Here is a 72,089-nt window from a genome sequence, read left to right as displayed (position 1 = left end):
GAACATCAAATACTACCACTACAACAGTACAAATTTAGCCTAGGGTTCATATACATCATAATCCAGCCCCCAAAAGCATGTACTAAATCACTACCACCACAACTGTAAGCACGAGCAGTAGGAAGATTAGGAGTGCGGAAGCTTACTCTAAACAACGGTACCGCCGCCGTTCAGACGAGGGGAGCGGCGAGGGAAGCGTGGAGAACGGCGGGGAAGCGATGTCGCGACCACTGTCCTCCTCCTCTTGCACTTCGGAGTCATCTCCGACTCGGTTGGAGGCTCCAAATCTGCAACGGCACCTCGTGCATCGTGGGTTCCTGGTCCAGTGGATGCTCTACCCTGGATCTGAACGCCCACCACATGCGCCTGTCCCACGGGCTGGACGAATTGGCCTGCTCCATCGCCCACAGGAGGATCTCGATGTCGTGCCTCGGTTGTGCGGGCGGGGGGAAGCTTTTTCTTCTCCATGGATGTCATTTCCCTCGAAGTGGCCATTGCCGTCCAGTTCAACTGCCTTATGTTGTTAAACCAAGAACGGATCTCCATCAACCTGGCCATCTTTACCTGGTCGCCGCCGGCGATCTCCACGAAGTCGGTGTTCTCGCCGCCGGCGATCTGCTCCTCCATCGAGGTTCTTGCGTGGATGGAAGAAGGGGGTGGGATGTGGAAGAGGAGATGAGCAAAGTTGCGGCCGCGAGAAGGAGGAGAAGGAGAGGGAGGAGATGTCGCGGTTGTAATGGCGATGGGTGAGGGGAGGACGATGGCGATGGCGGTTCTGTATTGGATGAGAGGGGCGGCGCGTGATTGTTTTCTTCCTATGACTTTTTTTGAGACAATTTTTTCCTATAACTAAAATGCCAGAGATTAAAACGGTTCCAAAAAAGCCCAACCACTGTAAAACTTTGTATAATAAATATAGATAATTCGGGCCAACCAAAGCCCACAACATGAATTAATAGTACGCTTACAACTTAAATAACACCAAGACAAATATAGATAGATAGATTTTTTAGCTAAAAAAGAAAGATAGATAGATAGATGGATGCCGCTTCTCCACCAGGCTCCTCCTTGCTCCTCCTCCGGGCGCCCTTCACTGCTCCTCTGCGGTGTTGTTGATGGGGTACGGCAGAGTGTGCATGCGCTCGTCGGTAGGGAAGACGTTGTCGTAGTCCGTCAAGATGTTATGGGTGGTGAAAGCTATGAACTCGCAGCCACACCAGAACACGCGGCCGAGGAGGTAGAACGCGTCGAAGGGGTTGGTGAAGTGGGCAAGGATAGCAACCACAACCCCGTTGTGGATGACCTCCTTGACTCGGTACATCCTTGGAGATCCCCGAGGGAGGTGCCCATAGCCGGCCCCAAGGAAGAAGTCGGTGAACCCCCTTACGCCCCTCCACCTTGACATCGCCCCCACACGAAGGGTGCTCTCGACGTACACCCCGGCGGGGTAGAGCATCTCCGGCACGGTGGGGGGGAGCGGTAGGTTGGCCCGGTGTACTGCATGGCTGCGGCGGGCTGGTTCTTGGGGCTGTTTGTGGTGAAGAAGAAGAAGGGTAGGCGCAAAATGCAGGTGGGAGAGTATGGGAGATGGATGAAGGGTGTAAGAGGAAGAGGAACATGATAGGTGGCTTAAATAGCCACCGTGGCAGTAATGGGGTCAAATATGAACAAATTTTCCACCCACCGCGGCATCTGGAGTGTACACGCGTGGGAAACTGTAGTGTGAATCAAAATGTGAAGTTTAAGTGCTGCCCTATGTGCCGTTGGTCGGGTCAACCGGGGACGGCTCTGCGGTGCGTGCTCCTTCGTGTATGTGCACGCATGCAACGTAGGCTGAAGCGGACGCATGCATGTTAACGTAGGCTCGCTCGGGCGCATGCAACGGCGGCAGACATCGCTCGGTCCAACGGGTGGGCTTCTTTACACAGCCCAACGACACAATGCATGGCAGCCCACCCTCGAGCGCAGAAAAAAAACAGGCGCAGAAAAAAATGTAAGTATTATATGATTTATCGACGCGAAAGCCCTAGATAATCCTTACAACGTCAAAAAGCTACGAAACTTGGAAATGATGCTAGTCATGTTGGTACAAGGTTGTTGGTCCACTTCAAGGATGTCGACAAAAACATGCTTCGAGACGAACCCTTCCTGTCCCGAAAGGCCTCCCATGAAGCAGGTTCAGAATGACACTGAATTTTGCCAGGATGTAAGTCCAATGAGATCAACACTTGTTCATGTTGGCCAATGTGGGACTGACCGTCGAAGGAGATAAAGATTGATAATTGTTCATGTGGGCCCATTTTTTTTTTACATTTGGTGTCGATAGAACACAAAACACAAACATGACTATATGCTTTTAGGTCTTCACCCTCCCCAATTTGTTGGCCAACTCAGCAGGTTTTGCCTTAAGATGCCACCTCTTTCTGTAAGCTGCAATTGCTGTGGTTTTGGAATGCTGGTTCTCTTTCCTGCAGAATGGGCATTTATAGAGACCGTTACGCCAGTACACAATCTTTGCAGCCATGAGCCACTTGAAGATTTTCTTTCTGAAAGCTTCCCTCAGCTGTAGGTAGTTCTCCCATTCTTCCAAATCTGCAATCTGGTATTAGAAGAAAAAAATCTCATGCCGGCGAATTGCACATTATATCAAAGGCAGACATAAATGGATTGTTTTTTCTTTGTATTGGTTTCCTAAAACTTTGGTTATATGAAAGACAGACATAAAATGGAATACAAATGATCGATTCATCTAAATTTGCAAACCCTAGGACTGATAACCGTACGATTAATCAAAAAAAAGGCGAACAGTACGATTGTCTATACGAATAGCGAGGAATAACAAGAGAGCAATTTCTAGGGTTAACCTCGAGAAGGCAAATTCTAGGGTTAATATCTGCAGACACTAACCGATTCGTCGTCGTTGGTGCTGTGTTGGACCAGCTGCGGCTGCGAATCGGCGGCGACGACGTCCTTGTTGACCAGTTCCTTCATGGGGTCCACATCCGCCGCACGGAGCGCACCAGCCACGCACCCTCCCCCGGCAGGTAGGATCATCCTCGCCGGCAAGAATGTGGGCTTTTTGGCGGCGGCGAGTAGTGGGCGGCGACGAAGACGTGGGTGGACAGGCAGAGGCGATACGCTAGAGGTGGGAGCGAGATTTGGGGAGTGAAAATTCAATTTGTTTGGGAGAGAGAAGTCAAGGCCGCGCACAATTCGTCACTTTTGAAATTTAGGTAGAAACATGCACGTATACGGCATCATGCACACCCAGAAATTTGCCCGAACCAACCAATCAACCAACCAAGTAAAAGAAAAAGTGCACAATGTCGGTCCACAAACGTGGCAACATAAACCGAACACCAAAATAGTGTGTTAAAAAAACAGCAAAATAGGAGGGACGTTTTTTTTGTTTTGCGCAGTACTACTAAATACTAGAAGGGAGAACTACTGAAAAAAATACTAGAAGGGACAGTTGGCACATTTAATTTCACATGGCATCTACTAGCTTTTTTGTTCATCGCTAGCTATGTTGTACCGATTAGGTAAGATGAATGGATAATTATTAAACCCTAGCTATTGTCAAGGTTTATCGGTGTGTGTCTACGTGGCCAAGTGTGCTTGCACGGTGTGGGTCCAAGTGAGTGTGATGCACGGGACGGGCCTTTGTGGTTAGGGCCCACATGAAGCGGCACCGAATTTTGAGGAAAGTGAAGGAACGAGCCCCACACACCGTACGCATGCCGGACTTGTTCCCTCCCATTGGCTAGATCCAACATGCGATATGGCCTCGTTTAGACTTACCCCGCGTGAGGGTTTATGCATGCCCCTCTCGGTGTTTGACCATACCCTTCATGGGTCATATGATGAGACCACGCCAGGCCCCGTGATGCACCGCCTAGGCACAAACCGGGCGCGTTACCTCTCGATAGCTAGATCCAAACCATGCACCCCCGCTGGTTAGACCCAAGTGGAGTAGCACCTAGACACATGACCCGCGACACTTGTGCCAGCCCCCGAACCATGCATCCCCGCCGTGTAGACTCATATGTGGCCATGTGTGCATGCATGTTGTGGTTCCAGCTGAGTGCGATGCACGGGACGGTCCTTGGTTACTAGGTCTAACATCACGCGGCAACGAGATTTGAGGCAAATGAAGAAACGGGCCCCGCACTCCCTTCACAGGACGGACGCATTCCCACTCTGTGGCTTGATCCAGCATGGGATATGGCCCCAGTTGCCCACAGCCTATGTGAGGGCCTACGCATGCCGCCCCCGATGTTTTACCACACCCTCTAGGGTCGTATGATTACACTTGCGCTAGGTCCCGTGAATTTTCGGCCCCTAGATAATTCGTATGGATTATAACGGCAGCTGATGAGCATCCTAGCCTAGAGAACGACGTCGAGGCCACCCCTCCCTTTGGTAGCATATGGTTCATATATGGACCAAAGAGCTTAACATGGGGATTTCATCCCAATCCTTGCTATGATTTCATATGGCCGTCGTAGATCTTGAACTTTCGATGTTACAACCCTAGAAATGCGGTAAATGCCCCGAAGATGGGAGGGAGGGGGTTGAAAGGCCACGCAATAAATGATCCCCATAATTTTATGTTTGTTTTATCTGGCAAGACAAACAAGTTTTTTAAAATAAGGATTTTTAGCTTGTTTTAATAAGGATTTTATAATTTCACATTATAAGGTGCTTGTTTTTTCCTAAAACAAATGTGTTGTAAACGCACAAAGCTCCACATTGAGCCTCTCACCATCACGTTCACGTTGAACTCACCCTAAAATGAAGGAGAGGTAGATCGAATCTCCCCACGGGGGGCAACCTCCACCTAGTAGCTAAATATGGTTAGTTGAGAATTTCTCCCCAAGTCGTTTTTTGAGGCAAAATCACATTCTTTTTTTCCCTCCAATATTGTGGCGAAATACATGGAAGAAAAATCGTGGGAGGCACGGTGGAACGAGTGCACCTGTTTTTCCCCTCCAAAAGTGCACTAGTTGCCATATTGCATGTGAACGTGTCACCTGTACAAACAATTGAATTGTCGTTTTTATTTTGTTAACAATTCCTAAATATTGAATTTCAGCATGCACCTACCCCATGTCAGTTAGGTCAAATTTGTTTTATCCAAGCTCCGCCAGCGACCGTGCAGATTCTTGTACCATGCACGTGCTGCTCCGGGCCTCTCGCGTCCGGTACCGGACAGGGGAATCTAGATGTGATGCAATACAAATCATGTTGACCCATATCATGCACCCTTAGCCAACCAAGCCGACAAAATGCACCGCTAGCCACCTCGATCTAGACCATGCAGTAGTGTCCACGATGGGCAAAGATGCTCAGTTGGACATGTTTGCTGGCACTAGTGTATGATGCCCAATCTTGGTGTGCAAGACGGGTAGCCGTGTGTTGCTTTGACATGCTTGGCTTACGGAGGGAGGGACTGGTCAGAGAACTAATGAACCGAGGTGGGGTCAAGGGTGGATGGATGGTGTGGGTCAACTTGGGTAAAGGGGAATGGTTGGAGGCCATTTGAACAATGTATGCCATGGCTATAGTCATGAGCTACCTCACTTGCCTTACCACGAAATTTTTCATAAGGGGACAGTGTAAACCTAAAAAATTTGAGTTTTATTTTTGGATATCCTGTTTGTTACATTTATGGCATCGTGTACAACAAATTTGGGGTTATTTTGGAGATGGTCAAAAAATCACTTCATTACAGACGGACCGTTTGGTCTCACTTAAGCGAGTTTTTCTAACAAGGTGGTTTTTTCGACCACATCCAAATCACCTGAAATTTTGTACACATGATCTTTTCATAAACATAGACAGAATTTGAAAGTTTTCCAATTTTTTTAGAATTTTATATAGTTTATAGTGGCTCAGTAAAACTTAGGTACATACCTCTGACTTTACCCTAAGGGGACAGTGTAAACTTCATTATTGCCGAATTTTCTTTGATAATCATGTTTATTACATGGATGTGACTGTGTAAAAAAAATTGGGTGATTTGGAAAAGAAAAGGCCCACCAACTAACAGGAGATATCAAACCCCACGGCCTGCATACGACTAGAAACCCAACCATATTGGCCAGGATGCAGGCCCGTGGGATGTTGATTTCTCCTGCTAGTAGGCCCCACAGGGCATACACAGAAGTGGATAGGGAACGTGCTGTTTCAGTGAGAGAGGCTCATGCAGTTGGTCTCTCAGCCGCGTACATAAGTAGGTGCATGCGCGTCTCGCTTGGCGAGGTGGGACTAAACTCCCACCACCCGTCAGTTGCGCCCAGTGCGTCTCAGCGTTGGGCCAAATTTTGTTGGGCTATCCCCGGCGAACCTCGCCCGCGTGCTGGACCACGCATCCCTGTAGATGGTTGGGCTGGCCCATCATGTATGCATATTCTTTTTCTTTTTTGTTTTTCACATATTCTCTTTCATTTATTATTATACAGTTCTAAAACAAAGGTTGTTGTAAACGCACAAAATTCCTTCTTCAGCCTCTCACCATCACGTTCACGTTGAACTCACCCTAAAATCAAGGACAGGTAGATCAAATCTCCCCACGGGGGACAAGCTCCACGGAGTAGCTAAATATGGTTACTTCAGATTTTCTTCCCAAGTCGTTTTTCGAGGGGAAAATACATTTTTCTTTTTTCCTCCAATATTTGTGGCGAAATACATGGAACAAAAATTGTGGTAGGCACGGGGGCTACCTGTTTTTCCCCTCCAAAAGTGCACTTGTTGCCAAAATGCATGTGAACGTGTCATATTCCACATTTTCCTTAATACATGTTGTACACCTGCACAAACAATTGAATTGTCGTTTTCATTTTGTTATCAATTCCTAAATCTTGAATTTCAGCATGCACCTATCCCATGGCATCTCATCCAAGCTCCCACATCAACCACGCAGATTCTTCTACCATGCATGTGTGCTGCTCCGGCGTCCGGTACAAGATAGGGGAATCTTGATCCGATGTGATGTGATTCATGTCTACCCATAGCATGCACCACTAGGCAACCGGGCCGACAACATGCACTACTAGCCGCCTCGATCCAGATAATGGGCAAAGATGCTCAGCTGGACATGTTTGTTGGCACTAGTGCATGATGCGCCAATCTTGGTGTGCAAGACGTGTAGCCGTGTGTCGTTTTAACATGCTTGGCATACCGAGGGAAGGGACTCGTCGGAGATCCAACGAACCGAGGTGGGGTCAAGGGTGGATGGATGGTGTGGGTCAACTTGGCTAAAGGTTTATGGTGGGTGTCCACGTGGCCAAGTGTGCATGCATGGTGTGAATCCAGCTGTGTGTGATGCACTGGACGGGCCTTTTTGGATAGGGCCCACATGAAGCGGCAACGAATTTTGAGGAAAATGAAGGAACGGGCCCCGCACTCCGTCTGCATGCCGAACTCGTTCCCTCAATTGGCTAGATCCAGCATGCGATATGGCATGCCTTCCACATAGCCCGCGTTAGGGCTTATGTGTGCCGCTCTCGGTGTTTAACCACACCCTTCATGGGTCATACGACGAGATCACGCCAGGCCCCGTGAAGCACCGCCTAGACACAAACCGGACGCGTTACCTCTTGGTAGCTATATCCAAAGCACATGCAGACCCGCCATCTAGACCCACGTGTGGAGCATCATGTAGACGTTTAGACTCATACGTGGACATGCATCCTCTTGGTAGACGTTTAGACTCATGCGTTACCTCTTGGTCGCTAGATCCAAACTGGACTCACACCACTTACGCCAATCCCCGAACCATGCATCCCCGCCGTTTAGACTCATACGTGGACATGTGTGCATGCATGTTGTGGGTCCAGTTGAGTGCGATGCATGAGACATGCCTTGGTTACTAGGTATAACATCACATGGCATCGAGATTTGAGGCAAATGAAGGAACAGGCCCCGCACTCCTTTCACAGGCCGGACGCATTCTCTCTCGATGGCTTGATCCGACATGTGATATGGTCCCGTTTGCACACAGCCTATGTGAGGGCCAATGCATGCTGCTCTCGATGTTTTACCACACCCTCTAGGGGTTGTACGATGACACCACACCAGGTCCGGTGAATTTTTAGCCCCTCGCGAATTTGCATTGATTATAACGACAGCAGACGGGCATCATAGCCGTAGAGAATGGCTTCGAGGCCACGCCTCCCGTTGGTAGCATATGGCACATATATGGACCAAAGAGCTTCACATGGGGCACTCATCCCATTCCTTGCTATGATTTCATGGTGGCTGCATAAGATCTTGAACTTTCGAGGTTACAACCATAGAAATGCGGTAAATGGCCCGAATATGCGAGGGGGGCGAGAAAGGCGACACAATTACCTACCCCCATTATTGAAGTTTGTTTTTTCTGGAAAGAATTTTTTTTTATAAATAAGGAATTTTGAGCACTTATTAATAATGATTTTATAATTTCACATTGTAAGGTGCATTTTTTTTTCTCTCAAACAAAGGTGTTGTAAACGCACAAAACTCCTCCTTGAGCCTCTCACCATCACGTTCACGTTGAACTCACCCAAAAAGGATTTCCCTCTTTTTTACGATTTTCCTTTGTTTTTTGTTTTTTAGACAAAAGGATTTTGCTTTGTGTTTTTTATTAGTAACATAGGGTTTTACTTTGTGACTGGTAAGCGGCCTGTGGGCCTGTTTGGTTGTTTCTTTATGAACTGGACCCACGGGCCGTTATTTTCTGTGCTTGACACGGATAGGGTCCGTGTCATTACCCCCATCGCCCACACACCCCCGCCCCCCCTCACCCCCACCCTCCCCACAAACCACCCCGCCGCGACCCCACCGCCTACTCGCCTGGCCGCTCTCGACGGTTGGAGCAGAAGAGCGCGGAGTGAGATTGGGAGGCCGCCATCAAGCACCTAGCCACTACCGGCGACTAGGTGAAGTGAGAAACCCTAACTTGTAATCTTCGACTTCTTTGTTCCTTGTTGTGTTGCCGTTTCGGGAGTTGGATATGGTTTTCAAAGTCAGAGATTAGATAGTTAGGATTTTTAAATCGGAGGTTAGGTGGAAGGCGATGCAGAGATTGAAGGAAGTTTTCTACATCGATGGCTAGCTGGTTATTTTTTTTCTAGGGTTTCGGTATTCCAGGGTTTTCATAACAATGAACAAGTGCAGATGCGTAACACAATAGCAGCAAATTTCAGCAAACAGTCCTTTAAGAACTTTAAAAAATATTGGCCTTGTGCAGTGGCGAATCCAGGAAGAAACTAGAGGGTGGGCTCAAAACTTATAAGCTGGGCTAGTGGATTAAATTCCTTTTTAGGCCGAAATTAGGTTGGGTTTAGTCAGGCAGCCATTAACTTGTAGTCCTAGATTGCAAGTCAACTAAACATTTCTCAGAATAATATTTACTGCAGTGTTTTTTTTGCAGAATATGAAATTTTGATCCAAATATTTGTATCTTTGTAGGGAAATAACAATAAACTCTTAATTCTGTTGCCCAAATTAGTTCATATTTTAAAGATTATAAATGTGAGGGCTTACAATATATCAGAGTTTTTAGGAATTATTTTAGTCTTTATTTTGTGTGGTTATGTAGTACGAGGAAAAAGTGAAGTAAGTTCATTTTCTCAAACATGACAGACAAGTGGCTAATTGAGTTGGTTACCCTGACGATCCTTCGTCCGTCCAGAATAGATTTTCTTTTCTTTTTCAAGGAACATATTGTTGGATGCGGATGTATGTAGATGGGTTGTATGTTGAAGGTGTGCGTGTGTACATTCGGGTGGGCCGAGTAACAGCAGTAGTAGGATTTACGTTTTCATAGGACTTTTCTCAGAGATTACTGCTCGGTCTCAGACACTACCTCAGTTGTGCTGCAGAGGAGGAGGGGCCAATGCCGGGCGTTGACGCTCGGGGTGAGCCCATGCTGCCGGTCGAGGATGAAGAGAAGGACATGTCTGAACAAGTTGTGGTGCGGCGGGCACGCGCTGCGTTGCGGGGTTATGAGGAGTGGAGGGCGAGCCACCCGCTCAGTTCAAGTGTATAATTGTTGATTACGGATGCAGTACCTTCGTTGATTATACTGTATGATTGTTGCCTAGTGTGTTTACATGCATAAGCCCTTTTCTTAAAATTCTCATCCTTTGCTTTTCTTCATTTTATTTTGTTTACACAGGTGGTGTGCATAACCTGTCGACGGGACTGCAACAGTCCCAATGTTGATGAGTTGACATTTACCATCAGGCTAGATGGGGACACTTCAGCTTTGGTATAAATAATCATGTCAATTTTTACTTGTATTGTGTTTGTTCCCCTCTACTTTGAAGATTAACAATATGTAGGAAATAAATAGCAATTAAATTCTACATCTACAGATCGTGCCATGCTACGCAAGGCACCAGTTCAGCGCCATCCCAGATAGTTCATTGCTTTTTCAAGCGAGAGGGAGCCGCATGTATGATTTTGGCGTGTACAAAGGGAATTCAAGGGCGATCATCTGTGGTGAAAACTGGTGCAGGTTTGTTGAAGACTTCGACCTACGAGAAGGCGACCTTGTCTCCTTCGATTTGACTGAAGACATTCCTATGGTGTACTGCTGCAACCTGCCAAGGACATGCGATCAAAACTAAGAGCGTAAAGATCCTCTAGAATTAGCTGTCAAAACAAAGGGAATTAATCTTACGAAGCAAGAGGAGCGTAACCTACATGACCTTTTGGCGATGAAGAAAGGTTATATAGGTGCATTTTTTGTCCACCACTTCACCAAGTCGAACATAGCAGGAAAGACAATGGTATGTTTTTGGTGTACTAGTATTTTCTATTTTGTATGCAATTTTCTTTGTTTTTTCATGGAGAGAAAGTTTAATGATATGCTATTGTAGCTGAAACCAGTGAATACACTGATGTGTGTTTTTGCATATCCTTTTGTTTCCCATAACTGAAGATCCTTATGTAATATATGTAGATGTAGCTGAAGATCCTTTTGTTTACTGCTCCTTCACATATTTGATAATTTTTCTTCCTATGACGGTGCATACAGAGATTACCGGTGAAAGTTGTCGACGCCCTGAAGACCCCATGAGATGGGGAGATAACGGGAGATGGGCTTGCTGGCATTCGGCTGTGCAAGGACAGTTTCATGCCGGTCAAGTACCACAAGTGTGATGATGGCTGCATCATCTTCGGCAAGGGATGGAGTGATTTTGTTGACAGTGAAGAGCTTAAGGTTCATAAAGCCGTTCTTTTTGGTTTCAAGACCACCACCCGTGAAGATCTTCAGATCGAGGTGGTTATGAACATGCTGACCGAGGAGCCACAAATGTAGCACGACAATGCAAGAGTGTCCTTTACACTAGGTATAGTGCGAAAACTATTTTGATAGCAGTTATGCATCTATGGGGTTACGTCTTCATTATGTCTTGGGTGATGATGACTATGAGAGGAGGACATGTTGCAGTTAGAGTAAATGCTAGGATTCGGCCCTATTCAGGACTGAAAATAGGTCTTTCACGGGTGGTTGCTTTATTGGCTGCTGTTTCCCTGGCTATAATCATGAACGATGGTAATGCAAATGGAATCGTTAAGGGTGTTTTATTAATATTTTAAATCATGGAGTTAAGATGGTAGAACTACCTATGAGTGTTTGCGTAGGAGATGCGGGAAGGGCATCAGTTGTGTTCTTGACTCTTTGGCAATGCAGGAATAATGTGAGATTACAAAATAAATGGTATAGTCATCCTATGATTCTTGTTTAGCTAATTTGCTTGTGTATCATGGGATGGTCTATATTGCAGATGAAGGTGGTAAACAAAGAGGTGCTGATGTTGGGAGCAAAGAGGTGTTGATGGTCTATATGCGCAGGCTAGAGCATGTAGCAGGTGAATTGTACAGTTCATCGCAAGTGTGGAGTCATAGGGTACTGCGGTGTCGCATGCGCATCTCTGCCGTAGTTTTATTTTTTGGACCTTCATGTTAAGTCTGGATGGGCTTGCTACCATGTATGATTTGTGCTGCTAGTTGATTACTTTAGTTTCTAGTTGTAGTTTGTATCAGGGGCTTGAAAGACCATATGGTTTCTGTTAATGGAAATCAGAGGGGCGACCCTTCTTTTGATTAAAAAAATGAACTTTCTCTATGCAATTAAAAAATAAAATTTCTCTATTCAAACCCAGTTGAGAACAGTATTCATTATAAATCTGAAATAATCTTTTCGTAAAAATGGCTATCGCATTCTGTATCATAGCTAGCGAAACCGAAACAAAATAAATGTATTAAGTATAATATCTCGTGAACGTGGATCAAATTAGGCAAGACAGCTAGAATAAAGGATGATTCAACTTGCAGGAAATTTGAACTTACGACTTACTAGCAGTATAATAAAGTTTACAGACTATCAGCTAGATAAATAGAAGAAACATTTTAGGTTGATTCATTCTTCCTTCCGGACTTCTTTGACCGCCTAGATGGTTTGGCGAGATGCTGGCATTGACTCTCGAACCCCTTCTGGAAGTTCACCAACCGCCTGTATACATCGTAGGTGGCATACACGTCCATGGAAGCATAATAGATGTTCTTCAAGGGCAAGGGCGCTTCTGCCCATATATGGTGGTCATCTTCTGTGAGAGTGTCCTTCATCTTGTTGTAGCTGTGGTGAATGATGCAACCAGCGTAGTCAGCCAAACCATACTTTGGCTTAATCGTCACTGGATCAGGCACTCTCCACATATTCTGGATATCCACAAAGTTTTGTACCACCAGACCAACATGCTTCAGGTTTTTCTCGTCATTGTTGATATCCACCCCAACAAAGGTGTACTCCTCGTCGAGCAGGAAGGCGGCAAGCAGGCGGCAGTGCTCATCAGCAACGCTTATGTGGTACACGAGGACGTAGATGCCAATGCATAGCTGGACCACGGCCTCCTTCTGTGTCAGACCACGAGGCCAGGTGTACTCCACATCCAGTGCAACTATCTTCTAGTCGTCGTTCCGCAACCAGTATTTGAATCTGCCAATGCAGTACTCAACACAGCTAGCCTTGTTCATGTACTTCACACAAATTTCGGTATTTCCATCTGCCCTAGCAGCATAATCATCCTCGAACGCCATGCCGAAGGACTGTAATTGATGAAACCAGTATAAGACATGAAGCATGACAATAACATGATAACAATAAGCCGAGATGAATATGACGGCAGATAGTATAGGAATTCTGGCGCTATTGAAAGTTTATGTAAACAAGTGCATGAACAATTTAAACTAAACAAGTACTCCCTAAAGAAATCACTAAAGAAGTGAACCAAAAGTTGTTATATTTCCTTGCAGAGGGAGTATATGCGAATTAACAATCAAAATTTATGCTCTTGAAATATTTATCTAAACAACTGCATCAACAATCAAGAATAAACATGTATCTATGAATTGTTCATCGTCCATGCAGATGAAACTGTGTGTACAAACTAAAGAAGCAGGAGAAAAACAAGAAATTGACAAGACAATGGACTAGATGTTGCATGCAGATGAATCTGTGTGAAAATTCTCATAAGGCAACGGACTACATGTTGCAGGCAGATGAATCTGTGCGCACAAAATAAAGAAGGAGGAGAACAAGAAATTGACAAGAAGAATACCATCGTATGTGCTGCTACTGGAGAACTGCTAACAAAATTGACAGGAAGGAGAACTCACCGTTCCAGAAGCCAGATTGTTGGGAGAGTGGGCGACGCAGAGGAAGAGGGAATCGAGAGGACGCAGAGGCAGAGGAACCGTTTTTGGAGAGTCGTGGCAGTGAGGACGAAGCGCCCTCGCGCATGCCCGTCCTAAATAATTGGGACGGGGCTCGTCCCGCCTGTTGGAGTCCTCGCTTCCTTTGTCATGTTCACATTTAAAATGGGCTCATCCCATAGGCCCGTATAAGAAAGCACAAGAAGCCCAAATGCTTCACGGTTGAGATTACTGATCTAAACTTGCTAAAACATTCTCAAAATAAAAAAAACTAGCTAAAAACATTACGTGATCTGAAACTACCTCTTCGTGAGATCCCAAATTCCCAATATTTCCTTGTGGTGGGTTGTTAGAGAATCCCCTATAAATAAACATTACGTGATCTAAAACTACCTCTTCCTGAGATCCCAAATTCCCAATATTTCCTTGTGATCGGTTGTTAGAGAATCCCCTATAAATATGAAGCTTTTCACGGCATAGATCGTATACTTCCACCCCACGCCTTCCATACCTAGCCTTCCATGACTACACCGAATTACCAACCCACGCCGCCCAAAGTAGCTCCCAGGTTGGTGAAGCCGACGGAGCCATCATCTTCAAAGCCTGCGTCAGCGAATCCTGAGATGAAAGAGAAGGGAACGTCAGAGAAGCCGACGAAAGAGAAGGGCACGTCGGAGAAGCCGGCGAATCAAAAGATGAAAGCGAACGGCAATGGAGCCGGTCGCCATCGAGAGAATCCTCCGGTAACGATCGAGATCCTTGTATTCTGTATACACCCTCCTTCCCAAGTCTGCATGCAATCCCATTATTTACGGCGCACTTCTTTTTGATCTCGTTTAGTTACAGCCATAACGAACTATCCCTAATTTACCGAAGGGAGATGGGTGTGTCTAGAAAGGCTTGCACGAATCTTAGCATAAAATCAATGACATAGGACATAGATAAGCAATACTTAGAGCACATCTAGATGTGCTTTAGCAAAACATAAGGGAGATCGTGGATACCTTCCTCTCTTAGTTTTTTGTCGTGAATGCCTCTCTCTGTAATGAAACTTGGGCTAATTTTCGTGCTGGAAAGTTCTACGTGCAACGATATGGAAAGGAAGGACTAGTAATTCAACTTTGTTTAAAACCAGCAACCGAATCAACAAAATAATCATAGTACTCCTAAATGCCTGATCAAATACGCAGTAGACAGAATACAAAGTAGTTTTGTACGTAAGTTGCACGCCTCACTTATTTGGCATTGAGAACATCAAATGTATGTACTATATTAAATTTTAGGTTGACGAGAAAGAAAGAAGAAAACTAAAGAGAAAGATGGACAGTAGGATCACATGTTACATTCCTAATATGGTGATTATCTATAAACTATTGATCTTGTGATCATGTATGCAATTATTTTCGTAAGCGTGACGCCTGAAACTTTAGTAGTGTACATAGACCAAAGTCTGCTCTTTCTACTAAAAATCTATACTATTATCAGTCAATTTGCCGACAGAGATAGCTTGTTTTTCTATGTCTGGTGTTCATTATATGGCCTAGAAGCTCTATAATTTCATGCAGTACTGTAGAGCACAATTTTGATATTGGCATAGATTAGATCTAGTCGGTTCTATGCATGTTTAAATGAATACCATACAGAATCTAATCACACTATTTGTACATTCAGGGAACTCAGGTTGCTTCATTGCTGCAATACCAGAAGTTCATAAAAGAATTAAACGCACAGCAAGTGACATACATCAAGTTGATTGGACTGGGTGAACTTCTCAAGACTCCTGGCATGAGAATGAGACGTCTACTGTGCCAGGCCATCGCTTATTCATATGATGCAGAGCATGATGCCTTTATAATTAATGGGAGACCATGTAGGATCACACTAAAAGATGTGGAGCATATAACAGGCCTGCCCTGCATGGGGAAGAATCACGTCTCTTCAAATCACAACGATACTTTGGAGTTGTGGAAGGAACTGAAAGACCCCAATGACACAAAAGTAACTTGGAAAGGATTGCTAGCCAAGATGAAAGGCGACAGCACACCTAATTTTGTCAGGCCATTTGTCTTGTACACCATAGGCAAATATGTATGCCCGACAACACAGCAGTATGTGGACAACAGATACCTTGGGATTGTTAGAAATGTTGAGACAATAAAGAGCACCAATTTTGGACAGCTTACACTTGACCATCTTATGACTAGCGTCAGGAAATTTGTAAATGGTGGAGCAAATCTGGAGGGCAACCTACCACTGCTGCAAGTAATACAATCATTATTAACATACAATACATTTAATTTTATGGAAAATTCTCTAAGCTGTTTTTGTTGTAATGCAGACGTGGTACTACGAGAAGTGGAGGGTGCACCAATTGGACTCTACCATCTCGTATGCATCAAGGTTAAGGCCGCTGATCCAAAACTGGAGTGACGAGAAGGCACAGAAGGTTGACAACATAATCAACAAAAATTATATAGGGGTTGGAGAGGTAAAGTGTTAGTACTGTGTGCCTGGATTATCTACCATATGTTTTGAATGATACTAACGACACTAACATACAGTATGTCGATGACCTGCTGCGGCCTTTCAATCCGCCACCAGTTGGGACGCCGGTCAAACCAAAGACTGACGGTCAGGTAAATGATGAACATCAGGCACAAATATATATTGTAACTTTGCAAGTATAATCGAAGTCATATGCTTCTAACTGCTTGTAATTTGCAGGATAAGGCACTCATGGGCCGTGTATTGGCTGATTTGAAAGAAGTTGCCTCCATTGTGCGGGAAGCCAGTGCACAACAATTTGATAGGATGAGCACCCTTGAAAAAAAAATGGACGAGTGCCTTAGGCGTACACTTGCGAACGGCAGACGCACGGACGACCTCATCACAGAATTCAATGTAAGTATACCATTATGAGTTTCTATAAATATTTTTACTATCAATACTCTCCACACTAACACATTTTTTTAAAGAACCACCGCTATGGAATATTTGATGCTGATTGCCCAGGAGTAGAGGACATACAACTATCTGACCTGGGAGTACCTGCGGACCCAATGGAGGTCCCAGGAGAGAATACTACTCACCAGCAAAAACAAAAAAAGACACGGAGGTCATTGCCAAAGGCATTTCTACTATGGGAATACAAGAAGATAACATGGATGCCCCCATGAAGAACATAGCTAAAGATTTGCAGCCTGCTCCTAGTTTGCAATCGCGAAAGCATTCAAAAACCACCACAAGCCTTGAAGCTTTCATGGTGATACACATTTCACATCTAACTGATTTTGTTTTAAGTTAATGCAGATTCGTAGCTAACATATGATCTTCCACGTTCAGGATGAAGAAGACAGAGCTGTTGCTGCAGCTTGCAAGGAGAGTCTCAAGAATGTTTCACAGCTTTATAAAGAGCTGGATGCTTCGCAGGGTGCTCCGAGTTTGGATTCGCGAAAGCATTCCAAAGCCACCACAAGCCTTGAAGCTTTCCTGATGATGCACATTTAAAGTGAACTGGGTTTTTTTTGCGCAGATTGCAAGCTAACAAGTGCTTTATTTCGAATCACAGGATCCTCTGAATTTGAGGCACAATGAGAATGTGCGAAAGGCTGAAGAAAGAAGAGATCAAGATGATGAAGATGTCAGTATTGAGGTGGGGGGAGAGGCAGGTACCAAAAGCAAACACCGGTCTGCCAAGGCTAAGGCAATAAGGGAGCCGGAAGAGACCCATGTCTTCCCAGTTGATGAGGACAACTATGATGATTCTTTAGCAAAGTAGCGACAAGATAGTGTGGTTGATTCCATGCAACCAACTCGTACGAGCAGCCGGAAAAGAGTGGCATCTTCATTATTGTGCAATGAAGATTATGTTCTGTACGATAGTGATAAGAAGAGAAAGAAAAACAGGACTCCATCGGAGTCTACCAACGATTCCAAGGACACAAAGAATACAAAGAGGAAAAACCGTGCAAGCATTTTTAAAGATACAGACACAGGTGCTTCGAGGCTGGAGACCGACCTTGACAAGTTTCGACAGAATTACATGGCCGAAATTGTCAACACCTCAGATCTTGATAAACAATTGGTGGTAATTGATGACATTGTTCTGCTACAGAAGCATTTGCAATGCCTCACCATGACAGATGGAGTTTTAGATGACAAATGGTTGGGTGACGAAGTAAGATATTTGCCAAATTATTTTATCAATTTTCTTTTGCACAGTACAATTAACTTGAATTTTGTTTTAGTTGGTTGATGCTGTGATTCAGATCATGCGTCATGATCATCCTAAGGACATAAGGGATGGGCAACTGGTTTACATTGAGAGGGTGGCTGGCGTTGCTATGCTCGAAAGAGATGGTAAGGTAGAGAACTGCCACGAGGCCGCTTTGGCGGGCAGCCATGGAACAACAAAAGGAGACAACTACCTCAGACATGATCTGGTACCATCTAACCATGACATAAACACATTTATTTTTGTAATCATTATGCATGTTGATGTAATCATCTTTGATGTCTAGGTTTTTCTACCTACGAACATGGCGAACACCCACTGGTTCCTTGTGGTCGTAAACCCCAGAAGGAGGGAGATTCATATTCTTGATTCACCTTTCAGCTACGTAGTAACACAAGTGGTTCACGTGGTGAGATTTTAAACGTCTTTCAATATAACATAGCATTTAGCATCATACCTAACCTTGAACTATGAGCAACTTCTCATACCATGGACTTTGGCAGATACGTGGGGTGGAAGCACATCTGAGAGCATCGCTGCGAATCAATGGACCACAAAGCCATGCATGGCAAGACATTAACGTGACCCAATGGACAGTAAAGCATGTTCCTGTGCCAAGACAAGATGACAAGTCAGTCAACAGTATTAGCTTCTAAATATGTTTTTCATTGTTAATACGTGAAATGGTGCTAACAGAATTAATTGTTGTAATTCTTCTTGTGCACTCTACATGCTGAAGAACATCGAATTCTTTACGGGGGAAGATCTTGCGCTGCGTTATGACCAAGTACGTTGAGTAACACCTAAAATTCTGTCAATTTTGTAAACATATGGAACGATACTAACATATCCTCCCATGCAGGCATACATTGACAATTATAGAAGAGAGCTGCCTGTTGTCCTTCTTAATTCGCCCTACAACAAATTGAAGTCCATGAAAAGGCTGAAGACGTACAATGCTAGCCTATCGGATGCAGCTGCGATTGAAGATCATGAAGATGCAAGCAGTTAGTCTAGCAGTGGTTGATTCTTAGATCTGGAGTGTACTCTTGGTTATGAAGCGGTAGAGTAGGGTGTGGTTTGGTTTTAGTCCCGAAGAAGGTTTCCTAGCCATGTTCATAGTCCAGTGCGGATTAATCAAGTTGTAATATTTCACAGTACTGGTTCCAAATACTATTCTTAAAATAAATTTGGTCTGCATGGGAGACGCTGAAACATATATTTGCTTTTTACAACCAGAACTTTTGAAGCTTAGGAAGGTTAACTGAATTCTTAAATTTATATTTAAGTGTCGTCGGAGTTTGGACAAGATTCAGAACAATTACATCGCTAGTTAGAAGTTTCAGAATTTTTTTAACATCGCTAGTTAGAAGTTTCAGAATCTTTTTAACATTGCCAGTTAGAAGTTTCAGAAAAATTTCAGCGAGTGCTGAAATATTTTGGCATCGCTAGTTAGAAGTTTCAGAATTTTTTTAACATCGCTAGTTAGAAGTTTCAGAAAAATTTCAGTGAGTGCTGAAATATTTTGGCCGAAATTCAGTGAGGCTGAAATATTTTGGCTGAAAGGCAAATATTGCAGTGAGTGCTGAAATGAATGAATTTCAGTTATTTCATCGAAATCTCACCGAAGTGAAAACCATGGTGTCGTGTCATCTTGAGCAGCACCAGACATGATTCAGTATTATTAACAAAATTTGGTCTCACATATACGAGGAAAAAAGGTATCAGCATGAGCATGCAAGATCGGATGGGCAATAAAATAGCTTCACAAGAGAGTAAAATACTTCACGTGTGAAGACTCAATCTTAGTTGACTTTAGAACCAGTTTTCATCCTAAAAGAGGTCCAGTGAACTACTTATAAGCAATAATAAAAGCGGTCCAGTTCTTTTGGCTGATTTTTAAAGAAACGGGAACGATATCTTTTTGATGATCGTGATTCTCAGGAGACCTACGTGTTTTTACGCAACTTACCTTGGTTTTTTTAACCATAACTTACCTTTGCTAAACTCTCCACGCCCCCCTAATATTCAACCAGGTGGGTCCCCTCCCTTGATTTCCTCCAACCAAAGAAATCTATACGTAGATATATGTCCGGGTTGTTACGATCCCTATAAATAGGGATCCTTTGAAAACTCGTAGATCATAGTTCGTCCTTCTGCGCCGCCCAAACCAGCAAGACAGAAGGATGGAGCAACCCAGGAATCCAGCAAGACCGAACGAAAGAGCCAAACATGAATCCTCTGGTAACTCCCCACGATCTTAGCCGCTGCTATTTTTCATGCCACGATCTTCCTCCCATGATCTCTTGTTGCGACCCCACTCGTTGTTTGCATATTCGTGTAACTCAGCACGTTTTTAAACAAATTAAGTTGGGGGGCGTTAGGGGAGGGCGCTAGGATTTGTTTCCTACCAGATTGGCAGTTCATTGATTAATTCCAGGCTAAATCTTAGCGTCTGGTCTTGTTGATGCCAATTAGTGCAGCAGGCGCTTGCCTTCTTTTTTTCCTTCCGCACGAGTTATGGAAGGCATCGATAGCCCATGTTTTAATTCCATACTACTGACCATGATAAGCGCCTAGAGTTGAGGAGACCACGGTTGGATAGTTTTTTATTTTCCAATCTTTATTTTATTTCAGATAAGTGCCTTACAATGGAGATTACCTTAGATGACCGTTCAAATGTAACCAAGCTGAATCACATCATAGTATTTGCACATACATGGAACTTAGCATGCTTGTACCTCATGCAGTAGCATAGAGCACAATTTTTATGTTGGTATATATAAGTTGTATTCACCTGTATGAGTGTTTAAATTGTATACCATGCTGAATCTAATCACACTTGCACATCCATTGAACCCAGGATGCTTCTTTGCCGCCATATGAGGATTTCATAAACGGATTAAACACGCAGCAAAGGATGTACATCCAGTTGATAGGACTGGGTGGACTTCTCAAGACACCTAGCATCAAAATTAGACGTGTACTCTGCCTGGCCATCGCTAATTCATATGATGCAGAGCAGGATGCCTTTATCATCAATGGGAGACCATGTAGGATCACACTAGAAGATGTAGCGCATATAACAGGCATGCCCTGCCATGGGAAGAAGCACGTCCCTTCAAATATTGATGATAATATGGAGTTGTGGAAGAAACTGAAAGACCGTAATGACACCAAAATAACTTTCAAAGGATTGCTAGCCAAGATGAAAGTCGACAGCACACCAAATTTTGTCAGGCCATTTGTCTTGTACACCATAGGCAAATATGTATGCTGAACAAAAGAGGAGTATGTGGATAACAAATATATTGGGATTGTTAGAAACGTTGAGACGATAAAGGGCACAAATCTTGGACATCTAACGCTTGACTATCTTATGGATAGCGTGAAGAATTTTGTAAATGGTGAGGCAATTCTGGAGGGGAATCTACCACTGCTGCAGGTAATTCGTAGTAGTACAATTATCAGTTACCTAACATACATTACATAATGTACGGGAATGTTTGTAAACTGCTTCTGGTGTCATGCAGACATGGTACTACGAGAAGTTCAGAGTGCACCAATTGGACTCTAGCATCTCGTATGAATCAAGGTTAAGGCCGTTGATCCAGAACTGGAGTGAGGAGAAGGCAAAAAAGGTTGACAATATAATCCAGAATAATTATCTGGGAGTTGGAGAGGTAAAATGTCAGCACATTGCCTGGATTATGTAACATATATATTTTCTAAATCATACTAACGACACTAAACTGCAGTATGTTGAGGACCTGATGAGGCCTTTCATTCCAGCACGAGATGGTACGCTGGCCAAACCGAAGACTGGCGCTCAGGTAAATGAGTTACATCAGGCACAAATATATATTGTAACATTCCAACTAGTATGAAGTTATATGATTCTAACTGTTTCAAAGTCTCAGATTAAGGTACTTGTCGGACGTGTATTGACTGATTTGCAAGAAGTTGCCTCCCTCGTGCGGGAGTCCGGTACAGAACAAAACCATAGGATGTGCACCCTTGAAAACAAAATGGATGAGTGCCTTAGGCGTACCCGTACAAATGGCAAGCTCACGGAGGACCTCATCAAAGAATTGAAGGTAAGCCTAGAATTATGAGATTAGTATATATAATTGGAAATTTACGTGTACAAGTTTTTTTCTAATTTAGTTAACTATCAAAACACCCCAAACTAACATGATTTTTTAAAGAAAAAACACGATGGAATATTTCCAGGAGTGGAGGACATACATCTATCTGACCTCGGGGCACCTTCACACCCAATGGAGGCCTCTGTTGAGAATGCTGAGCAGGCTTCTGACCAGGGGAAACAAAAGGATGTCACGGAGGTCGCTGCTAAGCACGATTGTAAGCAGGGAATAAAAAATGATGACATGGAGCCCCCCAAGAAGAACCTTGATGAAGATTTTGACGTACGCATGTTAACTTAATTATTAAACAATCATTGTCGTTTCAGAAATAACATTTGTGAAGGAAATATGCCCTAGAGGCAATAATAAAGTTATTATTTATTTCCTTATTTCATGATAAATGTTTATTATTCATGCTAGAATTGTATTAACCGGAAACATAATACTTGTGTGAATACATAGACAAACAGAGTGTCACTAGTATGCCTCTACTTGACTAGCTCGTTGATCAAAGATGGTTATGTTTCCTAGCCATAGACATGAGTTGTCATTTGATTAACGGGATCACATTATTAGGAGAATGATGTGATTGACTTGACCCATTCCGTTAGCTTAGCACTTGATCGTTTAGTATGTTGCTATTCCTTTCTTCTTGACTTATACATGTTCCTATGACTATGAGATTATGCAACTCCCGTTTACCGGAGGAACACTTTGTGTGCTACCAAACGTCACAACATAACTGGGTGATTATAAAGGTGCTCTACAGGTGTCTCCGAAGGTACTTGTTGGGTTGGCGTATTTCGAGATTAGGATTTGTCACTCCGATTGTCGGAGAGGTATCTCTGGGCCCTCTCGGTAATGCACATCACTTAAGCCTTGCAAGCATTGCAACTAAAGAGTTTGTTGCAAGATGATGTATTACGGAATGAGTAAAGAGACTTGCCGGTAACGAGATTGAACTAGGTATTGAGATACCGACGATCGAATCTCGGGCAAGTAACATACCGATGACAAAGGGAACAACGTATGTTGTTATGCGGTCTGACCGATAAAGATCTTCGTAGAATATGTGGGAGCCAATATGAGCATCCAGGTTCCGCTATTGGTTATTGACCGGAGACGTGTCTCGGTCATGTCTACATAGTTCTCAAACCCGTAGGGTCCGCACGCTTAACGTTATGATGACAGTTATATTATGAGTTTATATGTTTTGATGTACCGAAGGTTGTTCGGAGTCCCGGATGTGATCACGGACATGACGAGGAGTCTCGAAATGGTCGAGACATAAAGATTGATATATTGGACGACTATATTCGGACACCGGAAGTGTTCCGGGTGATTTCGGAGAAAACCGGAGTGCCGGAGGGTTACCGGAACCCCCCCGGGAGAAGTAATGGGCCTTATGGGCCTTAGTGGAGAGAGAGAGGGGCAGCCAGGAGGGGCCGCGTGCCCCCTCCCCCTCTGGTCCGAATTGGACTAGGAGAGGGGGGCGGCGCCCCCCTTTCCTTCTCCCTCTCCCCCTTCCTTTCCCCCTCCTAGTAGGAGTAGGAAAGAGGGGAGTCCTACTCCTACTAGGAGGAGGACTCCTCCTCCTGGCGCGCCAACAAGGGCCGGCCGGCCTCCCCATTGCTCCTTTATATACGGGGGCAGGGGGCACCCCATAGACACAACAATTGATCTATTGATCTATTAGCCGTGTGCGGTGCCCCCCTCCACCATATTACACCTCGATAATATCGTAGCGGTGCTTAGGCGAAGCCCTGCATCGGTAGAACATCATCATCGTCACCACGCCGTCGTGCTGACGAAACTCTCCCTCAACACTCGGCTGGATCGGAGTTCGAGGGACGTCATCGAGCTGAACGTGTGCTGAACTCGGAGGTGACGTACGTTCGGTACTTGATCGGTCGGATCGTGAAGACGTACGACTCCATCAACCGCGTTGTGTTAACGCTTCCGCTTTCGGTCTACGAGGGTACGTGGACAACACTCTCCCATCTCGTTGCTATGCATCACCATGATCTTGCATGTTCGTAGGAAATTTTTTGAAATTACTACGTTCCCCAACAGTGGCATCCGAGCCTGGTTTTATGCGTTGATGTTATGCACGAGTAGAACACAAGTGAGTTGTGGGCGATATAAGTCATACTGCTTACCAGCATGTCATACTTTGGTTCAACGGTATTGTGAGATGAAGCGGCCCGAACCGACATTACGCGTACGCTTACGCGAGACTGGTTTCACCGTTGCGAGCACTCATTGCTTAAAGGTGACCGGCGGGTGTCTGTCTCTCTCACTTTAGTTGAACCGAGTGCGGCTACGCCCGGTCCTTGCGAAGGTTAAAACAACACCAACTTGACAAACTATCGTTGTGGTTTTGATGCGTAGGTAAGAACGGTTCTTGCTAAGCCCGTAGCAGCCACGTAAAAGTTGCAACAACAAAGTAGAGGACGTCTAACTTGTTTTTGCAGGGCATGTTGTGATGTGATATGGTCAAAGCATGATGCTAAATTTATTGTATGAGATGATCATGTTTTGTAACCGAGTTATCGGCAACTGGCAGGAGCCATATGGTTGTCGCTTTATTGTATGCAATGCAATCGCCCTGTAATGCTTTACTTTATGACTAAGCGGTAGCGATAGTCGTAGAAGCATAAGATTGGCGAGACGACAACGATGCTACGATGGAGATCAAGGTGTCGCGCCGGTGACGATGGTGATCATGACGGTGCTTCGGAGATGGAGATCACAAGCACAAGATGATGATGGCCATATCATATCACTTATATTGATTGCATGTGATGTTTATCTTTTATGCATCTTATCTTGCTTTGATTGACGGTAGCATTATAAGATGATCCCTCACTAAATTATCAAAGTATAAGTGTTCTCCCTGAGTATGCACCGTTGCGAAAGTTCTTCGTGCTGAGACACCACGTGATGATCGGGTGTGATAGGCTCTACGTTCAAATACAACGGGTGCAAAATAGTTGCACACGCGGAATACTCAGGTTAAACTTGACGAGCCTAGCATATAACAGATATGGCCTCGGAACACGGAGACCGAAAGGTCGAGCGTGAATCATATAGTAGATATGATCAACATAGTGATGTTCACCATTGAAACTACTCCATCTCACGTGATGATCGGACATGGTTTAGTTGATATGGATCACGTGATCACTTAGAGGATTAGAGGGATGTCTATCTAAGTGGGAGTTCTGAAGTAATATGATTAATTGAACTTGAATTTATCATGAACTTAGTACCTGATAGTATTTTGCTTGTCTATGTTAATTGTAGATAGATGGCCCGTGCTATTGTTCCGTTGAATTTTAATGCGTTCCTTGAGAAAGCAAAGTTGAAAGATGATGGTAGCAATTACACGGACTGGGTCCGTAACTTGAGGATTATCCTCATTGTTGCACAGAAGAATTACGTCCTGGAAGCACCGCTGGGTGCCAGGCCTGCTGCAGGAGCAACACCAGATGTTATGAACGTCTGGCAGAGCAAAGCTGATGACTACTCGATAGTTCAGTGTGCCATGCTTTACGGCTTAGAACCGGGTCTTCAACGACGTTTTGAACGTCATGGAGCATATGAGATGTTCCAGGAGTTGAAGTTAATATTTCAAGCAAATGCCCGGATTGAGAGATATGAAGTCTCCAATAAGTTCTACAGCTGCAAGATGGAAGAGAATAGTTCTGTCAGTGAGCATATACTCAAAATGTCTGGGTATAACAATCACTTGATTCAATTGGGAGTTAATCTTCCAGATGATAGCGTCATTGACAGAATTCTTCAATCACTGCCACCAAGCTACAAGAGCTTCGTGATGAACTATAATATGCAAGGGATGGATAAGACGATTCCCGAGCTCTTCGCAATGCTAAAGGCTGCGGAGGTAGAAATCAAAAAGGAGCATCAAGTGTTGATGGTCAATAAGACCACTAGTTTCAAGAAAAAGGGTAAAGGGAAGAAGAAGGGGAACTTCAAGAAGAACAGCAAACAAGTTGCTGCTCAGGAGAAGAAACCCAAGTCTGGACCTAAGCCTGAGACTGAGTGCTTCTACTGCAAATAGACTGGTCACTGGAAGCGGAACTGCCCCAAGTATTTGGCGGATAAGAAGGATGGCAAGGTGAACAAAGGTATATGTGATATACATGTTATTGATGTGTACCTCACTAATGCTCGCAGTAGCACCTGGGTATTTGATACTGGTTTTGTTGCTAATATTTGCAACTCAAAACAGGGGCTACGGATTAAGCGAAGATTGGCTAAGGACGAGGTGACGATGCGCGTGGGAAATGGTTCCAAAGTCGATGTGATCGCGGTCGGCATGCTACCTCTACATCTACCTTCTGGATTAGTTTTAGACCTAAATAATTGTTATTTGGTGCCAGCGTTAAGCATGAACATTATATCTGGATCTTGTTTGATGCGAGACGGTTATTCATTTAAATCAGAGAATAATGGTTGTTCTATTTATATGAGTAATATCTTTTATGGTCATGCACCCTTGAAGAGTGGTCTATTTTTGTTGAATCTCGATAGTAGTGATACACATATTCATAATATTGAAGCCAAAAGATGCAGAGTTGATAATGATAGTGCAACTTATTTGTGGCACTGCCGTTTAGGTCATATCGGTGTAAAGCGCATGAAGAAACTCCATACTGATGGACTTTTGGAACCACTTGATTATGAATCACTTGGTACTTGCGAACCGTGCCTCATGGGCAAGATGACTAAAACACCGTTCTCCGAAACTATGGAGAGAGCAACAGATTTGTTGGAAATCATACATACAGATGTATGTGGTCCGATGAATATTGAGGCTCATGGCGGATATCGTTATTTTCTCACCTTTACAGATGATTTGAGCAGATATGGGTATATCTACTTAATGAAACATAAGTCTGAAACATTTGAAAGGTTCAAAGAATTTCAGAGTGAAGTTGAAAATCATCGTAACAAGAAAATAAAGTTTCTACGATCAGATCATGGAGGAGAATATTTGAGTTACGAGTTTGGTCTACATTTGAAACAATGCGGAATAGTTTCGCAACTCACGCCACCCGGAACACCACAACGTAATGGTGTGTCAGAACGTCGTAATCGTACTTTACTAGATATGGTGCGATCTATGATGTCTCTTACTGATTTACCGCTATCGTTTTGGGGTTATGCTTTAGAGACGGCTGCATTCACGTTAAATAGGGCACCATCAAAATCCGTTGAGACGACGCCTTATGAACTATGGTTTGGCAAGAAACCAAAGTTGTCGTTTCTTAAAGTTTGGGGCTGCGATGCTTATGTGAAGAAACTTCAACCTGATAAGCTCGAACCCAAATCGGAGAAATGTGTCTTCATAGGATACCCAAAGGAAACTGTTGGGTACACCTTCTATCACAGATCCGAAGGCAAAACTTTTGTTGCTAAATTCGGAAATTTTCTGGAGAAGGAGTTTCTCTCGAAAGAAGTGAGTGGGAGGAAAGTAGAACTTGATGAGGTAACTATACCTGCTCCCTTATTGGAAAGAAGTTCATCACAGAAACCAGTTTCTGCGACACCTACGCCAATTAGTGAGGAAGTTAATGATGATGATCATGAAACTTCAGATCAAGTTATTACTGAACCTCGTAGATCAACCAGAGTAAGATCCGCACCAGAGTGGTACGGTAATCCTGTTCTGGAGGTTATGTTACTAGACCATGACGAACCTACGAACTATGAAGAAGCGATGGTGAGCCCAGATTCCGCAGAATGGCTAGAGGCCATGAAATCCGAGATGGGATCCATGTATGAGAACAAAGTATGGACTTTGGTTGACTTGCCCGATGATCGGCAAGCCATTGAAAATAAATGGATCTTCAAGAATAAGACTGACGCTGACGGTAATGTTACTGTCTATAAAGCTCGACTTCTTGCGAAAGGTTTTCGACAAGTTCAAGGGATTGACTACGATGAGACCTTCTCACCCGTAGCGATGCTTAAGTCTGTCCGAATCATGTTAGCAATTGCCGCATTTTATGATTATGAAATTTGGCAAATGGATGTCAAAACTACATTCCTGAATGGATTTCTGGAAGAAGAGTTGTATATGATGCAACCGGAAGGTTATGTCGATCCAAAGGAAGCTAACAAAGTGTGCAAGCTCCAGCGATCCATTTATGGACTGGTGCAAGCCTCTCGGAGTTGGAATAAACGCTTTGATAGTGTGATCAAAGCATTTGGTTTTATACAGACTTTTGGAGAAGCCTGTATTTACAAGAAAGTGAGTGGGAGCTCTGTAGCATTTCTGATATTATATGTGGATGACATATTGCTGATTGGAAATGATATAGAATTTCTGGATAGCATAAAGGGATACTTGAATAAGAGTTTTTCAATGAAAGACCTCGGTGAAGCTGCGTATATATTGGGCATCAAGATTTATAGAGATAGATCAAGACGCTTAATTGGACTTTCACAAAGCACATACCTTGAAAAAGTTTTGAAAAAGTTCAAAATGGATCAAGCAAAGAAAGGGTTCTTGCCTGTGTTACAAGGTGTGAAATTGAGTAAGACTCAATGGCCGACCACTACAGAAGATAGAGAGAAGATGAAAGATGTTCCCTATGCTTCAGCCATAGGCTCTATCATGTATGCAATGCCGTGTACAAGACCTGATGTATGCCTTGCTATAAGTCTAGCAGGAAGGTACCAAAGTAATCCAGGAGTGGATCACTGGACAGAGGTCAAGAACATCCTGAAATACTTGAAAAGGACTAAGGATATGTTTCTCATTTATGGAGGTGACAAAGAGCTCATCGTAAATGGTTACGTCGATGCAAGCTTTGACACTGATCCGGACGATTCTAAATCGCAAAATGGATACGTGTTTACATTGAACGGTGGAGCTGTCAGTTGGTGCAGTTCTAAACAAAGCGTCGTGGCGGGATCTACGTGTGAAGCGGAGTACATAGCTGCTTCAGAAGCAGCAAATGAAGGAGTCTGGATGAAGGAGTTCATATCCGATCTAGGTGTCATACCTAGTGCATCGGGTCCAATGAAAATCTTTTGTGACAATACTGGTGCAATTGCCTTAGCAAAGGAATCCAGATTTCACAAGAGAACCAAGCACATCAAAAGACGCTTCAATTCCATCCGGGATTTAGTCCAGGTGGGGGACATAGAAATTTGCAAGATACATACGGATCTGAATGTTGCAGACCCGTTGACTAAGCCTCTTCCACGAGCAAAACATGATCAGCACCAAGGCTCAATGGGTGTAAGAATCATTACTGTGTAATCTAGATTATTGAATCTAGTGCAAGTGGGGGACTGAAGGAAATATGCCCTAGAGGCAATAATAAAGTTATTATTTATTTCCTTATTTCATGATAAATGTTTATTATTCATGCTAGAATTGTATTAACCGGAAACATAATACTTGTGTGAATACATAGACAAACAGAGTGTCACTAGTATGCCTCTACTTGACTAGCTCGTTGATCAAAGATGGTTATGTTTCCTAGCCATAGACATGAGTTGTCATTTGATTAACGGGATCACATTATTAGGAGAATGATGTGATTGACTTGACCCATTCCGTTAGCTTAGCACTTGATCGTTTAGTATGTTGATATTGCTTTCTTCATGACTTATACATGTTCCTATGACTATGAGATTATGCAACTCCCGTTTACCGGAGGAACACTTTGTGTGCTACCAAACGTCACAACGTAACTGGGTGATTATAAAGGTGCTCTACAGGTGTCTCCGAAGGTACTTGTTGGGTTGGCGTATTTCGAGATTAGGATTTGTCACTCCGATCGTCGGAGAGGTATCTCTGGGCCCACTCGGTAATGCACATCACTTAAGCCTTGCAAGCATTGCAACTAATGAGTTAGTTGCGGGATGATGTATTACGGAACGAGTAAAGAGACTTGCCGGTAACGAGATTGAACTAGGTATTGAGGTACCGACAATCGAATATCAGGCAAGTAACATACCGATGACAAAGGGAACAACGTATGTTGTTATGCGGTCTGACCGATAAAGATCTTCGTAGAATATGTGGGATCCAATATGAGCATCCAGGTTCCGCTATTGGTTATTGACCGGAGACGTGTCTCGGTCATGTCTACATAGTTCTCGAACCCGTAGGGTCCGCACGCTTAACGTTACGATGACAGTTATATTATGAGTTTATATGTTTTGATGTACCGAAGGCTGTTCGGAGTCCCGGATGTGATCACGGACATGACGAGGAGTCTCGAAATGGTCGAGACATAAAGATTGATATATTGGACGACTATATTCGGACACCGGAAGTGTTCCGGGTGATTTCGGAGAAAACCGGAGTGCCGGAGGGTTACCGGAACCCCCCCGGGAGAAGTAATGGGCCTTATGGGCCTTAGTGGAGAGAGAGAGGGGCAGCCAGGAGGGGCCGCGCGCCCCCTCCCCCTCTGGTCCGAATTGGACTAGGAGAGGGGGGGCGGCGCCCCCCTTTCCTTCTCCCTCTCCCCCTTCCTTTCCCCCTCCTAGTAGGAGTAGGAAAGAGAGGAGTCCTACTCCTACTAGGAGGAGGACTCCTCCTCCTGGCGCGCCAACAAGGGCCGGCCGGCCTCCCCCTTGCTCCTTTATATACGGGGGCAGGGGGCACCCCATAGACACAACAATTGATCTATTGATCTATTAGCCGTGTGCGGTGCCCCCCTCCACCATATTACACCTCGATAATATCGTAGCGGTGCTTAGGCGAAGCCCTGCGTCGGTAGAACATCATCATCGTCACCACGCCATCGTGCTGACGAAACTCTCCCTCAACACTCGGCTGGATCGGAGTTCGAGGGACGTCATCGAGCTGAATGTGTGCTGAACTCGGAGGTGCCGTACGTTCGGTACTTGATCGGTCGGATCGTGAAGACGTACGACTACATCAACCGCGTTGTGTTAACGCTTCCGCTTTCGGTCTACGAGGGTACGTGGACAACACTCTCCCCTCTCGTTGCTATGCATCACCATGATCTTGCGTGTTCGTAGGAAATTTTTTGAAATTACTACGTTCCCCGACAATTTGATCTTCCACGTACAGGATGAAGCATTCGAAAGAGCTGCTGCAGAAATCAAACAAGATCTCAGTGGTGTTCATAAGCTTTTGAAAGAGGTGGATGATATCCAGGGAGCTCCTAGTTTTGATAAGCAAATGCATTCCAAAGCCACCACAAGCCTTGAAGATTTCCAGGTGATGCACATTTTACCTATAATTGAGCAAGAATCGGCTAAAGGCTAACACGCGGTTTATTTCATCTGACAGAATCCGTTCAACAGACGGAGTAAGCAGCACTTTGTGAAGGCTACGGGATCGCGAGATCCTGAAGAGCCCCGTGCCTTCACAGATGATGACAGCCATGATGAATCCTTTCAAAAGCAGCAACAAGTAAGTGTGGTTGAATCGACGCCACCAAATCATGGGGGTGAAAAGAAAAGGGAGGTATTGCTATTATTTAAGAATGACGAGTATGCTTCGTACGACACTGAGAAGAAAAAAAGAAAAAACAAGACTCCATCAGAGTGTACAAATGATTCCGAGGACACGAACAGTAAAAAGAGGAAAATCGACTCTAGCAACTTAAAAAAGAGGTCAGAAGTTCCTGAAACCCAGAGGGACCAGCTAGACGTGGTTCGACAGGATTTCGTGGCGTCACTGATCAGCACTACAAATCATGAAAAACAAATGGTCTTAGTTGATGACATTGTCGTGCTATCAAAGCATTTGCAATGCCTCACCCATAAAGATGAATCTGAAGATGGCGTATGGTTGGGTGACGAAGTAAGATGGTATTTCGCAAATTAGTTTATGAAGTTTCATTTTTGTACAATACAATTAACTTGATTATTGTTGTAGGTGGTTGATGCTGCGATCCAGCTCATGCGTCATGATCAACCAATTGACACAAGGGACGGCCAACTGGTTTACATTGAGAGGGTGGCCGGCGTTGCTAAGCTCGAAAGAGATGGTAGGATAGAGGAGTGCTACGAGGACGCTTTGGCAGGCATTCCTGGAACAACACAAGGCAGCACCTACCTGAAACATGATATGGTATTTTAAGCTGACGTAGAACATATTTTTTTATTACTATGCACGTTGATCTAATTATCTGTGCACTCCAGGTTTTCCTACCTATGAATAGTTTAAACACCCACTGGTTCCTTGTGGTCGTAAACCCCAGAAGGAAGAGATTCAGGTTCTTGATTCACTTTTCCACTATATGATACCCAGAGAAGTAAATAACGTGGTGAGAATTTCAACATATTTAATTATAAGAAAGGATTTAACATCGTATGTAAGTATATTAGTCGTAGGCAACTTCTCATCCCATTGGGCTTGCAGGTACGTGGGATGGAAGCACATCTGAGAGCAGCGATGCGAGTGAATGGGATTGAAAGCAATGCATGGGAAGACATTAACGTGACGCAATGGCTAGTACGGAATATTAATGTGCCAAAATCCGATGAGACGTCAGTCAACAATATTAGCTTTTGTTTTTGTTTTAGATTGTTAATATCTGAAATGCTGATCTAACAACATAAAATGTTGCAGTTCTTATTGTGCACTGTACATGCTGAAGAACATCGAATTATTTACGGGACTAAAACTGAGGTTGCAATATGACGAAGTACGTAGAGTAACACCTAAAATTCTGTCATTTTCTGAAACATATGGAACGATACTAACATGTCCTCGCATGCAGGCCTACATCGACAAATTCAGAAGAGAGCTACATGTTGTGCTTGTCGATTCACCCTACAACAAAATGAAATACAGAGTTCATGCAGTACCATGCTAGGCAATCGGATGCATCTGCGGTTGAAGACGACGAGGATGCAAGCAGTTAGTCCAGCATTGTGGTTCATTCTTACATGTGGAGTGTACACTTGGCCATAAAGTGATAGAGTAGGGTGTGGTTGGGTTTTAGTCCCGAAGAAGGTTTCCTAGCCGTGTTCCTAGTCCATTGCACATGAGTCAAGTTGTAAAACTTCAATAATATTGGTTACTATATTTTGCTTGAAATAAATTTGGTCTCTACGGGATCTCGTAGAAATCTATATTTGCTTTTTACTACCATGTGACAGTAATGGTGCCTGGGGCAACCCTAGAAGAATAATGGATTATGATATGTCTATTTTCATACGAGAGAAAAAATTATTAAAGCATGAGCATAGCCTCACAACAGAAGTCAAAAATACTGCCTGATTCAACACGCAATCCCAGCTATGTCTCGTAGGCAGGCCGCAAAGCCAAAAAAATAGAGCGTAGGATAACAAGAGTAAAAGCACGTACCATAGGGGGCCTCTGCAGGTGCTGCAACGCTGAATTGAAGCGATCACCTTCAGGAGCACAGTGGTGTGGCCATGGTACATCCATCATGCCTCAGGGAATCACATAGCATGTTCTGTCATAGCCCTGCAAAACAGAGGAAAAATTACTACTTGTACTAACCTTGTCAAGTGTGTGCGTGTAACAAATGTTGGACATAACTAAACAGGGAAGAATGAAATGCAACATATGGAAGAATCGAATGCTCATTCCTTTCTCTGCTTTTTGCGAGGACCATTACTCTCCCTTTAACAAGGCTAAAACATCATAATAAGACTTAACAGCAATCTTGAAAAGGTGGATATCCCATGTGAATCTAATTTTTCATATAAAGCACATGCCAAGTCTGTTGATCCCAGTCCAACAATTGCACAAGAAGAAGCGAGCATCATAAATATTGTGCAACATAAGCTATAAATTGTTTATAGTACATTCCAAAATTAATAGCTTATCATCTCTATTGATCTTCAAATCTCACCTATCAGCCAAATTGAAAGAATACATGTTGAATGCAACGGTTGAACGTTCGTAGATCAACCAGTCGGGGCTGGACGAATGGGGCTGGCCGTCGAGGCCGGCGGCCGGCTTCATCTAGTCCCGCAAAACATGATCCATGCCCAACCACCTTGCCATCAGACGAGATGCATGGCCAGATCAAAGCTGCAGCCATGGCTGAGAAATGATATGTAGAGGACGCAAACAACCAATTGGGGTGTGGGAAAGAGGTTGCCTATAACCTTGTGGCTATAGGCACCCGCATGGAGGACTGGGAGGTGGGATGGCGCCGACTCTTCGCCGGCGGCCGCCGCGGGGAGGGCAGTGGGCCTCCTCTCGTGTTCGTTGAAAAGGGGGTGCGAGATCGCGAGGGAATTGGGGTGGAGGAAGGGAGGGGCCGCGACGCGCGGCTAGATCCTGCCGGCGACGAGGGAGGGAGGGGCCGCGACGAGCGGCTAGATCCTGCCGGCGAGGATTAAAACCGTAGCGGCGGTGAGGAATAAACCCTAGCGAACGGGACAAATATCGAACCGAAAATAGCCGTGAAATTCGTACCGAGAATACCCTCGAAATATTTGGGAGGGAAAATCAGATCAGTTCGAAATATTTTTTCTCCCGAAAATGCCCCTCGGGGTCTGATATAATACACGTGACATCAGCGTATTGCATCGGATCTGGACCGTCGAATTCGCTCCGACGGACGGTCCATATCGTCCGGATGCACTGTAAAATGACTCTTCTCATTATGTGGCAACTGTTATAGCCAGCTGACTAGGCATTGTTGTACTTGCTCTTAGGGCTCGTGCTGCAGCTAGCTACTAGTCAAGAGCCCGCTTCTCTTCTCTCTCCTTCAACTAATTAAAGATATAATATTTTAGTCCTTATGTCACCTTATTATACTTGCTTTCAAAGCGTTGAGTGACAGCCCTACGAGCGAAGTGCTACCACCCAAGCCCTACAAGCTATAGGACGTGGCTAGGGACTCGCAACAACCGAATAGCGCACAAGCATTTGGGTACAAGCTATACTAGCTAGGTATAGCCGTGCCAGCTGCCGGTGCTGGTGGTTTGGTTACCTCACTCGTCTGTTCCTCCACACGCTCGTCGACACGTGCCACCCGTCCTCTTCCGCCTCGATGGATCGAGAGCTACAGTAGTGTCTACCTTCCACCTCGGCGAGCGTGAGCTGCCGTGCGCTCGTCTCACCTTTACTGCGACGCCTCCCTTTGGCTTGGGTCCGTCGCTACGCACTGTTGCCTCGTCAGCAAGCGGGTTCACCTCAGCTCGTGCGTCGGTACGAACTAATCTAACATCAAGTCATGGATTCATCAATCATTTCACGCACCCGCTGCCCCACCACCACCCTAAAGCTACAGTACGCGCGCCCGAGAGAAGGGACGGAGAGGGTGGCCGAGCTAATAAGCAGTCGATCTGTGAACTGGTGATTGACAGTCGAGAGATTTGTAGAGAGAGACTATTTAGGCGCACCGAGCAAGCATATGATCAGACATCGCTCTGCTGGCTGCGGAAAATAAAAGGAGACTTAGAGAGAGAGAAAAGAAAGAGAGGAGGAGGAGGAGATGGGTCGGGGGAAGGTGGAGATGAGGCGGATCGAGAACAAGATAAGCCGGCAGGTGACGTTCGCCAAGCGCCGGAATGGGCTGCTCAAGAAGGCCTACGAGCTCTCGCTGCTCTGCGACGCCGAGGTCGCCCTCATCATCTTCTCCGGCCGCGGCCGCCTCTTCGAGTTCTCAAGCTCCTCATGGTGTGTAACTAAACCAACGCTCGCTGTTTCTCTCCACAGTGCATGCATAGATCGGCCAACAGCAACAACGCTAATACGATCTAGTAGTAAACCCATCGAGGTTTGGGCCGATTAATCGAACCGATGCCCTTTGAATCCTTGAATCTAATTTCCCCTCTTTGGGTTCACGCGCTTATAGTGGAGCAGGTTTCCTGGGCAAATCGATTTGGCTTAGGTCCGCAACCTGTTTGTAGATTTTTTTGGGGGGTTAAATCTTAGCTTTCTTCCACCCTATCTGTTCATCTTTTCCGTTGTTTTGGTCTCACTTGGTCGCCCGGATAACCGAGATCTGGCAAAATAAACCTCTATTTCCTGCTGCCTGCAATAAACCTCTTCTTTTTCTTATCTGTTGAAAAAAAAATAGTGATGGAGATCAGCTAGTCCCTATCATATTAGGCGTTCGATCGATCGTTAACTGCATCGACACTCAGGTAGATTGACAAACAGATTGTTTGCTTGTCAGGTAGATTTATTATCTGGATCAGTGAAACGATGCATCCACCTGCTTCCATCTTTAGATCGAGCTTCTGTTTTGTTGGCCCTTGCTTTTCCCATTTTTATGTTTTATCAGATCCGCCGTGCATTTGTGCACTTTGTCGACTAACTCCTCATCCACTGCCAAAATATAAATGAGCAATCCGGTACTTCCCCATGTAATTAACACGTACTCCTTCCGTCGCAAAATTTTTGTCTACGGATGTATCAAGTCTCGTTTTAATATTAGATACATCCGTATCTAGACAAATCTAAGATAAGAATTTTGAGACGGAGGGAGGGAGTACTACTAGAAGCCTGTTTTGGTCATTAAGACGTACTGGTAGGTAGTACTCCGTTTACGATGTGTGCGTTGAGAAATTGCAGAGAGAAGGTGATACATACCGTTCCATTTGTTACTGTTCCATTGAAGGTAGCAGCTGTCCGATCAAAAAACCCACCCATCTTCATTGAGCCCCGTGTAGAACTACTCGGTGCTTTGTGCTCTGACTGCCCAACCGTACGTACGTCAGATGCCAAGTGATCTCTTCCATCAGACTTCATATCAAGTCAGAAAACAACAGCCCAGCTTCACCAGCTTTGCATGCAATATAGGAGTGCTGATTGTGGTAGCGATATTACCCATGTGAAGAGCTGACAGATCCACTGAAAATATACATCGAGTTGACTTATACACATGCATGCAAGACAATATGTTCTGTTAGGATTGGTTTTCTTTTCTATGATGATTGTATTTCAAGTAAATTGCAGGTAGATATAGCCGTATATGTTGTGCCACGTTTATTTAGCATAGTTGCTTCGAGTTTTCAGTTCTTTTCCTTTTTTGACTTATGCAAGATACCGTGGATGTTTATAGTACTCTAAACTTGATATTATATGGTGTGTGCATAATGCATAGAGGTCGGGGGTAAACCCTCCTTTCCGAAAAAAGATGAAAAAAATAACGTCAACGGCTGGTGGAAATCCACATTACATTAAGGATTGAATCTGCTTCAACTAGCCATTTTGTAGAAAATACATGATCCACGGTGGAGTTACTCTATTACTAGACAACTTTTGTTGGCCATCCGTTTTTAAAAGTCATTACACAACTTTCATGCAAAACTAAAGTGGTCATATAATATTTGAAATTTTATTTTGCATTTCCTTCTAAAATTTACACAACTTTGACTCTGCTTCATCTTGCCATTTGTAGCAAATATATATATGATCCCCAGTGGAGTTTACTCTATTCCTATAGGACTTTGGTTGGCCTTCATTTTTTTTCTAAAGTAATTATACAGCTTCCATGCAAGACTATATATATAGTATCCAGATCGGAAGTTTTATTTTGTCTTTCTTTCTGAAAAATAAAATATATTTTCTTCTCGAATGACACCACGGATAATGGTGAACTTTATTTGTTTGCTTGTGTTTAGGTGCTTAATTAATTGGTGTATACTCGTTTTCGCTGCACATGTCATTTTAAACATTTACATGGTGAAATTAAAAAAAATTATATAGCCATGAATCATTAAGAAAGTAGTGTAATATCATGTGTAATCTAAACATTAACAAACATGTTCATACACGTGGTTTATAATATTTGACTAAGCTCCACACGAGATTTGTACTACACCACACAAATATCATTGATTGTCAGAATACGTGTTGGCAAAGACCCAATATAGTAGAAAAGCCTTCCTCCTCTCGATCTCCACAGGCGAGTTCGTGGATTCGCCTTCCCTCCGCCTGCCACTCCGGCGGCCAGTGGCAGGAAGGAGAATCCTGGTGTCTTGGCTCCCGCTAGTAGATAGGTAGGGTTTAGACCTCGCAGTGGTAGCGTTTGAACGGATGGTGGCGCTCCTTCTTCGAGTCAATTTTTCGGTCTCCGATCCTCCTCAAGTTCGTCCGTTGGGACGGATTAGACGGAGCTCCGGCTTAAATTCTTGCCAGCTCCTTGTGGCGGCAAGGTTAAGGTGATGTTTCCCACCGTGCGTTCACAACGGCGATATTTGGTGTCGTATTCTTCAGATTGATTCTAGGATTCAACGGCAAAGACTGCGGCTCCGGCGCGCTGGTCCTTAGGGGCACTTGCACAAAGACTTCCCGGCTGTCGATAATGTCAGGCCGGCTTTAGTATGGGAGTGGCGGCAGCAGTGCGTCGGCGGCGGCAAGGGTGGTTCAGTGGTCTACGGATCTCGATGTAATTTTTATTATGTTTGAGGTGCTTTGTACTTCCGGTGAGCCTTTATAATAGATCTGATCCTTTTTGCAAAAAAAAAGGACCCAATATAGTACACCCTCCTTTCTCAATAGGAGGGTATATACCTTTTGGCTCAAGTTAAACGTAGACCCTCAAACCGTCCGCAATCGTTCGGGCAGGACGGTCCAAACGCAATTTGCCATCCAATACAGTACCCAATCGGTTTGCGTACCAGTCTAGTTGTTTTAAATCCCGTAAACCGGAAGCAAACCAGGGGGCTTTGTAGACATCTGCATGAGGAATTAAAAAGCCACGCACCACATACTCCTCTCCTCTCGGTCCATATGGTGGAAGGCCGCTACTGCGGGTTGGGGGAAGGATCAGCAGCATGCTTGGCGTTTGGCAGATAGCATGTTTGAAGTTTGGTGGAAGCCACTAATCACTTTCTTTCACTTTGTTTTCTTCAAATACTTCATTTGGCGTGAGCGACTACTAGTTCCCTTCATTTGGCGGAAGCAAGCAGGTGGCTTTGGCAGAAGCTATGCTAGCACTGTGGATGCCTTCCACCAAATAAAGCTACTACTCATTTTTACTTTATTTTAAGGGGAATCACGTAGTTAATTGGCATGCTTGGTGGAAGTCTATTTAGCTGAGGGATGCAATTTTGAGGAAGGTTATGGTAGTGCTCTATTTTATTTAAGTTTAAGAGGAGGACATTTGAGGTATATGTTGGATGGCCGGTTCCATATCGTGTCTGCGAACATGGTCCGTATGCGCATAGTGTGTCTGTTTTAGAGGATAGTGTTCGAGATGCCCTAAACACTTCCCCGTTTGATTTGATCTATGAGTACACAAATGTTGTTGGGTCCTTACTCCACTGAGTGGATTTTTGGAACTTGGGTTTACACACACCCGATTAAGCAGTTAAATTGAAAAAATAATTAAAAATCAAATATTTCGGTTACATTTTTGTAACAAACATGGTCTAGTGTTATATTCATGTGTAAAATTTCATGAAAAATTGACTTCCATGGACTTCTTATCAATTTCGTAATTCCGTCAAGAAACTTTGCACATGAATATAACACTAAAATAAACATGTTTGCTGAAACGAGTTGAGCATATGAGGTACCATGCTCAAATTAATAGGTAGGGGTGAGGCTCGAATCTGGGCTGGCTAGCACACCAACCTGTGCTTCTACCTAGTAAGACTGCAGGCCTGTCTCACTACAAAACAAGTTCAGACATGTGAGGTCATAAAGTAATTTAAAGTTTAGGTAGGAAAAAAAAGAGAAGACATTGCAAGGTTAGGATCTTCAATATAGATGGAAAGAATTTTCTTACAATAATGGGAGCTTTTCCTTGAGACTCCCTTTGAGATCACATTTTTTGAAGAGGTCTTAAATTTGCATTAGTTAGCATATCCATGGCATATACATGAAATAACAAGAATCTGGTTTCTATACAAACTAAAGATGCACAAAACCATTAGTTATTATAAAAGAGATGCTAAGTGTAACAAAAACTAAAAATATCACTATAGAAAAGGCAGATTTAGAAGAAAAAAGGATAAGATTAACGGGAGTCACAACAAGATCTAGATCTGAACTTATCACAAGCAGTAGATTTAGAGGAAGGCTGGATAGCGTAGATGGAGACACTTTGCTTCCACCTGATAGCAAGGAGGCTAATCGAACTGCGCAGTCCTTCGTAAGACGCCTTGGGCAGTTGGGCCCTCTAGACCAGGTTCTTCACTACATGTGTTCCCATCGTATACGTGCATGCATTCTACAATATATGTTTAATAATTTTTTTTCGATAAAGGACATTTCATTGAATAGATATATCGAGATGATACAATCATGTCGAAAGAAAGCCCGGCCTCTGCATAGCTAGATGCTATGCACACAGCCAAAAAATCCAGATCACCCTAAAAATAAAATAATTTGATACAATGCCAAGCAATAAATCGTGTCCAGCCTAAGGAGCGGTAGATCCTATCCGTAAATCACACCGCCATCCATGGGGGTAGAAAACCTCCCTGGCCGTACGCTCCAGCCGTGTAGACGCCATCATAAAAATGTCCCTGTCTTCCGGCTTCTGCAGGATAGACCAAGTACGGAGCCATCGTGTACAAACATGAATAACCTGCATAGGAGATGAGACACATTTATTGTTAAAAACCACATCATTCCTGATAAGCCACATTGCCCAGCATAAGGCCGCCGCTCCCACAAGAATATGTGCAGAAAATTGTTTATCTATACCCCGCAACCAGTTACCGAACATATTCCGTGCACTACGTGGTGGGTATAAATTCGAAGCTACTTGGACCATAGCCCAAACTGCCCGAGCGAACTTGCACTCAAAAAATAGGTGTTTGGTAGACTCGTCATGTTGGCAAAAGACACGTCTTGGAGCCATGCCAGTTTCGTCGTGCCAGATTATCTCTAGTTAGGATGACTCCTTTGTTAAGAAACCAGAGGAAAATCTTGACTCTTAGGGGAATTTTTAGCTTCCACAATTTCCTGTTATCTACAGGAACATCACAATGAACCATTGCATCATACATGGATTTGACCGAAAATTTGCCATTCTGATGCAAGTTCCATCGAAAAGTCTCCCGATCATCTGACAGTTGAATGTCCTCCAGGCGAGTGAGTAATTCATTCCATGCTGTCAGACGAGTGCCCAAAAGATCCCTACGGAAAGAAATATCGGGGTTTTCCTGTCCTAATACTTGTTTGATCGTGACAAATTTATGTCAGACGATCCGGTACAAGCTCGGATATTGCACCATTAGGGGAGTGTTCCCTAGCCAGGTATCTTCTCAGAAACGAACCTGAGCACCGTCCCTAACCAAGAAGGTCCCAAATTGGAAGAAGAATTCCTTGGCCTTCATGACACCACTCCAAAAATGTGAATCCCCAGGTTTCCAATGAATTTGAGTAATGGCATTGGATCCCACATACTTGTTGCGAATGATTTCCTGCCATACTCCCTTCTCAGTGAGTAATTTATAGACCCACTTGCTGAGAAGAGCGATATTTTTAATCTCAAGGTCTTGGATTCCCAGGCCCCCTTGGCTTTTAGGTCTGCATAATACGCTCCACCTAGCCAGTCTATATTTCTTGGTTTTGTTATCACACTGCCAAAAAAATCTGGATCTAAAGTAATCTAGACGCTGTAGAACCCCTTTCGGCAGGTGGAAGAATGACAACATGTATAAAACCATGTTGCTTAGGACAGAATTGATCAAGATCAATCGCCCCCCATAAGACAAGAGTTTGGCCTTCCAACTGGCTAAACGTTTCTCAAGTCTCTCTTCCACATGCTTCCACTCAGCGATAGTTAAACGCCGATAGTGTATGGGGATACCCAGATACCTAATCGGAAACTGCCCGAGCTGGCATCCAAAAATGTCGGCATACTCGGGTACAGATTCTGCAGCATCTCCAAAGCAAAAAAGTTCACTCTTATGAAAATTAATTTTGAGACCAGAAAGTTCCTCAAAGGCACATAAGAGTAGCTTGAGATTTCTTGCTTTATCAAGATCATGATCCATAAAAAAAAATTGTGTCATCTGCATATTGTAGAATGGATAGACCATCTTCTACCAGATGTGGGATGACCCCGCTAATTTGACCATCCAGCTTGGCCCGCTCCACTAGGGTAGCTAGCATGTCGGCCACAATGTTAAACAGAATAGGAGATGCGGGGTCGCCTTGACGAAGCCCCTTCCTTGTCTGAAAATAGTTGCCAACGTCTTCATTAACTTTTATGGCCACACTACCGCCAGAGACAAAGCTCTCTACCCAGCGGCACCATTTTGGTGAAAACCCTTTCATGCGTAAGGTTTGCAACAAGAAGGGCCACTTAACTTTGTCATAGGCTTGCATAAAATCAATTTTAAGAATGACACCGTTCATTTTTTTCGGTGCAGTTCATGTACAGTTTCGTGCAGGACGACCACTCCATCTAAAATGTTGCGACCTTGCATAAATGCTGTTTGTGTGGGTTTTACGACATGGTCAGCTACACCGTTCAACCGATTAGTCGCTACCTTCGTAAAAAATTTAAAACTTACATTGAGAAGGCAAATCAGTCGATATTGTTGAATACGACTAGCCTCCTTAATCTTAGGCAGTAGGATAATTTCCCCAAAGTTTAAACGAGAAATATCAAGGTCCTCGGAATGCAGTTGGTTAAACAACTGAACCAAGTCTGCCTTAATGACGTCCCAAAAGCATTGATAGAACTCTGCGGGAAAGCCATCCGGTCCCGGTGCCTTGTTGTGTTCCATCTGAAACACAGCGGTTCGAATTTCCTCCTCAGAAAAAGGAGAGGTTAGGAATTCATTTTCCGCTTCCGTAACTTGACTATATGTTTAATATATGTGTACCAACCTCTCATCTCAGGTGGACAAGTAATCCACACTTGACTATACATACCATCCAAGATCACAATCAGATATGGAAGGATACCTAAAGAATTTCATGTGTTACTTTTCCTATATGTGTTCAGCCCAATGTTCCGTTATAGCCCGCTACATAGCCTTTTCAGCAGGGTGCCGCTAAATAGACCCATATACAAATAGCCCGCTATAGCCTGCTATAGCCCGCTATAGCTGATTTTGAGGTCCGCCGCTATTTGGCAATAGCCCGCTATTTAAAACATTGGTTCAGCCTAAAAGCATTTATGTTTTCTACAATTTTTGCTTGTCAGAAAATATGAACTGATCACTTAGAGTTCTTATGTCAACAGCATGTACAGAACACTTGAGAGATACCGTACCTGCAACTCCAACTCACAGGAAGCAACACCTCCGCTAGAAAATGAAGTAAGCCTCACCAGTTCTTAACAATACCTTGATATATGCAATGCACTTATACTGAGATATAGTACCTCCGTTTGGAAATACTTGACGTGGTTTTAGTTCTTATTTGAACAAAAACCACGCAAGTATTTCCGAACGGAGGGAGTATATAATTTAGTTGACAAGCGATGTCTCTCTTTCATGCCACCTCCATAGCTGGTTTGCTCTTTTCTCCTTTTCTTTTCTAGACATAAAGGAGAGCCAGATGTATTTTGTGCAGTAATCAATATTATCAGTGCGAGATTCAGAGAGTGTGTGGTCTTTACCTCTGTCCAGAGTCCGGACCGGTTTGAGCTTTGTCTATAAAGCTGAGCTTTGTCCATGTGGTGCGCGTGATACGAGTTTAAGTATATTTTTGTAAATTAAAAGCATTTACAGACCATTTAACTTCACCCCTGTGTGTAGTGCTCGAGTATTTGCCAGCCTTACCAGGTGTATTCCTCTGTGTGTGTGTGTGTGTAGTCATATTCTTTGAATGAACCGAGACTAGCTCTAAGGTGATCACTGTATGTGTGTGTAAACAATCATATTCTGTGAATTAATCGAGACTAGCTCTAAGTGAACACTGACCTACCATGCATATCGTTGTCTTTCTTAACTCAATCCTTCCCAGCTTCCTCTCAAAGAAAGAAATCCTTCCCAGCTTCCTCTCAAAGAAAGAAATCCTTCCCAGCTTCCCCTAAAAAAAAAGAAATCCTTCCCAGCTTCCCCTAAAAAAAAAGAAATCCTTCCCTGCTTCCCATTTGTTGGGACAACAATTTTGTTTGGAACTATCTTGTTTATTTGGCCAACATGGTCTATTATTCTGAACCTTTGAGCTTCCTTTTTCCACAAGTATTATATCAGTCGAACTGACATGTAATATTTCGCACTTTCTTGTTGAAAACTAGATTAATTACCAGGAATATTTGAAGCTCAAGACCAGAGTTGAATTTCTTCAAAGTTCACAAAGGTAGTCTTCAGAGATGCAGGTGAACAGTTACTTTCCTGCATATATAATATGGATTGAAGTGTTATGATATTGGTTCTCGTTCTCATACGTAGAAATATTCTCGGTGAGGATCTGGGCCCACTTAGCATGAAGGAGCTTGACCAGATAGAGAACCAAATAGATGCATCCCTCAAGCATATCAGGTCAAAAAAGGTAGAGAACTTAGACTCTCATGTCACATAAGCTAACGTTCACCAAGTTCAGATGCTTTTCATTCAATGCTTCATTTTAAGCAAAACATAAAAAGAAAATGGAAGGAAACTCTCCACCTGTGGGAAGATCCTTCTAGCTTAATGGCAATTGGGCTATGGTTCCACTCAAGCCACATGGGTTCTTGCCTACTCATCTACCTAACGACGGAAAACTAAGTGGAGGGAGCAAACACCGGGAGTGGTGACAAGCTACAATAGTTAAATATATCAACTTTGAATTCTCTTAACCAAACATTTCCTAATAATGTTGTCTAGATTTTTCTTTTGACCCGAAAACCTTCATTAATCATGTCAAAAGAAAAATCTAGACAACAGTTAAGCAGTTCATATACCTTCTTCCAACGATACAGACCCTCTCCCTTGACCTACCCTCTCCCTCCCGCGCCGCCCCCGCGCGGCGGCGGGGAGGACTTCCGGTGCGGCCGCCCCTGAGTCCCCCTCCTCCCTCCTCCTCTCCTGTCGCCGCCAGAGGGCCTAGCCGGGCAAAGCTCGCCCGGTCCGGCGGCGGCCAGGCCTTCTGGCTCCCCCGCGCGCAGAGGAGCGGCGCGGGCCCTTCTCTCCGGCTGGGGCGCGGCGTGGGCGCCGGGCGCTGCGGCGCGACGTCGCCTGGCGCGCTGGCGGCGCTGGGTGGTGGTCGCGTGGCTGACGGCGCGGCCGTTGGTGGATCGCGCGGGGCCCAGACGTGGCGGCGGATCTGGCGCGTTGGGGCTCCTGCGGTGAGGGCTGCGGGCGGCGCGGCCCGACGGCCGTGGGCGTCGGGTGGCGGCTGCTGACAGCAAGGGGATCGGCGCAACAACGGCTTGGTGGCGGTGGTGGCGGTGCGTGCCGGCCGAATCTGGCGTTTTCTGATGGGCGACGCGGGTTGGGCCACTGGCTCGGCCTGGCTGCGGCTCCAGCGGTGGGCGGCGGCGGCGAGGCGGCTCAGTCCTCTGGGAGTGGAGGCTTCCATTCGTCACGCCGGCACCACGGCGGTTTGGCGGGTCGGCTGCGGCTGGATTTCTAGCGTCGGATCGTTTGTAGGCGGCCTGGTTCGACCTTCGAGCCATCTTTGCGGCGTTCGGCCGCTATCTTCGTTGAAGGGCTGGCCCTCCCCCAGCTGCGGTCCATCACTCGTCTCGCACCCGGCAGCAGGACTGAGTTCATCTCGCGCCCGGCAGCAGGACTGACCTTCTCTCGCCCCCGGTAGCAGGACCGTGCTCGTCTCGCGCCTGGCAGCAGGACCATGCTCGTCTCGCGCCGGGTGGTAGGACCGAGCTCATCTCGCGCCCAATGCCACAGAACGGGTCGATGGAGGCCAGTTTTGGCCGGTTATTGGGTCTCTGCACTGGGGGCCGCCCATGGTTCTTTGGTTGGGGTAGCGGCGGATCTCGGGTGTGGTGGTGTCAAGGTCTTGGATGCCAGGGTGGCGGCCCTGGTGATGGTTCCGCGGTGCTCATGGGCAGAGCCAGTGGCTTGGTGCTGCCCGGTTGCCACGACCGTGTGGGCGGCGTGGTAGCCGGGGTGTGGCGTTCGGTGGCGGTGAGTTGTGGCCGGGGTGAAAACCTGCTCTATCTTCGGACGGACCGGCGCCAGCGAAACTCGTTCCCTTCTTGAAGGCGTCGTCGCGGCTCTAATTGATGGTTCCGTGGATCTCGGGTGTGGTGGTGTCAAGGTCTTGGATGCCAGGGTGGCGGCCCTGGTGATGGTTCCGCGGTGCTCATGGGCAGAGCCAGTGGCTTGGTGCTGCCCGGTTGCCACGACCGTGTGGGCGGCGTGGTAGCCGGGGTGTGGCGTTCGGTGGCGGTGAGTTGTGGCCGGGGTGAAAACCTGCTCTATCTTCGGACGGACCGGCGCCAACGGAACTCGTTCCCTTCTTGAAGGCGTCGTCGCGGCTCTAATTGCCCGTCGTGTTGCTCCAGGGGAAACTCTAATCCTCGGATCGGGCGGTGGCGGCGCTCCGGTGTCGTTCCTTTCCTGAAGGCGCCGCCTTGGAGCCCACGGTTCGTCATATGCGGCTTCACCTCTTCGTGGAGTGCTTGGGTTGGTATTGCTGCGCTCAGCGCCTATGTATCCTGCCTTGGGTGTGTGTGTGTGTTGTGAGGGTGTGCGTTTATACCGGGTGCTATTGATCGTTGCTTTATATATAAAGTGGGGAGAAAGCCTTTTTCGATAAAACCTTCATTAATCAAAATTATGTACAAAAGTATACAAAGAGACAAAATCGTCTACTTAGCTGATGCCTATTCTAGGGAACATCATAAAAATTATTGTAAAAATTGTTCAATCCAATCCTTGATCTTCTGTGCTCATGAGATATTAATACATTGTTCAATATTTTTAGTATATATGTGATATGGGTCGTGCATGACAAAGTCGTATGGTTTGCAGAATCAAGTATTACTCGATCAGCTATTTGAACTGAAAAGTAAGGTAAGCATGAAATTAGGATTATCTCGATGCCAAATTTTGCATCATTTTCTCGTCCAGTTCTTTTGCATCCTTCTTCGGTTGATATTGTTTCTTTAATAACTGCCTAAAATGATGTTCTGCAGGAGCAAGAATTGCAGGATGAAAACAATGACTTGAGGAAGAAGGTAATATCACTGAGGTTACAGTATTTTTTTTTTCAGGGGTACAGGTTACAGTATCTGACGTAACAACACCAATTTCCCTGCCAATGCTTGATTAAAAATTTAAACAAGACAACATAAAAGTACATTTATCTTAAGGGGATTCTTTCAGTAAAATGCGGCTAATAAGAATCTGATGACTGATTTCTTGTACGTGTCAGTTGCAAGATACCACCAGTTGCTGCGGAGACAATGCGGTCCATATGTCCTGGCAAGACGGAGGGCAGTGTAGCTCCAGAGTACTACACCCGGAGCATGATACCTCCATGCAAATTGGGTATGTTTTTCTACATGTCAATCAGTGAAAAGCTGGTAAATCTCACCCGCAAAATAAAGAAGCTGGTAAATCTAGGCACACACGTTGGAGTATAAATAACCACATCAGTTACCAACGGCCTATTTTTTCGAAAAAACTAAACAATAAATCATACGCACCGGTCCAAAGTTTAAATAGATTTGTGTTCCCCCTGTGAAGGTATCCTCAGGCCTACATGGACCAGCTGAACAAACAGAGATCACGTGGCTTCTGAGCGCCCTGGTGGAGGATCGTCTGCAGGTTGGATATGATTAACTGATGTGGCGCTGCGTCATGTGTACTGTAGCTAATGTATTTGTACTTCGGTGACAATTGTTATATTTTTTTTGTGTACTGGAGTTGTGGTGATGAGCACCACATGTATCTACTGAAATTACGTGTGTGCTAAGCTGCGTGGTACGCAGAAGGCCCAAAAGTTTGACAGCTTGTGCGGTGTGCTGAGGTCGCTATTGTTGTTTGGACCCTAATAGCTTATAGCTGGCTATCGATCCTTCAGGACTTTAAGGAGCGATCACCTTTAATGTAAAAGAGCCGATTTTGTTTCCACGTTTTTCTGTTTTATTCCGTTTTTCAGGTTTTTTTGTTTTCTTTTTTTTCTTTCCTTTTTCTTCTCCAGTTATTATTTTTCATTTATTTTTTTACTTTATTTCTTTGTATCTTATTTCTTTTTTTCTTCTCCATTTTTTTGTTTTCCTCTTTTGATTTTCATTTTTGTTGGTTTTGTTTTTTCATTCTACTTTATTATATACATGATCAACATCTTTTCAAAATACTTGTTCTACACTATTCAAGTACTCGTTCAACATTTTTAAACACTTTGCTCAACATTTTTTATATACATCATCAACAATTTTTTAAATACTTGTTCAACTTTTTTCCGAATGCTTGATTAACATGTTTTTAAATACTCATTCAACATTTTTCAAATACATCCTCAACATTTTTCAAATACATCTTCAACATTTTTCAAACGCTTAGTTAACATTTTTAAATACTTGTTCAATTTTTTTAAAATGCTTGATTAGCATTTCTCAAATACGTGTTCAACATTTTTCGAACGCTTCACCATCATTTTTCAAATACTTGTTCAACAATTTCTCTGAATGCTTCATTAACATTTTTTAAATACTAGTTCAACATTTTTTTCAAATACTTGGTCAACATTTTTTAAATACTTGTTCAACATTTTCATATACTTGTCAACATTTTCTAATATGTATTCAAAAATTTTCAAATACTTGTTCATGATTTTTAGTACTTATTCAATATTTTCAAATACTTGTTCAACATTTTTTGAATTCTTGTTCAACATTTTTTTCAAATACGTCGAACGTTTTCGTTCCCAGGGGAAGCAGATAAAGCGAATGTTTTGCTACTTGTTCGAAGGTTCGCCAGGTGGGAGATCCAGGGCGAACCCGTGATAGGCCCATACGCCTAGTTAACTCTTTTCTTCTTTGTATTTGTCATGGACCTAAAACAAAAAAAATATGATGTACATTTTCTTATGTCCAGTGTGCAAAAATCATCAAAAAGTTCGTGCCAAATGAAAATAAAAAAAAGATTGCAATGCCAGCAGAAAAAATTGCAATGCTCTTACCATCTTCTTAATAATAAAATTGGCATGATAACAATAATAATAAATGCCATCCTTCTAAAAAGAAAACTGGCATCCTCCTAAAAATGGAAAATTCATATTATTATTGTTGAAAATAAAAATGCCATGTTATTAATAATAAAGCTGCCATGTACAAAAGAAAACTTATTTGATATCCCCGAAGGGACAATACAAAAGCAAACTTGACGTGTGAACATTAGAGAAAATAGCCAACCTCTAAATAATAAAATTGTCAACCTCTTATAATAAAAATGCCATGTACAAAAAATTATGAAAACTGCCATGTTAAATATTTAGTAAAATTACCATGTACCTAAGTAAAAAAACATCCTCTTAGTAATAAAACTGTCATGTTAATTTCTTTTAGTAAAAATGCCATGTACCTAAGTGAAAATATATATATTATTTCGCCATCTAGATAAAAAGGGAGAGAAAAAGGAGGGTCTGGGATTCAGTCCCAGGTTCCTTCGGTGGAGGCCCACGTAGCTAGCGAGTTTGATGGGTGATTGTGTTTTGAAATAGGATATGGTTTGCTGGCTTTTGCATCACAGCGAACGGTTTAAAACTCGGATGTGTCTTTAGTCCTTGTGCCAATATTCATGCAATGAATCTCACGGGAGAGTGAGAAGCGTTTGCGGGGATTGCCCCCCCCCCCCCCCCCTAGCGAACGGTCGCCAGTTAGCATTTACGTGTTCTTTTTCTTGGATGAACATTAAGTGAACATTGAACACCTAAGGCCAGAACAATCGATGGCGCGGCGACACAAGTGCGGTAGAGCACCATGCGCCCGGGCATGGAGCGTACTATATATTGTCATGCAAGCCCTCTCTGTCACACGGGCGCTTCTGTGTGTCGCTTGCTGCGAGCGATATGTGCGCGTCTGCCATGCGTCGCCCGCTTCTCTCGCTCGGATGGGCCTGGCCCGGCCAGATGGCGGATGTTTTTTTTGTTGTTCTCATTTCATTTTCTCGATCAGATAATTTATAATTTGAAAATTTCCGTTAACATAAAACAAAATGTTTTCAATTAGAAAAAATGCTCTCACATATTCAAAAAATATTTGTGATATTCAAAAAATGTTCATGAATTCAAAACATATTTGTGAAATTCAAAAAATGTTCATGAATTCAAAACATATTCATGAGATTCAAAAAATCTTCATGAATTCAAGAAACTCGTGAAAATTCAAAATTCAAAATTGTCCTAAAAAATGTTCAGAATTCAAAAAATGTTCACGCGAATACCAAAATGTCCACCAATTCAATAAATGTTCAAGGAAATTGAATACAATAAATAATTCAATTTAGAAAACGTTCAAGAACTCAAAAGACGTTCATGAAATTCAGAAAATGTTCATGGATTCTTAAAATGTTTGAGAATTAGAAAAAAGTTTGCGAACAATTTTGACATCTTGAACATTTTTCGAAAAGTGAACAATATTTTAAATTTGTGAACATTTCCGAACATTAAAAAACAAATTTTGAAAGCATGATTCTTTTAAATCCGTTTTTTCAAAAATTCAATTTTTTTGAAATTTGTGCATTATAGAATAAAACAAAAGAGATGAACATAAAAGACAAAAAATGGAAACAGAAAAAAAATAAGAAACCAAAAAACCTGTAAAACAACAGCAAGCAAAGAAATAAAACAGTCCAAAAGCTCCCAAAGCTGGCGGGAAGTTTTCAAAATGTTCCCAAAGCTGGCCGCTGCGAGCACCCCGTAGCACGATTGTCACGCCCAATATGCGACCCTATCCGAGAGGAACTCGATGGTCCCACCAAGGATAGACCCGCATATTGAAAAGCTTTTGCAAGGTGGATATCATTACATCAACATTACATAATAGTTGGGGATACATACAAGAGGCATACAATACCACATGAATACAACAACATCATGAGAACAACATCCGACTACGGATGAAACATAAACAGAAACTCAAACGACATCCACCCTGCTAGCCCAGACTGCCGACCCGGAACCTAACCCAAGATCCACGAAGAAGAAGAAGAACTCCAACACGAATAAACATCGCTCTCGCGTCATGATCATCGCAAAACCTGTAATAATCATAGTTGGTGTTGTAATAATCTGTGAGCCACGAGGACTCAGCAATCCCATTACCATGGGTATCAAGACTAGCAAAGCTTAATGGGTAAGGAAAGGATAGGTGGTGAGGTTGCAGCAGCGACTAAGCATGTATGGTGGCTGACATACGCAAATAAGAGCGAGAAGAGAAGCAACGGAACGGTCGTGAAACTAGCAATGATCAAGAAGTGATCCTGAACTCCTACTTACGTCAAACATATCCCAGAAACCTTGTTCACTTCCCGGACTCCGCCGAGAAGAGACCATCACGGCTACACACACGGTTGATGCGTTTTAAATAAGTCAAGTGTCAAGTTCTCTACAACCGGACATTAACAAATTCCCATCTACCACATAACCGCGGGCACGGCTTTCGAAAGATAATACCCTGTAGGGGTGTCCCAACTTAGCCCATTATAAGCTCTCACGGTCAACGAAGGATAATCCTTCTCCCGGGAAGACCCGATCAGTCTCGGAATCCCGGTTTACAAGACATTTCGACGATGGTAAAACAAAACCAGCAAAGCCGCCCGGATGTGCCGACAAATCCCGATAGGAGCTGCACATATCTCGTTCTCAGGGCACACCGGATGAGCCAGACGTCGGGTTGGTATAGACCCTGGTTGCCCAGGGGCGCCGGACATCGCTCGGTTTGGACCAGCACTTGGAGAAGCACTGGCCCGGGGGGTTAAAATAAAGATGACCCTCGGGATGCGCGACTCCCAAGGGAAAAAGGCTAGGTGAGGCAAATGTAAAACCAAGGTTGGGCCTTGCTGGAAGAGTTTTATTCAAAGCGAACTGTCAAGGGGGTCCCATAAATCACCCAACCGCGTAAGGGCGCAAAATCAAGGAATATAACATCGGTATGACGGAAACTAGGGCGGCAAGAGTGGAACAAAACACCAGGCATAAGGCAGAGCCTTCCACCCTTTACCAAGTATATGGATGCATTAATTAAATAATAGAATACTGTGATATCCCAACATAAACATAATTTAACATGGAGCAATCTTCAACTTCACCTACAACTAGCAACGCTATAAGAGGGGCTGAGCAAAGCGGTAACATAGCCAAACAATGGTTTGCTAGGAAGGGTGACAAAGGTTAGAGGTTCATGGCAATTTGGGAGGCTTGATAAGCAAGTGGTAGGTAACGCAGCATAGCGATAGAACGAAGCAACTAGCATAGCAATGATAGTAATGAGATCCAAGGTGACGGTCATCTTGCCTGGAATCCCGCTAGGAAGAAGAACGAGTCCATGAAGAAGACAAACGGACGTAGTCGAACGAATCCTCACAATCGCAACGTTACCGGAACTACCAAGAAGAAGGAACACCGGAAAGAAACAAAACAACATGGTAAACAACCATCACATACACATGGCATGATGCACAATCAAGTATGATGCATGTCCGATTTAATGAGCATGGCGTGTCAAGGTGCAACAAACAACACTATAAATTAAGTGGAGCTCAATATGCAACGACTTGCATATTGACGAAACACCACATTCAAGTTATTTAGTTTGCTCTCGTTTATGTACCCAACAATATTAAATGTTATTCAACATGGCAAGGGGTGAAGCATAAATAAACTAACTATTTAGGCAAGTTTAAATGAGGTCGGAACAACAAACAACAATTTCAGAAAATCCCCATATGCATATTATGAATTTGGTACTGTTCTGCCCTAAACACAATTTTAATGTTGTTAAACAGAAAAATAAAGTGCACCAAGTTAAACTAGGCATTTTTCCACCCCACCTACATATAAAGTTTATTAAATTTGGAGCTACGGTTATTTAGTTATGAAATAAATAATTTAGCATGGCATTTATGCAAAATAAATGTAAACAGAACCTTAAACATTTTAAACATGGATGAGAGCAGCATATTATGAAACTAAATGAAATTCTGAGCATTTTACATATATAAATTATTTACATATGATGCATGGTTAATTAGTTATTACATGCACGAACATGAGGATTTGTTCTGCAAAACAGTAAAACCTGGGATAATTGCTAAATTTACAGGACAGGGAAAAAACGTGCACTGGGCTGAAACTGCTGGGTGTGGCTGAGCGCTCACCATAGGCTCTTGGCCCGGTCGGTGCTGGGTTGGCGTGCTGGCGCAGGACGCGGCTGCTGGGCTGGGCCTAGGCGGCTTGGCTGGAGGCGATCGAGGCCATCCTGGTCCACGCGGGCGCGGTCAACGCACGCGGTCGAGTGCTCGTTTCCCTCGCATACAGAGACGAGCGGGCGAGGCAGAAGCAGGGCATGACGGCGGCAGCGGGGACTTGGCGAGGCGGCGGGGCCGAGGGACTTGGGTGGAGGGGAGGACCGAGAATAGTGGAGATGGCCGGGACTCGACGGATCTGGCCGACGATTGGACTTGGCGGTGATTGGAGCTCCGGGACGCCCTGGTTGCTCCTGTCCAACAGAGAAGACAGGGAGAGCAGGGGAGGTTAGAGAAACATGAAGAGGATGGGAAGGATGAAGGAGAGGGCGCGACGGGGGCCTGCCTGCTGGGGGCGCCTGGTCTCGGGTCGCCGGCGCATGGTGACGGAGACGAGACGCTCCTGCGCGAGCAGAGGAGGAGCTCGACACATGGGCTCGAGCGCTCGCTCGTGGCTGACTTCGGCAGTAGGGAAGGAAGGCGTGAGGAAGCAGGGAGCTCGGGGTAGGAGGCCTCGGGCGTCGGCTTGGCGGGACCCACGCAGGCGACCTTGAGGGCGAGCAGCAGATCAACGTAGGCAGTGGCTCGCTGCAACGCAGGGACGAGGCGGCGCTGTACATGGCGCGATCTCCGGTGACGCGGGAAAGGCGAGGGAGGACGGAGTTGGGCGGATCCGGGCGAGGAAGACCTTGGACGAGTACGAGGCTTGGAGCGGAGTAAGCCGCAGGAGGAGTCCGGCGAGGTGAGGTGGTCGTGGACGAGGAGGCTGCGGCCTCGGACGCCGGCAGGGAAGAAACAGAGGACTTGGGGCTGCAACTGCTGGCTCCTGTGGGCGGGGGCGATGACGGCTGCGGGCAGCCGGACGCGTCCAGGAGCAAGGGAGGAGGAGGCACCAGGCTGCGCTGGGAGCTGATGAGGCTGCTGGTTGGTCCGGGAGGGATCCCGAGGAGGACTTGGTGGAGAGAATTTGGATCGGGAGGAGATCCCGAGGTGGAAGTGGAGCGGCGGCGGGGAGGGACAAACCTCCTAGGTTTTAGGGTTAGCTAGATTAGGTATGGGGTGGTTTATATATAACATAAAGAGAGTGGTTTTAATCCGTCCGATCGTAATCGGGCGGTTGAGAATAAATAGGTTAGGTAGCCCAAATAAGAAAACAGAGATATTCTATAGATGTTCGGGGATGATCCGAATCCAACGGTGATGACTGAGCAGGTCGGGTTCGGGGCAGCTTTCGGACGCGTGCGAGAGGTTTGAGCACTGTACAGAGAGACTCTGGTTTAGGCAAGAGGGAAAACGAAGAACAAGGTTGATCTCGGAACGGTCAACAAAAGCAAGGGGAAACGCGGCAACTACGAGTGGATGCAAGTTTTAAAAACAATGACGGCAACGAGTGCCGATGCAATGCGGATGATGCCATGATGAGATGCAACAAACAAATAAAAAACACAACTGACTCGCAAAACAAGGAAGGCATCTGGAGCGTCGGTCTTGGGGCGTTATAACACTCCACCACTACGAGAGGATCTCGTCCGGAGATCTAGGATGGCACCGGAGAGAAACGGAAGAGGAAGAGGTAAAACAAAGTTGCTTCATTGACAAACGAGTGAAACCAAAGAACCTTGAGAGGTTGAACAAATTGAAAGAAAGAATACCATGGAGATGAACAAAATGAAAACACTCCGTTGGACAAGGAACAAGGAATAAGGCAAGAAAGAAGAGCCTAAGTGACAAGATAGACATTGAAACCACTCCGGTTAAATGGATAAGCAAGAAAAGAACACGATCCTCACAATTCGAGATGATGAGTGAAGAGAGAAACATCACCATTACTCCGGAAGAAGAAGTAGAAGATAGATCATTGGAATAAAGGAATGGAGAAGAAAATGCCAACTTCTGCCACAAATGATCTTGGAAAGCACCCTTCCAAGAAGGTTAGAACGGAGTTGTTGGAAAACCAACAACAAAAGGATAAGCTTGTAGTGGGCTTATAGAAAAGACCTCAAAATTTGAGTTGCAATTCTGCCACTAACGAAAACAAATAATATAATTGATAACACGAGTGAGATGAAACACTTCTGCCACCAAGGTGATAGAGAGATAACTTGGATCATTGGGATAACACCACAAAAGCAACATTCCTTAGGAAAGGCTTTAGATGAAATCTCTACCAAGATAACTCCAACGAAGAGATTGATGGATTTAAAATACCTCATTCTTGACAACATGTGAATCATGAAACGCGAACTCAAATTGTCAAGAATGACATAACACCACCTCAAATGATAAGGTAGAACGAATTGCACTTTGGAATGCATCAAGAAGAATATTTGAGCTCTTCCAACAAGAATCTTGAGAACACTTCGAGAATGAATTAAATCCTTGATGAACCACCATGAAGAAACTCCATGAAGAACTCCGGTAAGAAAAGGATGATAGAAAGAAAGAGAAGTTGAAAACACAAGGTGAAGCCTTGCAGTGATAAGATGAAGCTTTGAAATGATATAACCGAGAGAACTTGGAACTCCGAAAAGAAAGATGAACAAATGGAATCAAGAATTTTGATGAACCTCCGGAATAAGGAATTGAATTTACTCGATGAAACAAGAATAAGAATTACATTATGCTCATCCTTCACCAATTAAATTGATGACAAGCAATGGATCTATATGATAACGAAGGAAGATAACTCTTGAACGAACCACCGTAAGAATTGATAATGAACGAAGAAAAGATAAAGAAACACCGGGAAGAATTAGAAAATGAACGAAGATACTTGAGAGAATTTAGATACAAGTGAACGCAGAGATCCCGAGCTGATTAGATAATACTTGAATGATGCACCGGTATGATTTGGAGAACGAGAGCTGAAAGCTGAGAATGAATAATACTGAGATGATGGGCTCCGGAGAATCAAAATGGAAAGGCTCCTGAATTGCTCCGGATGGGTGAAAAGAATTCTCGCAATCGAAAACAATTATGAGAGGATGGCATCAAGCTAGAACCATGAATCTTCAAGAGAATGGACAAGATTTAAGGGAAACTCTTCTTCGGTCTTCAAAATCCAAGAATGACGACGAGAAACACCACCATGAATTGTTGAGGCACTCCGGAATGAAAATTGGAAAGGTTGAACCAACGATGAAAAGAATTTGAAAGCGATCTTGGAGAAGAAATATGACTGATGATACTTCATACGTCAAACTTCGAAAAGAATTTGGGAATAGCTCCGGGAAAATTAGAAGAGTCAGGTAAGATCCTGGGAAAAGACATGTGGGTTAGGGCCCACTAAAAGAAAACACTGTTGGAAAGGATTGTTGACGAGATAGATGATGCACCGGAAAAATTGAAATATTTGAATGAGGTGACAACCTCGAATTAATTCGAACACAGACGAATCTCCTGAGATGTCTTGAGCGCTCCGGAAGGATAAACTGGCGAGAGGCGAACGAGCAAGGAAAACACTTGATCCAAGGAAAAGAATATGATCAACCCGGAAAAAAAACTTGAATTCGATCCATCGGAAAAGGAAATGCGATGAACAATGATTAACTAGGCGAGAATTCACCGGTTGAAATAATTGAGGGAAGACTGAAGAGGCTCCACACGAATGAAACTGATGCTCGAAAGAGACTCAAGCTCCGGGAAGAAAAAGGGGTGGGAGGGCGGGAAAAACACAGGCAACTGGAATGACGAATAATTGAATAGAGAAGCGCCGGTTGAGGAGAAAATGCAAAAGCTTCGCACGAGTAGGATGGATACTCGATTTCGGACTCCGGTTTTGAGAAGAAGACGGGTGGGCAGGTGGGAAAAACAAGGACAACTTCGGATAGGGAAACAACATCGGTTGAAAAGAGATGAGGATTAATCTAGCAAAAGATGACGAGGATCGAAACCACCCGAAGAGATGTGCACCGGATTGAAAAGATGATGGACAACGAACGAAAACTAACCGTGTGATCCTATGGAAAGTTTGAAGGGGAAGAGGAGTAATTCAAAACACCTACGTCAAGATTTCTCACCAGAGCGACGAAGGGGCTGAGGAGTAAAAAGAATTCTTACTCTCCGATATAACTAGACTCCGAAATAGTTTTTTTTAGACTCAACAACGGCCAACTACACGATCAATCAAGGGGGCTCCTAGGGTCAGTCGAGGCTCTGATACCAACTTGTCATGCCCAATATGCGACCCTATCCGAGAGGAACTCGAAGGTCCCACCAAGGATAGATCCGCATATTGAAACACTTTTGCAAGGTGGATATCATTACATCAACATTACATAATAGTTGGGGATACATACAAGAGGCATACAATGCCACATGAATACAACAACATCATGAGAACAACATCCCACTACAGATGAAACATAAACAGAAACTCAAATGACATCCACCCTGCTAGCCCAGGCTGCCGACCCGGAACCTAACCCAAGATCGACGAAGAAGAAGAAGAACTCCAACACGAATAAACATCGCTCTCGCGTCATGATCATCGCAAAACCTGTACCTGCAACTGGTGTTGTAGTAATCTGTGAGCCACGAGGACTCAGCAATCCCATTACCATGGGTATCAAGACTAGCAAAGCTTAATGGGTAAGGAAATGATAGGTGGTGAGGTTGCAGCAGCGACTAAGCATGTATGGTGGCTGACATACGCAAATAAGAGCGAGAAGAGAAGCAACGGAATGGTCGTGAAACTAGCAATGATCAAGAAGTGATCCTAAACTCCTACTTACGTCAAACATATCCCAGAAACCGTGTTCACTTCCCGGACTCCGCCGAGAAGAGACCATTACGGCTACACACGCGGTTGATGCGTTTTAAATAAGTCAAGTGTCAAGTTCTCTACAACCGGACATTAACAAATTCCCATATGCCACATAACCGTGGGCACGGCTTTCGAAAGATAATACCCTGCAGGGGTGTCCCAACATAGCCCATTATAAGATCTCACGGTCAACGAAGGATAATCCTTCTCCCGGGAAGACCCGATCAGTCTCGGAATCCCGGTTTACAAGACATTTCGACGATGGTAAAACAAAACCAGCAAAGCTGCCCGGATGTGCCGACAAATCCCGATAGGAGCTGCACATATCTCGTTCTCAGGGCACACCGGATGAGCCAGACGTCGGGTTGGCATAGACCCTGGTTGCCCAGAGGGCGCCGGACGTCGCTCGGTTTGGACCAGCACTTGGAGAAGCACTGGCCCGGGGGGGGGGGGGGGTTAAAATAAAGATGACCCTCGGGATGCGTGACTCCCAAGGGAAAAAGGCTAGGTGAGGCAAATGTAAAACCAAGGTTGGGCCTTGCTGGAAGAGTTTTATTCAAAGCGAACTGTCAAGGGGGTCCCATAAATCACCCAGCCGTGTATGGGACGCAAAATCAAGGAACATAACACCGGTATGACGGAAACTAGGGCGACAAGAGTGGAACAAAACACCAGGCATAAGGCCGAGCCTTCCACCCTTTACCAAGTATGTAGATGCATTAATTAAATAGTAGAATATTGTGATATCCCAACATAAACATAATCCAACATGGAGCAATCTTCAACTTCACCTGCAACTAGCAACGCTATAAGAGGGGCTGAGCAAAGCGGTAAGATAGCCAAACAATGGTTTGCTAGGAAGGGTGACAAAGGTTAGAGGTTCATGGCAATTTGGGAGGCTTGATTAGCAAGTGGTAGGTAACGCAGCATGGCGATAGAACGAAGCAACTAGCATATCAATGATAGTAATAAGATCTAAGGTGACGGTCATCTTGCCTGGAATCCCGCTAGGAAGAAGAACGAGTCCATGAAGAAGACAAACAGACGTAGTCGAACGAATCCTCACAATCGCAACGTTACCGGAACTACCAAGAAGAAGGAACACCGGAAAGAAACAAAACAACATGGTAAACAACCATCACATACACATGGCATGATGCACAATCAAGTATGATGCATGTCCGATTTAATGAGCATGGCATGGCAAGGTGCAACAAACAACACTATAAATTAAGTGGAGCTCAATATGCAACGACTTGCATATTGACGAAACACCACATTCAAGTTATTTAGTTTGCTCTCGTTTATGTACCCAACAATATTAAATGTTATTCAACATGGCAAGGGGTGAAGCATAAATAAACTAACTATTTAGGCAAGTTTAAATGAGGCCGGAACAACAAACAACAATTTCTAAAAATCCCCATACGCATATTATGAATTTGGTACTATTCTGCCCTAAACACAATTTTAATGTTGTTAAACAGCAAAATAAAGTGCACCAAGTTAAACTAGGCATTTTTCAACCCCACCTACATATAAAGTTTATTAAATTTGGAGCTACGGTTATTTAGTTATGAAATAAATCATTTAGCATGGCATTTATGCAAAATAAATGTAAGCATCAACTTAAACATTTTAAACATGGATGAGAGCAGCATATTATGAAACTAAATGAAATTCTGAGCATTATATATATATATAAATTATTTACATATGATGCATGGTTAATTAGTTATTACATGCATGAACATGAGGATTTTTTCTGCAAAACAGTAAAACCTGGGATAATTGCTAAATTCGCAGGACGGGGAAAAACGTGCACTGGGCTGAAACTACTGGGTGTGGCTGAGCGCTCACCATAGGCTCTTGGCCCGGTCGGTGCTGGGTTGGCCTGCTGGCGCAGGACGCGGCTGTTGGGCTGGGCCTAGGTGGCTTGGCTGGAGGCGATCGAGGCCATCCTGGTCCACGCGGGCGCGGTCAACGCACGCGGTCGAGCGCTCGTTTCCCTCGTGTACAGAGACGAGCGGGCGAGGCAGAAGCAGGGCACGACGGCGGCAGCGGGGACTTGGCGAGGCGGCGGGGCCGAGAGACTTGGGTGGCGGGGAGGACCGAGAACAGTGGAGATGGCCGAGACTCGACGGATCTGGCCGGCGATTGGACTTGGCGGTGATTGGAGCTCCGGGACGCCCTGGTTGCTCCTGTCCAACAGAGAAGACAGGGAGAGCAGGGGAGGTTAGAGAAATACGAAGGAGGGGAAGGATGAAGGAGAGGGCGCGACGGGGGCCTGCCTGCTGGGGACGCCTGGTCTCGGGTCGCCGGCGCATGGTGACGGAGACGAGACGCTCCTGCGCGAGCAGAGGAGGACCTCTACACATGGGCTCGGGCGCTCGCTCGTGGCTGACTTCGGCAGCAGGGAAGGAAGGTGTGTGAAAGCAGGGAGCTCGGAGTAGGAGGCCTCGGGCGTCGGCTTGGCGGGACCCATGCAGGCGACCTTGAGGGTGAGCAGCAGATCAACGTAGGCAGTGGCTCGCTGCAACGCAGGGACGAGGCAGCGCTGTACTTGGCGCGATCTCCGGTGACGCGGGAAAGGCGAGGGAGGATGGAGTTGGGCGGATCCGGACGAGGAAGACCTTGGACGAGCGCGAGGCTTGGAGCGGAGTAAGCTGTAGGAGGAGTCCGGCGAGCTGAGGTGGTCGTGGACGAGGAGGCTGCGGCCTCGGACGCCGGCAGGGAAGAAACAGAGGACTCGGGGCTGCAACTGCTGGCTCCTGTGGGTGCGGGCGACGACGGCTGCGGGCGGCCGGACGCGTCCAGGAGCAAGGGAGGAGGAGGCACGAGGGTGCGCTGGGAGCTGACGAGGCTGCTGGCTGGTCCGGGAGGGATCCCGAGGAGGACTTGGTGGAGAGAATTTGGATCGGGAGGAGATCCTGAGGTGGAAGTGGAGCGGCGGCGGGGAGGGACAAACCTCCTAGGTTTTAGGGTTAGCTAGATTAGGTATGGGGTGGTTTATATATAGCATAAAGAGAGTGGTTTTAGTCCGTCCGATCGTAATCGGGCGGTCGAGAATAAATAGGTTAGGTAGCCCAAATAAGAAAACAAAGATATTCTATAGATGTTCGGGGATGATCCGAATCCAACGGTGATGACTGAGCAGGTCGGGTTCGGGGCAGCTTTCGGACGCGTGCGAGAGGTTTGAGCACTGTACAGAGAGACTCCGGTTTAGGCAAGAGGGAAAACGAAGAAAAAGGTTGATCTCGAAACGGTCAACAAAAGCAAAGGGAAACGCGGCAACTACGAGCGGATGCAAGTTTTAAAAACAATGACGGCAACGAGTGCCGATGCAATGCGGATGATGCCATGATGAGATGCAACAAACAAATAAAAAACACAACTGACTCGCAAAACAAGGAAGGCATCTGGAGCGTCGGTCTTGGGGCATTACAACGATCGAATGGGAAGGCCTATTGCGAGCGCGTAGGCGATCGGAGCCTTAGCGCTCGGAGCGGATACATATTAGTTGCGCTGTCGCATAGGGGGGAAACACTCGTTCCTTGGGCTCTCCATGCAGCATGTGTGTGTCCGACCCATACTTCTGCCCATGAAGGTTGATCTCGCAAAACAACATCTTGGGAGGTTGTTACGATATGGCGAAATAACTAACAAGGGTACCCCGTGCAAGGGTTACTACCACCTTTTCTAATGGTGATAAATGACGCACCGCATACACGTCACTTGTCTCAACCAGAGAGTTTTGGTGATTTTTCTCACCCCGGGTGGTGGAGATGAGAGGTTTTCTATTTGTGCTTGTTTTCTTAGATTTTTTCATCATGATTTATTGCTCGAACCATACATCCAAATCACGAACCATTTTCACCGTTATGTATAGAGCGATCTTTAAAATTAGATCCCATGTTGATAAGTTTCGACAACTTTTCTTTGAGCAAAATTTATTCTCCAACCTAAATTAAACCGTCCTTCAAAACTATAGTAAACTATGCTTTGCACCTATACTAAAACGTGCTTCACTTTTTCTATGTGAAGTACTGTTATGCTTCTGTAAGAAGCTCATGCGGAAGCATAATTATGCTTCAATTTTTTGGAGAAGCACATAGTCGTGTTTTTCACACGAGAACGTGGAAGCACAACTATGCTTCAGTTTTTATAGAAGCACAATTGTGCTTCACACGAAAGCAGGCATGTGCTTTATTTTTTCAGAAAAGCACAGTCGTACTTGCTTTCACATGAGAAGAAAAAGTAAAATTCACGCAGGAGTACAATCATGTTTCATGTCAAGCACTACTTTGCTTTCACGCTCCCGAAGGAGAAAAATCAAAGAAACAAAAATAGCCAAAAAACCTGGAAGAACAAAAAAGAACCTAAAAAACCATAAACCCAAGATCAAATTGAGGGAAAAAAAATATCCTGATGCGAGAAGCATCCAATGCGCGCCACATGGCAGCGGTGGGACGCGCCACATGGCGTGCTCCCGCCCAGGCAAAGTGTGCGCTGGGACGCCCAGTGAAGCCCCCCCCCCCCCATTTAGTTGCTCCATATGTTTGGTCTATCCCTGGAGGCACTTGTCCTAAAAACATATTTACCTCTTGGTCATTGAAGTATTTTTCAAATCCAGTTTTGGTCTCTAATCTTTAAGATTAGACTAGATAAACTGATCGCGAACTTATAACTTGATAGTGGTTTTATGCCAAACAAATTTATATCTCCCCTAACTCAAAGCGCTTTTAGTGGATAATGTGATAGTGGTGTTGCACACGTGGCAGCCTAGCCAATGAAAACTCATAAAATTGCGAAACATCACTAGCAAGCATGGAAAATGGTTAGTTTTTGTGTGTGTGAAAACTTCCGATCTATTCACCTTTAATCATGGTAGTACAACGAATACCAAAAATAATAAAAATACATCCAGATACGTAGACCACCTAATAACGACTACAAGCAGTGAAGTTTGAACATTAGTGAAATTATAAAACATCCATAGTTCATAGAGAATGTTTTGAAACTCATAAAAAATTGTAGAAAGAATCAAGTGAGGTTTAGGATGTTGTGTGATGTCGTGCAAGTGCACAAGGTTTAATTGTAGCATTTTTTAAGTAAGAGTATCGATCCCACGAGGACCACAGGAATCGGTCTTTGTCTCTTGTAGAGTTTAAATAACAGTTCCTGCAAGTTAATTGCAATCCAAAGAAAAATCAAAACGATTTGAAATATTGAGTGAGGTGATGAACGAAAATGTAAATTGCAAAAGTAAAATAAAGTAGTGCAAGACGTGAGTGATGACTGTTGAAATCGATAGGACTAAAACATTCACAGAGAGTCCTGTTTCCCCAGTAATATGTATCTAACACGACCGATGCCTAAGTATAATTCTATGTCGAATTTCTAAGCCACTTTATATGTTCCTCTTTATGAGTGGAGCCAAGTACAGATACATGCATACATGCAGCAGCCCCGTATCACATATGCCACTACCATTTATCCCCACTGGTTACCAAATAGTAATTAAGGGTCTCCCCGTGGGCGCAGCTAATGCAGTCTCCATTTATCCCATATTGCAACGATCCGGAAGAAGGGAGATAGGCGTTGTTAGTATAAAAATAAATCATTCACTCATGCACTGTCATGATAAGATTAATAATTATTCCCAAATGATATCTACTGTATTCTATCATTGCCGCAATTTATACTCCCCAATATAAGACATGGAAACTCCACAACAAGCAAACTAAGAAAACAGAACAGAATATGTCAAAAAGCAAAACAGTATGTAAATATGTAATTTATCGTCACACTTATGAAACTCCAAAACTTCTGAAAAATTAGGACAACGCAGAGAATTTGCAACTCAGTGCTGTGTAAAAATTGCAGCAGTTGATCGCGTTCCACTACATAACAAAAATTCAAACACTGGACCCAAAAGTTTCTGTTTCTGCACAAAACCAAATAAACAAGCATTCACATCACCCTACAGGTTTAACTTGCAATAAAAGCAAAATAAAAGATAAGACCACAATTACTATAGTAGCAATAATCATGTTTACTCACAAAAAACATAAATGATTCTCCCAACAAGATTTTTCTTTATAGCCATTAAGATATGCTTGAGATTTTAGTGATGCTCACATCAAAGACAAGAATTGAAGCATAGATAGAGCATCAAATAACATGTTACAAACACTTTTAAGTCTAACCCACTTCCTATGCATAGGCATTTTATAAATAAACAAATTATCAAGGAAAGCAATATTTAGCATACTCAAGGAAGAAGAATGAAACATTAACAACTTTGACATAAAGAGAGGTAATTTAGTTACATCAAGATTTATATAACCATAATTGCTAGTCTGGAAATAACTACATGTAGGATCATAGTCATATTCAATAATATAGCTATCATGTAAAACTATCTCTTCATGATCCACCATGTATACAAATTTTATAATCTTCCAAGATACTATGAGTAACATCAACTAAAGTCATGACCTCTCTAAACCCACTTTTATCAAAAAATTCATATGATTAAATATTCCCCAAAGTAGTGGGATTCTTTCTACCTAAGATTTACACTCATCCAAACCCACACTCAATAGTATTGCAGATATTATCTTAATAAATAGATACATCATGAGGCTCAAATAAAATTTTGAAAACAAAAGAAGCATCCTAATTATCTCCCCAATCATGATAATCATAGCAATTAGTAAGCATAACAACATCATCATCAATAGTGCCTGCAGACATAGTGTCACGAAAAAAGCAATATCAAGTGTGCCATCTTCATCGCTTGAATTATAAAGATTATCATATTTTTCTTTTTATAATTTCTTCATTGGTAGGGGGACTAATCATCCCAAGCTTATAGCTTTGCATATCATTATCACAATCGATATTCATGGAATTCATACTAATATCATTGAAATCATGCTTTTCATTCAAGGGACTTTCATTAATCATTATTCATCTTTTAACACTTCATAGCAATTTTCAGATTCATAATTTTCAGGAAAAACTTCATAAAGATAACGAAGCGCACTCAACTTCATCTTTTCTTTCACATAGCTCATAGGAATAACATTTTTATCACTAGATTTTGCTTTATCATAATTAGAATTTTTGAAAAGTCTAGCTAGTGGAGAAGGATCCATATCTATTATTTATTTTGTATTCCTGTTTTGAGTCAACGATAAAGATAGCATAACTAGGGAAGAAATCAATAAGAAAATAAGGCATTTGTGTGCATGTACCTGATTTGGTAGATGTTGACTCGCAGGCAACAACGCCAGAAATTATTCTAGTACTCCCGTAGGAGTTGTTGGATTTCCCATAGAGGAAAGGTGATATAGCACAACAATAGAAAGTATTTCCCTCGGTTCAGAACCAAGGTTTGTCGAACTAGTAGGAGTCACCAAGCTAATAATGTAAACAACACCGCACACAAACACCAAAAAAATGCTTGCCCAAACTTGGTAAGGGGGTTGTCAGTCCCATTGTCTTGCCTGTTACAAGATTAAAAGCACATGGATAGTGATACACTACAAAAAAAAAAGACACATCCGTGACATTTTGGGCTGAACGAAAGTTTTTTCTGTCATACTTATGACACTTCTATCACGATAATTGTGACAAAACCCGGTATCATCATAGATGTGGTGGGGTCCTACTTCTATGACAAAAAATCATGACAGAAAATGGGCTTTTCTTCCTGGCCGGGCCAGAGACGCAACTGCATGACATTCTTTGGGCCGTCCATGACGGAAAAAACCGTGGTAGAAGCGAGGGCAAGGAAAATATCGGGGTGTTCCCGGTTACGGTGGGTGGTCGGGGCCGAGCAATGCGCGTTTCTCTCGTACACGCATGTGCGTGGGTGCGACGCGTTGGGCTCTAACTGAACCCGAGCGAGGCGTTGGGCTCTAACTGAACCTGAGCGATTGCACTGCAGGCTACGCGTTACTGAACCCGAGCGATCGATCAATGGCTGTTAACTGAACCCAATCGAGCGATTCCTTCGCTACAGCTGCTAACTGAAGCCGATCGATGCTACCTCTGGATGAACAGTGAGCGTTGCTGGGGGGGGGGGTTTGGATGAACAGTTCCCGGTGGGGGTGGATGAACAGGACCCCGTGGTGTTGCCTCTGGATGAACAGGACCCCAATCAATCGAGCCGGTTGGGGCTGGATGAACAGGACCCCGTGGAGGGCAGGATGAACAGGACGACCCCGTGGAGGGCAGGATGAATAGTAGACGGTGGAGGGCTGGATGAACAGTAGCCCGTGGAGGGCTGGTTGAACAGGAGCCCGTGGAGAGGGCTGGTTGAACAGTAGCCGGTGGAGTAGCGCGCGGTGGAGGCTGGATGAACAGGAGCCCGTGGATGAACAGTCACAGGTGGAGGCTGGAGGAGGTCGACGGTGGATGAACAGTAGCATGTGGAGGCTGGAGGGGGTCGACGGTGGAGATGAACATTATCCTGTGGAGTCCCGTTTTGCGGTATGCCACACCCCTCCCGATGAACAGGACCCCCGTTTCGACCGTAGCGCTCCAACACAAGTCCGTTTCCTCCGTTTTGCGGTACGCCGCACCCCTCCCGATCAACAGGACCCCCGTTTCGACCGTAGGAGGTCCGTTTCCTCCGTTTTGCGGTACGCCAGACCCCTCCCGATGAACAGGATCCCGTTTCGAACGTGGCTAGTCGAACACAAGGCCGTTTCCTCTGTTCTGCGGTACGCCAGGGCTCGTTTCCATCGGTTGTTCCGTCCAAGCCCTCCCGATGAACACGACGACGCATTCCGTTCCGACCCAGCCGGTTGGCTCCCTATGAACACGACGACGACACTGTTTCTCCGTTCCGACCCAGCCATGTACACGAGCCCTGGCCGTACGTATGCACGAGTAGGCGTTCGAGACCCTGCCCGTATGTACGTACGTGGCCGTATTTTCTTTCTTGCACACTGGCCGCTGTACGTACGTGTACATGCTACGTGCGCGCCTCTACTACGACACGTGCGCGCCTCTACATCGACTAGTATATACGTACACGTTCGTGACCAGAATGACAACGCTACGTACGCTTCGACCAGGTGGGTCCCGACTATCAGGCACTTCCTTGCCTGCGAAGATGTAGCTGGTGGGTCCCAGCAATCAGGGGGGCGAATTGTTTTTTTGTTTTGCCCGGATGCACTTACTTGCATGCGAATATGTAGCTGGTGGGTCCTAGCAGTTAGGGGGAAACGTTTTTTTCGCGAAATACGGTGGCCCGTCCAGTGGGTCCCCGCTGTTAGGTGGAGGAATAATTATTTTGCGCGTAATAAGGAGGCACTTCCTTGCTGCGGCCGTGGTCCCAGCTGTCATCCTCTCCACATACAGTTCACGTCGGATGGAAGTCGTTCCTTGACCACGTTGACCACGCCGCGCCGAGAGCACCAGGGCGGTGGACGACGGCGAGGCCTAGGAAGGGGACGACGCGGAGCCGGGGAAGACGCGGCAGTGGATGCCCACGAGTAGAGGAGTATGAGGGTTCACTGGTTCGCTGCGGTGTGAGGCTGCCGTCGCCGCAGAATAACAGGGGCTGTGGGTGAGTAGAGGGATGGCCTGGCCAGCGGTGGGTGTAGTAGGGCGCGGTGAGGCCTCCGCCGCATCGCAGCCGACCATGGGAGGCAGGAGCACGAGGCACGATCGGCGCTGGTTTGGGCGGCTGGAGCAAGAAGACCAGAGGTTGAAGAAGCACTACGTCCGTTGGATGCACATCGTACGATCACTTGAGCTAGAATCGTGCATATTGACGAAGTTGACAAAGCCCTCCCTCCCCGTCAACTTAGTAGGCCCACAAGTCAGCCTGCCACTATACTGGGTCCCAGCTAGCAGGGGGAGTATTCATTTTTTTATGCGTAATAAGGAGGCACTTCCTTGCGTGTGAAGATATAGCTGGTGGGTCCAAGCTGTCAGCGGCGGTAACGTTTTTTTCACGAAATACAGAGGCCCTTTCGGTGGGTCCCAGATGTCAAGTGGAGGAATCACTATTTTGCGCGTAATAAGGAGGCATTTCCTTGCGTGCGGCCGTGGACCCAGCTGTCAGCCTCTCCACGTACATTCCACTTCAGATGCATGTCGGTCGTTGACCACGTTGATCAGGCCGCGCCGAGAGCACCAGGGCGGTGGACGACGGCGAGGCCTAGGAAGGGAACGACACGGAGGCAGGGTAGACTCGGCAGTTGTTTCCCACGCGGAGGGGAGTACGACTGTACGAGGGTTTACTGGTTTTGTCTGCCGTCGCCGGAGAATAACAGCAGGTGTGGGTGAGTAGAAGGATGGCTAGGCCAGCGATGGGAGTACGGTGGGGCTGTGAGGCCTGCGCGGCAGCACAGCCGGCCGCGGGGAGGAGGGAGCAGGCAGTCCCGCCGGCGCTTGTTTGAGCGGCTGGAGCAGGAAGAGCAGAGATTGAAGAAGCACGACGGCCGTTGGATGGAAATCCAACAGTCACTGCTTGTGCGTCAACCTTTTTTTTAGGAAAGCCTCAAATTTGTGGAAAACAGCATACAACCCATCTGCCATTATTTCTAATAATTTACAGCTCATTTGCTAATTCTTAAGGTTTTTTTAGAGCCCATATTCTTTTTGTTAGCATTACAGCCCATATTGTCGCCACGGTTAAAAAATTATACAAAATTTTGCATATTTCGGTGCGGTCCGAACTGTTTTTAATCCCAAAATTTCGAGTCACATTCAAACTGATTTTAAAAATAAATGTATATCAATATAAAATCCAACAAATTGTCCACGCATAAAAATCAATGCAATTTAAAATCTCGAAATGAAAAAAAGAAATTTGAAACTAATTGCCGGTTTGATGTGTTTTAAAAATGTACAGCCCATTTCTCATTACTGATAGGCCATTTTCTCGGCCAGCCGAATGAAGCTCTCCTCGTCTTGAAATATTTGCAGCCCAACAGGCCTGACAAAGCGACTTGGCAAATCACAAAAAAACTGGGCTGTGGCCATGGACCCAGCTGCGGCCGGGGACCTAGCTGTGAGCCTCTCCACGTACAGTACTCTTTCGATGGAAGTCGGTCGTTGACCATATTGACCACGCCGCGCCGAGAGGACCAAGGCGGTGGACGACGGCGAGGCCTAGGAAGGGAACGGCGTTTAGCCGGGGAAGACGCGGCAGTGGATGCCCACGCGGAGAGGAGTACGAGGGTTCACTGTTTCGGCTGTGGCGTGAGGCTGTCGTTGCCGCAAAATAACAAGGGGTGTGGGTGAGTAGAGGGATACCCTGGCCAGCAGTGGGAGTAGTAGGGGGCGGTGAGGCCTCCGCGGTATCACAGCCGGCCACGGGTGGCAAGAGCACGCGACACGACCGGCGCTGCTTTGGGCGGCTAGAGCAAGAAGACCAGAGGTTGAAGAAGCACTATGGCTGTTGGATGGATAGTACGGCCACTGGAGCTAGAATCGTTCATATTGACTAAGTTGACAAAGCCCTTCATCCCCGTCAACTTAGTAGGCCCACAAGTCAGCCACCCACTATGGTGGGTCCCAGCTAGCAGGGGGGTATTCATTTTTTTGTGCGTCATAAGGAGGCACTTCCTTGCGTGCGAAGATATAGCTGGTGCGTCCGACCTGTCAGCGGGGGGAACGTTTTTTTCGCGAAATACAGAAGCCCTTCCCACGTATAGTCCACGTACATTGCGTAATAAGGAGGAACTTTCCTTGCATGCGAGCATGGACCTCGTGGGCCCCAGCCATCAGGCTCTCCACGTACAGTCCTCTTCCGATGACTCTCGTATGTTGACCACGCCGCGCCGAGCGCACCGAGGTGGTGGACGACGGCGAGGCCCCAGACTGGAACGACTCGGAGATGGGGAAGACGCGGCAGTGGAGTCGCAGACGAGAGGAGTGGGAAACTTGACTGGTTCGGGTGCGGGGTGGGCCTACACTCGGCAGAGAATAACAGGAGGTGCGGATTGGAGGGATGGCCTGGCCGTCGGCGGGGTAGTGTTTCGCTGAGGAGCGCAAAACAACGCCGCTGGACGCCGGAGGCTGCAGCAGGCGGTCCCGACAGCGCTGGGGGAAGAAGACGAGAGATTGAACAAGAATGCCGGCCGTTGGATGTAAATCCAACGCCTTCTTAGGCTTCGACCTACTGGCCCACATGTCATCCAGTCCATTTGTCTTTTTAGTCCATTTGGTGGGCTGGGTGAAACAATGATGTAGCATCTATACAACCCGTTTATATATATGGTAGAATTTAAAGCCCATTTGCATTTTTCTTGAAATCCGCGTACTTGCTGGGCTGGGTGAAAATATCATGTTGGGCTAGACGGAGAAATGTTATAAAAACATAAACACATGATTGCACGTCTATTACTGCATTGCTCAGTAAAATCTTTGCAAGCTTATGTACGCAATCACTAGGAGTTAACTTGCCAAGTTATATATAAACAATTATTATTATTATTTTGTAAGAACTTTCAACTTACGAAATAAAATATCATTTAAATTCGATGAGTTAATAGTACATAGGGTATTATTATTTTTTAGGCTAGACGTGGGACAGTTGAGTTGGTTCTAGGGAAAAGTACTGGGAGAAAACTCAGTTTACATCGAAAAAGAAAGTGGGAGAAAATTCAGGGCAAATTTTAGCATGGTCCCTCTTACCTCCCCTTTTCACATGAGAGGTAAGAGTACATAATAGATCTGAGCCATTGATTTGATTAAATAGTGGTCTGATTTACTCTTACCTTCTTACCTCCCATGTGAAAAGAGGGGGTAAGAGGGAGCATGTTAGAATTACTCAAAATTCAGATATAGGATTAATGAAAACGAAAAATAGAACTGAGCTGTATAGGAAGAGGACGAAAGATTGAACAAAATAAAGAAATACAAATGGATAGGTGGTTGGTCCCATATGTCTGTGTACGAGACCTGCTGGGTCCACCTGAGGAGGGGTATGTTGGGAGGAAGTAGATTCAAAGCATGGCAGCCGAGTGAACTAGTTTTTTTAACGGACAAGTGAACTAGTTACATACATAAGCAAATAGCCAATAAAAAAAGCAAACAGGTTAATGGGTTCTTAAAAGAAATATTTCGGTCAAAACAGATAATTACGACACTTAGGTTAATGCATGAAACACTCAGATGATAAAGGTGCTTATAAACAGATAAAGTACAACATCTAGACCTTCCTGGCAAGCTTGATCATGACGCTGCGGCTGTCAGTGTACTTGATCATGTCCAAGATCTGCCTGTACATGTCATAGCATGCGTATGCGTCCTTGGCCGCGTAGGTTATGTAGGCTAGATTCAGAGGTACCTCCCACGTGTTCAGGTCCTTGGTATCATTGTCTTCTTTCATGTTGGCGTATCAGGGGTTGATGATGGTCTCGGCGAGGTCAACCACGGAGTTCTTCTCCTGCCCGTTGCGGATGATCCTGTATTTGCTTCTAGATGTTAACAAGCTTGTTGCACCAGATGGCCGAATCGTCGCGTTCTTCCTTCTCTCCACTGTAGCGAAGGTGCAGTCGGCGCTGCCGATGAAACAGGCGAATGCTCCAGAACCTCTGATGGCCCTACAGAAGTGGTAGATGAGAACCTCGTCCCGCACACATACCTGGGCGACGGCGATCCGCTGGTCCCTGTCAGGAGATGAATGGATGGGCACAAGGTCTAGTCCTGCAACCTTGTGCTTTCTCATCCTGTAGGTACTGCTTGAACTCGGCAAGGCAGAGCTTCACCAAGTCCGGATCGTTGGTGTACATCACATTCAACTTGGTGCAGCCATAGGACTGAACGGCGAACTCAAAGGGGAACTCCATGCTGAAGTCCATCTCCAGCAGCTCACCCCTCGGATCGCCATTGGAGTCTCTTCAAGTGAACGAGTGTGTAGGCGGCGGCGGCAGTTTGTTTTTCAACTCTTGGGGAACTGGATTCAACAGTAAACTGAGTGTGTACAGGCGACAACAGTTACTACCCCTCCCTCGTCCGCTGCACA

General features: G+C 44.8%; 2 protein-coding genes across 4 annotated transcripts; one reads left to right on the top strand and one right to left on the bottom strand.

Moving 5' to 3' along the window:
* Window positions 1-35,302: 35,302 nt before the first annotated feature.
* LOC780645 (MADS-box transcription factor 1) lies at window positions 35,303-47,991 on the top strand. Of its 2 annotated transcripts, none has more exons than XM_044520159.1 (8): window positions 35,303-35,722; window positions 43,206-43,281; window positions 44,208-44,269; window positions 44,362-44,461; window positions 46,888-46,929; window positions 47,052-47,093; window positions 47,291-47,406; window positions 47,615-47,991. In XM_044520159.1, the coding sequence occupies exons 1-8, from the start codon at window positions 35,538-35,540 to the stop codon at window positions 47,631-47,633; spliced, it is 642 nt and encodes a 213-aa protein (XP_044376094.1). In that variant the 5' UTR covers window positions 35,303-35,537; the 3' UTR covers window positions 47,634-47,991. The 2 variants fall into 2 exon arrangements, with proteins under 2 accessions (XP_044376094.1, XP_044376093.1); XM_044520158.1 differs by having other exon boundaries at window positions 35,309-35,722; window positions 47,605-47,991.
* On the bottom strand, window positions 40,362-46,881 carry LOC123098227 (translation initiation factor IF-2). Of its 2 annotated transcripts, none has more exons than XM_044520156.1 (2): window positions 44,853-46,881; window positions 40,362-40,589 (listed from the first exon to the last, which is right to left on the bottom strand). In XM_044520156.1, the coding sequence occupies exons 1-2, from the start codon at window positions 45,467-45,469 to the stop codon at window positions 40,514-40,516; spliced, it is 693 nt and encodes a 230-aa protein (XP_044376091.1). In that variant the 5' UTR covers window positions 45,470-46,881; the 3' UTR covers window positions 40,362-40,513. The 2 variants fall into 2 exon arrangements, with proteins under 2 accessions (XP_044376091.1, XP_044376092.1); XM_044520157.1 differs by lacking the exon at window positions 40,362-40,589 and adding an exon at window positions 44,262-44,304.
* Window positions 47,992-72,089: the final 24,098 nt, after the last annotated feature.

This window comes from Triticum aestivum, chromosome 4D (genome assembly GCF_018294505.1).
Source record: "Triticum aestivum cultivar Chinese Spring chromosome 4D, IWGSC CS RefSeq v2.1, whole genome shotgun sequence".
NCBI classification, from domain to species: Eukaryota; Viridiplantae; Streptophyta; class Magnoliopsida; order Poales; family Poaceae; genus Triticum; species Triticum aestivum.
This window is presented reverse-complemented; position numbering and strand designations above follow the sequence as displayed.

What these genes read in the sequence shown, in the direction of transcription:
- LOC123098227 (XM_044520156.1), bottom strand. Translation starts at nt 45,469, where the DNA reads ATGGAAGCCTCCACTCCCAGAGGACTGAGCCGCCTCGCCGCCGCCGCC. An exon ending in GTCTGTATCGTTGGAAGAAG is followed by an intron (nt 40,590 to 44,852) that starts GTATATGAACTG and finishes TCTCCTATGCAG; the next exon opens with GTTATTCATGTTTGTACACG.
- LOC780645 (XM_044520158.1), top strand. Translation starts at nt 35,538, where the DNA reads ATGGGTCGGGGGAAGGTGGAGATGAGGCGGATCGAGAACAAGATAAGC. An exon ending in TTTCTTCAAAGTTCACAAAG is followed by an intron (nt 44,270 to 44,361) that starts GTAGTCTTCAGA and finishes TCTCATACGTAG; the next exon opens with AAATATTCTCGGTGAGGATC. An exon ending in TATTTGAACTGAAAAGTAAG is followed by an intron (nt 46,930 to 47,051) that starts GTAAGCATGAAA and finishes GATGTTCTGCAG; the next exon opens with GAGCAAGAATTGCAGGATGA.